Raw genomic sequence first — 72089 nt, 5'->3', positions numbered from 1 at the left:
CATAGCTGAAAACAGAAATGTTGCAAATACAAGGAGGACAACTGGCATGCTTCACATTCTTCAGTGTTGAAAACAATCAGAGGTGGGGGAATGGGAGAAAAATCAAATTTCTACGAAGAGATGTCAGCAGTAAATTTAATGCAGGTGCAATATTCTCCAGACAAAGAACATTTTGTTTCTACCTTCTGAGGCTTCATGAAAACCGGCCCCTGCTGCCTCCCTGCTGTGTGTTTTTCTTTTTATCAGTGTAAGGTAGATTAAAGTGTTGATACCCTTCCTGGGCAAAAGTATTTTTAATGTTCTTAGTACAACTGTTGAAGAAGTATTAACTTCCTTCAAAGCTAAGCTTCTGGGTGTAACAGAGCTTTCTCTACCCTAAGGTTCAATTAGTTTGTTAAGCTTTGTACTTTCCTGATTGCTTCCGTGTATTACTGTGACATGGTTTTTACCATTTGTTTGCCTTTGAATCTGTAATAAAGAAAATAAAATTTTTAGAAAGAAAAAGAAAAGAAGAAATTAAAAAAAATTAAAAGCCAAACATTTACTTAGCTAAGGTAGCAAATTTATAACTTAAAAAATAACAAAAATCCCTATCAAATAAAGGATATTTTATGAGACATACACAAAATTGCAAGTTATTCATCCTCCCTTATTTAAAGGCTGTCATAAGCAGAGTGATTGCAGAGCAATCAGGAGGTGTGACTTTCTGATTAGTTTTACTTGGTGATTGCCTAGTGATTTGTTAGACTCTACTCTGATAATAGTTTACCAGAGAAGGATTTCCTGTGCCACTAATGGAGCTTAACTTCAGGCCTTACCCAACTGTGTGAGAGGCCTTAGCAAGCCATTAGAACGCATTTCAGGTTTTTTTGTGTAGAGACATTTAATTGGGGTTACATAAGAGATATATCATGAATGTCATAATGTTATTCCTCTAAGTGAACCAGCGCAGAAGGCTATAGGAGTGTTCCTTTACCAGGACAGCTAGCAATAACTGAACTATACTGGACGTGATTGCAAATGATGTGCTATATTCGTAAGGTTTCTAAAATTTGCAAAATTAAGACATTTCAACCCCAGTTGGCTGCCATTTCTTATTCCAACATCTCCCGTCAAGTTCACAACACTTGCCCTTCCCCGCTTTCCCTCCCAAGTGGGAGTTAACATTTTGGGGGTTGGGCAAGTTGGGGGATATGGCATTATGGCTTACAGTCACTTCTGTGTACAGTTAAGTCATTGCTAGCTGTCCTGGTGTAAGCACTCCCACTGCCTACTGTGCCACTGCACCCAGAGTAATAACGTGATCACATCCATAGCCTGTCACCTAATGAGTGTCTCCGGCTAAATGAATCACTACACAAGAATACTTGAAATGCCCTCTAAGTCTACAGTTCATATGTGACAGAAATTTGATAGTTTCCAAACTTGATACAAACCTAAATGTTTAAGCAGTATTATCAATACCATGTTGTGCAACTGAAAAAAACTTATCTAAAGTGTAAATAATAATAAATTAAAAAAAAAATCAACACTGCAGGAGAAAAAGACTGAATTATCTTCTTGGTGTCTCTATAGAAAATATTACAAAATGATCATAACAAAACATTTTGTTCAACTGTTACCATGTGGGGTATTGGCCATGTATAAACCAAGGCTGTTGTGTTAGGGAAAGTGGTGGGAACAATTAAGAATGGTGGGATCTACTCTTTCTTTTTTCCTCTTTGAGCCAAGTCCTACAAGAGCTAAATGAGCTCAGACTATGATTAGACCATCTGCAAGCAGAGACGGATTAACTAACTTGGCTGAGAGACGCACTTCCTGCAAATGACCTGGAAACGAAGTTGAGTGAAACTCTTATGGTTTGAACCTTCAAAGATAGAACAAGCCAAGTTCTTCTCCATCTTAAACAGAGGACGGCTTAGAAGAGGCAGCTTTAAATTGGTACCTTGGGCCTTGCCCACAACCCTTCTACAAAAATTCTCTGCCAAATACAGGGAGAAAGTATTAGAAAAATAAATTGTTACTCTAAATGTTTGTATCCCCATCCAAGGTTGTTTCTAATTACCTCAAGGCACTGACCAGGAGGACTTTAGGAAAATGGTCAGGTCACAGAAACCCGTAGATAAAAGACTTAATGCATAAAGCTACGCCCACCTAAGATCCTTGGCTATTGTTAGTCAGAGAATTGGCTGGAGCAAATAGCCTGAAAGCCTACTAAATTTTGAGACTATCTCATCTAAACAAACATCCTGGGACAGGACAATATCTGCCTGTGACTTTTCTACCCCCAAAGCAATCCTTGGACTCTGAACTGCACTAAAAGCACATGTACCTGAAGGTACACTCCTACCTACCCCAGGGCTCAATATTGCAGTGAAGGATGACAGACCAGAGAGATCTCCCAAAGTACCCAAACTGGGGCGACCAGCTGAGTCAAACAAGAGCTGCAGTTCTTATCGGCAGGATCTGATATATGTCCTGAGTCATGGACTTCATTTTTTTTCCACATGTAAATTTTTGTTGCAGCTAATGCTGTTCCTACTCCACCATTGTATACTGGAGGTTTTGCAAGTGGAAAACTAGATTACTGGTTAATGAGACGTTACATTTAGTAAAAGTTAAACAATCCCAGAATGTCTTTTATTTGACCTAGAAGAACAACAATTATAAATTCAGGATAAAATCCCCTTTCAGGAGAGTAGCATTCCTGCATTTGAAAGTGTTTCCCAATGGGAGTCAATACTGGGATTCTGGGTGAGATAATTCTCTGTTATTCAGGATATGCCACAGGTTACAGGACAATTAACAACACTCCTAGATGGCAAATACTACTTGAACATACTGCCCTTCCCCAGTCATCTTGACAAGTAGAAATGTCGTCACACATTTTACAATGTTCCCTAAGGGGCAGGTTACTACAATAAATGTATATATGGATTTGGGGTAGCCATAGGGGTAGACTTTGGCAGATATAACTAGTTGTCCACCAAATGTATATACTTTCATCTTCTTTTTTACTGTAAGAATCACCGTGTCAAGATAAGATGCTTATCCTTCCAGATTCCTCTGTACTTACCTGAAGTCCAAAAGAAGTATGAAGAAATCACTAAAAGGGGCTTCCAGGAAAAAGTAAGACAGACTTTGCTGGCATAAGGCTTTTGTCTGTTTCCTTTCCCTTGTTCCTTCTTGGAACGTAGATGGGGTGAGTGAATTGTTAGAATTGTTCTATATTCATAAGGTTGAAGGCTATCCATTAGGTTTGGCGGATAAGAAAAAAGGAAAGCCTGGGTCCCATGTGGTGGTCTTGGCTACTGTATCAGCTTAGTCTACTCCTCCCCAGACTTCCATGAGCAATATAAGCCCCTTAAACCTCTGGTGGAGTTTCTGTTACTTGCAATCAAACTCAGTTCTAACTGATACAAAGTAAAAGCAACTGTTTCTGCCCTAGCCTCAATGAAGATTTCATGGTCTAAGGAGGCATAAAAAGGAGTGGAAGAGAAGAGCAATAAAGTAAGTTACAACTGTGTACTTTTGAGAAGGGAATTGAACTCTGTCCCCAGAGTTCAGGCTGAACCCCAGGACGGACCTCTAGAAACCCAAGGTAAATGTGGGGATCCAAGGGAAGAGGGAAGCTCTTGCTGGATTTCTCTTACATCCCAATGAATCAGACTGTTTTATCAATATCATACATATAACTTGTAGGAATGCTCGAGGTAAATATTACAGGGGGAAAGTGGGAACTATTACTGTTACAAACTTTCACTCCATTCAAGGTAAAAATACATCCAGGTGGGGGGATAAATTAGGAGTTTGGGATTAACATATATACACTCCTATATATGAAATAGATAACCAACAAGGACCTACTGTATAGCACAGGAAACTATACCCAATATTTTGTAATAACCTATAAGGGAAAAGAATATGAAAAAGAGAGAGTGTGTGTGTGTGTGTGTGCACGCACGAGCATATAACTGAATCGCTGTGCTATACACCTGAAACTAACACAACACTGTAAATCAACTATACTTCAATAAAAAAAATACATCCTGTGTTGTGATAGAGGACTTTTCTCATTGTTGCAGGTGTCTTTTACATTTGTTCAAATGAATTGGTTGAGACCTGCCAACTATGAGTAGCTCACTGTAGGCACAAGTACTACTAAAGCATTCAATCCCAAGGGGGAAAAAAGTAGGAATGAAATAAATTTTCCCCTTTTTGATGAAGAACATATATATATAGTTTGAAGAGGTATTACACGGGAAATTTAAAGTGAAATCAATTAGTAGTGTCATATGCCTGTAACGTCTCACTCGGAAAATGTCCCTTAAGAGTTAAATGAAGCTGGAACCACATTCTGAAAACCCAGTTGCAACAGCTGCTCTCTGAGCCCCTTCTGCAGAGAGGAAAGAAAATAAGTTTTAATTAAATTGTATTAATTGGTTTAGCTGATCTGGAAATAGAGTAAGGGCTCTGCTCTAATTTTGTTTGTTGGCTCAAGTCCACTTATCCTTGACATGAGAATAAAGGAATGAAGCAATAAAATGCCTAGAAATGCCCTGGTAGAGACTTTTAAACTGTCCAAGGTTAAAGAGTGATGCTATCTCGGAGATGAACTTAAAATTCTCTTGCCAACTCAGAGAAGTCAGAAGTGCAAGCAAGAAAAGAGTGTGATTAAAAACCCTGCTTCCTTAAAGCTCTGCAAAGCTGCAAAGAAAAGGCAGGCATTCTTCCCATAATAGTGAGCACTTGTTATAAAGAAAAGGAGAAGGTTGTGAAAGCATCAGGGTATAATGACCTTATTTCAGGCCACTCAGCGTAAATGTTCGTATAGAAGGTAACTGGGATTTTTAAGAGAGTGTAGCTTTACAGTTTGATGTTGCTCTGTGCCAAATACATTTTATTAACCCTTAAAACTATATTTGAATACATGATCCCTGCCTGCATTGCAGCATTTTTTATCAGTATTATTTTTTAAAGATATTATTTTAAAGGTTTAATGCTACACAATCTACTTTTTTTTTTTTTTGCTTCTGCGTTCCTACAAACTAAAAGTTTGAATGCAATCACAACTACCAGAAATCATTCTTTAAATGTCAAAATTCTGTGACACATAGGAGATACTCTACAAAGAACAGCTTGAACTTTACTGTCTAGAAAACAGGTACTTAAAAGTTGGTATGGAAAAAATACAGAGGGGACGATAAATCTGCTATGGACTGAATGTTTTTGTGCTCCCAAAATTCATGTGATGAAGCCTTAACCCCCAGCGATGGTATTTGGCGATGGAGCCTTTTGGGTGGTAATTAGAGTTGGATGAGGTCATGAGGGTGGGGCCCTCATAATGGGATTAGTGCCTTTATCAGAAGAGACAACAGAAAGCTTGCCCCCTCCCACAAGCCCCCCAACCTTCCTCCCCCCCAACTCTCTCTCTCTCTCTCTCTCTCTCTCTCTCTCCCCCTCCCTCCCTCCCTCCCTCCCTCCCTCCCTCTCCACCATGTGAGGACACAGTGAGAAGGTAGCCAGAAAGAGAGTTCTCAAACTCTCAACAGAAACCAACCATACTGGTACTCTGATCTAAAACTTCCAGCCTCCAAAAATGTAAGAAAATAAATATCTATTATTTAAACAACCCAGTCTATAGTATTCTGTTATGGTAGCCTAAGCTGACTACTACAAAGTCAACCAGAGGAAGGGGGAAAAAAAATTAACACATCATTTATAAGCAATGTTTGTAGAAATGAGATTATATCTCTGATTTTTGGTTTTAATCCGTTGTGGGGCTCTGAGAGTGTCTGATTATTAATCCTCAACTGTTCCTCACACACTCCTGCAACGTGACGCATTTTTGCTATAGTGTGACAACTGCTGAGAGCAAACATCTAAATGTCGGTGACTCAGGCAGGCACTAAGTATGTATTTCCCATCTGCCTTGTATGTTAGAACAAACTGTGTCTCCAGAACGCAAATCATGTCTCTAGAAAGGGGTATATTTGCTGTTTCCCTTCTACTGGAAGGTCCACATGTTTGTGCTTCAAGAGTTGTAGCCAAATGATGGTATGATTGAGAATGAGTTCTCCACTAGGAAGCGGAGTGGTGATGGACATTGGAGTGGATACAGCTCCAGTGAGGGGTCAATGCTCTGCTGGAAGGAGAAACTTACTCAGGGTAGGGTAGGGCCAGGAATGGGAGGAAGAAGGAGGAGAATTAATACACAGAAGGACCAGAGCCCCATCCCCCTTTCTGTGTTTAGGTCCACTCAGCCACTTATGAGTTTTCTCCCTCCTCTTTGAATGCCTGCTCAACCTTAACACATACATAATTACACATATAGTTTCAAAAGCTGAGAATGCCTGGCTCTGGAAAATTCTGACATACAAAGCCATACAGAATGCTCACCTGGATGCAATTTCTTACTCCTTCCCCCACTATAATATCTTCTCTCCTGGCTAAAGTAGTCAGTGGTCAAGGATGAACATTCCTTGCCCGTTCTACCACTATTACTTTCAGGGAGTAGTTCCTGAAGGTAGTTCTCAGGTGGTCCTCCAGGGGTGAGGCCCCAGAGGTAGAGAGTAGAAGGTCACCATTCTTGACAGGCTGCTCTGTACAGCCTGTTATCATCTGTACAGATAATATCACATGGTCAGCTTTAAAGCCTTTTAATTCCATTACGTCTTATGAGGTGGAGAAAAGAAACCTTCAGTGTCACAGTACCTCCTTTTTCTTCTTTCCTGGGGGGTAAACCATTACAGAAAATTGAAGATTTCTCCCAAATATATTCAAAGTAACTACTTTTATAAGCAGGTTTCTAATTCCAGGATGAATGCTCTTTTTTCCAGATCACTCAGTCTTCTAGGAGTGCAGAAGGATAAAAACCCAAATGCTGAAGTTTTCACAGTGACCCTTCCCCCTGTGAGCTTGTGCAAATATTCTGTGCTATGCAGTGATGACACCTGCACCCTTTCCATTTCCCTCTTGCCTAGGGCAAACGGTCAGCTTCTAAGGGTAATTGTACAGGAAACATTCACAAAGTCCTTTAGCATCTCAAATTCATTTTTTATTTGAATGTCCTTTTTAAAAAGACATTTACTGCTATGTTTATTAAAATAATACTTTCATGTGCTAGTCATTTATTACTATGTAGCAAATTACTCCAAAACTTAGCAGCTTAAAATAACACACATTTATTATCTCAGTTTTTCAGGGGTGGGGTGGGAATCTGGAAACAGCCTAGCTGGGTCCCCTGTTTCATGTCCTCTAACAAGGCTCCAATCAAAGCCTCAGCCCAGGATCTCATCTGAAGGCTCGATTGAGGGAGGATCCACTGTGAACCTCAGTCAGTGGTGTGGTAGCCTTTGTTTCCTTACAATATTTGGCCTGAGGCCCCTGTCCCTCACGGGCTGCTGACTGGAAGCTGTTCTCAGTTCCTGGCACAATGGGCTTCTCCCACATAGTAGCTTGCTCATCAAAGTATGAAAGTCAACAAGGCGACAGAGAAAGTCTGCTAGCAAGACAGAAGTCAAAATCTTTTGTGATCTTATGAAAGTGACAACCCATCATCTTGGCTATATTCTATTGCTTAGAGACAAGTCCTGCCCACATTCAGGAAGAGGGGATTATAGAAAGCTGTACATTCCAGAGGTAGGAAGGATCGAGGTCATCTTAGAAGCTGCTTTTCACACCAATCATTAGAGAAAATTTAGAAGATGCAGAAAAATTAAAAGAAGATTATTAGTGTGACAGAAAGTCAAGCAGCCATGTTTATATTATTGCTTCTTTTTGTTCTAGTCTTGGCTTCCATGCATAAGTTAAAAAAAAATTAAAAACTTAATGATCATCACATTCTACACAATAAATTCTGCTTTTTTTTAAAAGTTACCACTAAGTTATAGTAAATTAACTTTATTTAAATTAGATAATTTAATTTAGTGTAAAGATGTTTCCATATTATTACAGCACTCTCTCTTTTGCATTAATGTCCATCAGACAATTTATTATTCTTTATTTAAACATTCCTTTGTTGCTGGAATTGTCTAATTATTTTCCTATGATAAATAAGGACACTGAGAATCTTTATGAACTTACTTATTCCTCTGTGGTTTGGCTTTCCCTTCTAACGGACCTTTAGAAGTAGTCCATCAAATTTAGGGTTATGTTAAAAACATCTGATAAATATTCAGAGTAGTTTCCAATATTCCTACTAGTAAAATAGTATGGTGGCAGGTAATAGATGACATTTCAGACAGATCCTTGATGTAAGGGAAGCTCTAAAGGGGGTAAACAAGTGATATCTCAGGAGAAAGTCAGTGACAACATGATAATGGAGAAAATGGAGGCAGGTGAGGGGCAGAGAGTTGGGCAGGATGACAGTTTGCCTTAGGAAGACTGAGTAGACAGGGAGAAACCACCATCGAACTAATGAAGAGATAGTAGATAGGATGCCAACAAAGTTATCCTTTGGTACTGGGTCCAGGACCCCCGTCGATACCATCTGCAGATGCTCCAGTCCCTTACATAAAATGGCATAGTACAGTCAGCCCTCTGTATCTGTGAGTTCTGCATCGGATTCAACCAACCACCGATATGGAGGGCTGACAGTACATAAGAGAATGGACAAGTGAAACGATGATAACTGGAAAGGATGAGTAGGTTATCCAGGTAAATACTCAGCGATGGGTCAATATGTCTGATATTCAGCTATTGGTGACAAAGGGGGGCCACTTTGTCACTGGAACAGGTCAGAAGCCAAGTCAAGACAAGGGTAAACGAGGTTCATTTAATGTTGATTAATCAGAGCTACTAAAATACTGCTCCTTCAATTTCCCTCAGTAACAAAAGGATTGTTCCAACATTTATAATTCAGCTGAATATATTGATGGATTTAATTGGGGGGGTAGAGGAATGGGGGTTAGGAAGCAATCTGAGACTTTTAGCATCATTTAGGATCATTTTGTATGATGGGAACGAAGAAGCTGTGAAGTGGGAAAAAAAGAGTGCTCCAAGGAGTGTGCAAAATTTTATGAAATAGAAAATTATCTAATTTTTTTTTTTTTTTTTTGCAGTACGCGGGCGTCTCTGTTGTGGCCTCTCTCGTTGCGGAGCACAGGCTCCAGACGCACAGGCCCAGCGGCCATGGCTCACGGGCCCAGCCACTCCGCGGCATGTGGGATCCTCCCGGACCGGGGCACGAACCCGCGTCCCCTGCATCGGCAGGTGGACTCTCAACCACTGTGCCACCAGGGAAGCCCCAGTTATGTAATTTTTAAGAAATTTAATTTCAATCATGTTCTTGTGCAGATTAAAAGAAAAATCCTTCATCTTACTTTGAGGAATGAAAAAAGAAAAGAAAATGTCCACCTGTATATGTGGATTTTTGCACAAAATATTATTATGAAGTCTGTCCCAGGGCCAAAGAAAGAGAAACATCCTACTTAGTGTGTTTAGAGTTCATACGGCAAGGATGTTTTGACCTAAAATATAGCAAGAATCAAAAATAACTTCATATATTGGTCAGTAAGATCTAGTTAGAAGAATAATTCCATTTATTAAATTTTCTTCTCCTAAATGAGATAAAACAGTTGTGGCAATAATAATTAGAATTTCACTTCTCTACAACTAGATCTTTGGTAGAGAAAAAAAAGCTCTAAGAGAAAAGCCCCCATACCTCATAGGACAAGGTTAAGAGAGAGGGATCAGTGATGAGCCCACTTTGCTGGGAGGAGCGGGGCAGTGTGATAAAAGGACTGAGGCTAAGAGTTTGGGATTCCAGCCACAGCGTTTGGATGTGCTGCACGGAGACTCAATGCTACTCTTTCATCTCTCCCGGGGACAGGAAATGGGGGGAACTGCAAAACTGAGCTCTGGGCCAAGAAAGGCCAATAATATCACATTCAGAATTCTCCCATCCATCCCATGGAGGAGAATGCCAATACATGGGGGTATCCTCCTTTGGACTCTGGAAGGGAGAATAAAGGGTAGGTATTTGGTTCTATTTCTTTTCTCTTCCCCAAACCCAAATAAATAAACCTGTTATTATTGTTTGGAGGGACCTGTCCTAAGGACTGTTCAGTCTGGCAGAAATCTGTTTGTAGAAGCCTGTTGTAAAGATTGTTTAAATGGTAGAAGCCTGTGTGTGGGTGGACTGGGAAGAACTCAATAGAGCATCTATAAAATACTATTCTTAGTTCAGAGGTCAAATATACAGCAGTCCATATGAGGAACTTGGACTTTATGACAAAGGCAAAAGAAACGGCTACACAAACAAATCTGCTTATGTAAGCTCGCTGAATACTGAGAGCAAAACTTGAAGCGTAGGCTGATTATTATTTTGGAATTTTAATAGGATCACCTAATAAAAATTATTATTATAGAGCATTTATTACATAATACTGACAGCACTAAATAGTAAAAACATTATATGGAATGTGGACAAAATGCTGTCCAGAGACAAATTCATGTTCTTTAATATTTTTATTTCTACGTATGAATGAATAAAAAAGAAATTAAACATTCAACTCACAAGTGTAGAAAAAGAATAACTAAGGTAAGTTATACTGTAGAAAAACATATTTAAGATAAATGTAAACTCTTTAGATAAATGTCAACTATTAAGGTGAATGCTCTCTGAAGCTCCTAACCAGTGCTTTAAGAATCACTAGTTTTGATGACATTAATGTGAAAAATATCCCAAATACCACCACATTTACATGTGCCATTACCCAGAGTCATTTACTGTCTTATTTCCGGTATGTGGTCTTTTTAGGAGAGGTTCTGTGTCATAAGGTATCCCTAATGTCTAATTTAGTGCCAGGATGCTTGATAAAATTTTATTAAATGAACATTTTAATAAGTAAGTTATAATGCCATATGTTATTCAAATCACATATATTCTTGATCCAGTTTGTCACATAAATATTTCGTCAAATTTAATCCATATTAGGATCTTTTTTCTTTCTTCATTTTTCAGCACAGAGAATTCTCAAAGTCTAAGCGAATAAAGCATCTTCATTGTGGCTTGAGAACACCCCCATTGTACTTTTCCTAATATCTAACCTTGACTAATTCTCACATGTATTTCAGAAATATGAATAACATCTTCATGCAATTCATATAAGGCACAGAAAATAGGTATCATTATTTCTGTTTTAATGACAGATTTTGAGGTTAGGGTGACTCATGAACAGCTGAGCAGTCAGTCAGTAGGAGAAACCAAAATAGAAGGGAAACGCCTCCCCTGCCACCCCCGCGCTCAAACCTCCAGCACACCCTCCTCGGGGACTGGAGCGTGATGCGCCTGGGAGGGAAGCGTGCAGCCTTCCTGCAGGTTCGTGTGCTGCAGAAGGAAGGGTCGGCTAGCCCCCATCAGTGAGCACAACTCACTCTCCTTCTAGCGGATAAAAATGGAAGACAAAGGGAACTCTGAGAAGCAAGCCCGTAAAACACGGAGCTTGATTTATTTGGAGGACGATGACTCATTTACCTGTAACTGAGTAATTTTCAAAAATCACCATCTAAGTCACCTAAACAATAATTTTTACATCCCAGAGAATGTAGCCTTAAAAGGCAAACTACCTTGTGTGTTAGATGGACGCTGCCCAGCCTTTTACTCTCTGTGAGGGGAAACAATATTTTATCAAATGGGTTTCTCTGATTATTATTATTATTATTATTTTTTGGCGGTACGCGGGCCTCTCACTGTTGCGGCCTCTCCCGTCGCGGAGCACAGGCTCCGGACACGCAGGCTCAGCGACCATGGCTCATGGGCCCAGCCTCTCCGCGGCATGTGGGATCTTCCCGGACCGGGGCACAAACCCGTGTCCCCTGCATCGGCAGGCGGACTCTCAACCACTGCGCCACCAGGGAAGCCCCTCTGATTCTTTTTATGTACCCAAGAAAAGAGTAGCAGGGCATGCTTCCATCGCAGGCTATGTATACTTAATTTATTAAAAAAAAAAAATCAATGATGGAATTAGCAGGTGTCAGTCTTTGACTTGCAAACAAATTATTCTTGGAATTCTTAAGGAGCTTAAGAATGTTCTTAGAATACTTAAGGAGCTTAAAGGTAATTTTAAAAACGTGTTTAAAAGATATTACCAGTCATCCTGTATATACAAACAAAATGGCCCTGAGCAGACGAATTAAAAATTACATCTGTAATGTGTTTGATAAAGTTAAGATGCACCTCTCCCTGCACCATCCAATTCAAATAATCGTGTTGTCCAATGCAAATACGATTTTCCAGTAACTGAAGTCACTCCTTTCCCTACACCTCTGTAACTGGAGGCATGCACGTCTATCTTACTTACTGAGGCTGCTTTCATAATTCCAGTGGGTTGGGTTCTAAGAAAAATTTTAAAACTGTTTTGCTCTCCACCAAGTTTTTTTTGCCACAGTACTATAGCTTACAGCAACCTACATCTCACAAAGAGGAGAAAAAGATAGTTACCAAAACCTTTGCTTAATTCACCAGGAAATTTCAAATACTATTACTGCCCATCCCATACCCACATTATTGTTGAATCATCTCCCACAGCCTTACATTATTGATCCTACTTGTTTGATTTGCTCTGCTGAACACTAGTGCCTGTGGTTCTCTTTATTATCATTAATTTCTACTCTGAAGTTAAACTTCTAGAATTTATGTCCTCCAGTGTCCAACTATCCCACCTCCTCTGAAAACCAAGCATGAATACAAAGCATTCAAGCCATTGGATATGAGGAGAGGAGCCTGTGAATGAGACAAGCACTTATAGAAAGTAAATCAGACACGTTAAACTCACACTTGGCTGTAAAGAACAGCCTGAGTCTGATAGAAGGACTCCAGCCAAAACAGAAGGTTCTTGTAGTGAGATGGCTGATACGGTCAGGTTGGAAAAACCTCTCCACTCCTTCCTGTGGGCACCTGAATTCCACAGGCTTGCAAATGGCAAGAGTCACTGAGTAACGATTCCTTAGAGTTTTCTGTGTGCCAGTCGGAGGCCTTGCACATGGCATGTGGCTCAGGACATGATGATTTCAGTTCCTTGAGCAAACTCAGATAAAATAGGGGAGAAAATATTTCCCTGCTTATCCTGGACACTGTCCCATGAAAGCGAGGCAGTACAGTCAAGTAAAGTTTTCTAGGGAGTCTTAGTAAAATGTGACACTATTCCAGTGTAACCTGGCTGGTAGGAGGTTCGACGCCGCCAATGGCTTCACACACTACATATTTGCTGTGTACAAGCTAAGTGGCTATGAAGACACGCTTTTCCTTATTCTTTGGATGAATACAATGGAAAAATTGCATTTGGCCAATGGATCCCTTTTAAAGACCCTGTATCCCCACAGACTTTGATAGTAATTTACTTCTCCCTGGAAGCTATGAACACAGTGTGGATCCTGAGAAATTTCAGTAACTTTAGTTAAGATTAAGGCTAGATCTTAGAGGAGTTGGCTATATCTGGAGTAACTCCGCTGCAGAAAAAGGATTCTTGGGGCAATTCTTTGGCTTTGTATTTTGCCCTGCGTGGCTTTGCCTAACCTAAAATCTCGCACAACTAACACAGTACCGACTGTGTACTCTCACTTCTGCCCATTGTAATGGGGAGTTTGATACGATGGTTGCAGTGTCAAAAAAGTGGCAATATTAGATGGAAGCTGACCTTCAGAATGAAATGTTCTCTGGGAGGATAAGCCTATCACTGATCAATCTCTAGAGATTTTTACTCAGGTCTTCATGACCCCTTCTAATAGCAACTTGGATGAGATTCAGAGTATCTAGAGAATACCTTGAAATTATATGCCAAGTGATACCATAATATTCACAAAGGGGTGCATAACCCAAACCTGTTAACATTTAGCATCTAGAATGGATCTTCTTATTTCATTTTTACCTTTTTTCATTTGGTTTTTCCCCTCACCAATTCTTTTCCAAGGATATGCTATTACTTCCCCCACTGCCATTGCTTCTCTCATTCGGTTCAGCCGACTCCCCAAAATGTTCATTTTCCATCCATTCATTCACTCAACCATTCAACAAGTATTCGCTAGGGTGCAGGGCCTGTTCTGAGTGCTAGGGTAAGAACAGTGAAAAGAAAACAAGATCCATTGCCTCAAGAAGCTGTTGGTCTAGTGACGGGAGATGGTCAAAAACTAGAAAACAAGTAAATAAATAATTTCAGATAGTGATCATAACTAAAATAAATACTCTAATGGATCTCAGGTACGTCTTTTAAGTACACAGAATGATAAATGGATTCTAGGTATGTCTTTTAAGAGCTGACTTACAGTTTAGACATGGGGCATGGTGGAAAGACAGGTATCAAGGATTTTATCTTGAGCACTTAGAAGGATGGTAATACCATTTTCTGAAATGGAGCAAACGGCTTTGGAGGGCTAGAGGAAAGAGAGAACCAACGATTCTCTTACCTTTGAGATGTTACCACAGGTGCTTAGGAGTGAAATGAGGGATAGAGTTCCAGTCTGGTGAGTCATCAGACTACAGGCTGGTGAGTCATCTGCCTACAGGTAGTCTTCAAGTCAGTGGGCCTGGGAACTACCAGCTGTGGAGAAGACCAAAGACAGAGAGTTTAGAGGGCAAACAGATTAAGACAAAGGGCCAACATACTTTCTTAAGACGTAAACTGCTATGCAGATTGCAAAAATAAGTGATTAATATGTGTCAGACATTTAAATACATACATTGCTGGCCTTGAGAAACTTGTTATTCAATAGTGGAAATAGAAATAAATGGATAATTTCTGTATAGCATGTTAAGTCTCTTTTTGTTGTTTGTTTTAGGGCATTGGTTGTCTCTCGTCCTCATATATTAATCTAATACATATGTATATATAACTGCCTTAGATATAGGTATAGATACAGATAGATATAGCAGTTCTGATCATATCCTGCCCTCCATTTAGTCACAAATATATATTAGAGTATAATCTATTCCAGGCACTGTTCTAGGTTCTAGAAATACGATTGTGAAATTATGTGATTACCAGCATTATGTTTTAGTGGGAGAAATCGATATTTAACAAATAATCATAGAAATAATTGAAATGATAACTGTGCTAAGAGAGATGAAGGGTGAGCACAAGGCTTTCCTAAAGGCTGAAGCTGACCTAGTCAGACTAAGAAGTACCATTTTAAGCCTAGGCTTGCAGGATGGCTGGTGGGAAGTCAGGAAGTCAGAGGCGAGAAGAGTAAGGAAGGGGAACAGCATATGCAAAGGCACGTAGCTGAGAAGGAACTTAAGAAACAGCATGACCAGAAAGCCACGAAGGAAGCAGGAAGACACTCCCCATCTCCATCACAAGACCCAAGAGAATATTGTGAGACTGCAAACAAAAAAGAATTCTGGGGATCAGTATCTGAGGAAATCAGAAACTGCTTGGAATTCCAGTGAATGGTTCCGGAAGTAGACCGTAAATAGGAACCCATGTCTGGGGTAGTTCCTGGTGAACACTGGCTTTTAGAGGTGAGGATGAGGCCTGCCAGCTTTGGAGAGCAACACATTCAGTATCCCTTGTGTACTGCTCTCGTAACATCGATCACTTCTTTTTAGAATAATTCCCATAACTAGGTTGAAAACTCACCTTTGAAACTTGTGCATACCTAAAATAATGCTCTGCTCCCATTAGACAATCAAATGATGAACTGTTTAATTCAAGTGAGCAGTTTTATGGTCACCTGGGGCAACAGTCCTGACTAAGGGTAACACAGTGGGCAATTCGTATTTGACGTCTCATTTGGAGCAGACAAGTCCATAGAGACAAAAAGTAGATTGGTCTACTCCCTCGGGCTTTGGGAGGGGTGGGGGGAAATGGGGAGTGACCGCCAGTGGGTACCGGGTTTCATTTTGGGCTGATGAAAAATTTAGAAAATTGATTGTGGTGATGGTTGTAGCTCTGAATAGCACTTTATATGGATAAATGGTGTGGTATGTGAATTATATCTCAATAAAGCTGCTTTAAAAAGGAATGGGAAAGGCCGGAGGATTTGCCAGGGGAATTTCTATGATGTATTTTTATTTTATATCTGAAGCTCTTAAAAAGCTTTGAGAGTCACTTAAGAATCACGGAGGGCCCAGAATCCTGAACCCTACCAGGTTCTCCTTTGAGCTGTTCTCCTTGAACCTTGTTACTTGCCCAGACAGGATATGTTACCAAAAAATTGAGAAGAATAAATGGTCTCAGCTCCCATTGCCTGAAAATCTTGGTTGGATACGTTACTGGGACGGTTAGAGCAGTGGTGTAACTTGACATCGTTGGCGTGGGAAGGAGGGAAGGGGCATGATGGAAGGCTCCATAGATGACCTCAGACTGCAGCCCTCCAAAAGGTGTATGTCAGTTGTGAATATGTGGTTATGAATTATTCTGGAAGGAGGTTCTTTTATCACAGTCTCAGAGAAATCTATTGCACCCCTCCCCAAAGAAAAAAGAGGTAAGCTTTAAAATTTTGAAATAGAAAATGCAGACTTTAAAAAAAATACCACTTCCTAACTTAAAACAATTTTGTTTCACTGGTTGGGAAAGGAGGAGTGGAGAGAGGACAGGAAGAGGAAAGAGAGAGAGAGAGAACACTAATTCCTGATTTCTGAAAGTAGGAAGCAGCATTTCCTAAGGTGTAATCTAAATTAGACTCAGTAGAGCAGGAAGGACTGATTGAATCTGCTTGTTCTCTCTTCCTGTAATCATTTTAGGAAAGGGTATGGTTTATAAGAATAAGCGTCAACTCTGATGAAACAAATGAGATGAATGAGAAAGCCATACTTCATCTAAACACTGCAAATCAATGTTATCCCTCCTTACCCTCTCACTGAAGATGCCTGCCACATGAATGATTCATGGTGAGCCATCAACTCAGCACAGTCACTCTGCTAGAACACCAAGGGTTTGCTTACACATAATTACTCAGAACTGAGTAGGAGGAAATCCCTGTCTTGGATCATGGAAGATAATGGAATTCCAACTAAGGGTGCCCTTGGCAAAGTAGAAGGACTTTCCCTTGGACCTTTGAAATCCTTAATGAGTTGAATCATGTCAAGTAACAAAATAAACAAGGATGGGAAACATCAGTTGGGTTTGGTCCAAAGTCTAGCCTGCTTAAGGCTGGGCTTCCCCCATCACTGCTTAAACATAATACAGTTTTCTATCAGCCAAGCCTGTGGTTTCATTTCATTTTTTTTTTTCTTAAATCAGATTTCAAAAGCCAGACACTAGCTGATGGTAATTAGTAGGCTGAATTAGTAGGTTGAAGTTTATTCTTACCATTCTTTCTTTCCAGGCATGCATAATTTTTGTGAAGAGAAAAGAAAATCCAATTATCCCCAAATCCAGCCAGTGTGGCTCATCTGCTCTTGTGTTAGATCTTTAGAAATGGTTCTTAACAATTGAAAGGAAGACATATGATATTTAAGAACAGTGTCTTGTAACCTCATTTATAATATTAAGGAAAAAAAGCTCAGTCTTGCGATCATTTCCATCCCTCTTCACAAAAATCTGACACAAGAAATATCGATTCTATAAAACGTGTGACATAGAGGCTTGTTCATATCGTAAGGAATTTACTGGTGATTTTGTTTCTAAGTTCCCTATTACATTTTAAACGATTCCCTTAAAAATGCTTGACTTGAAATTTTCCAGGACCACTTACACAATGCAAACTAGAAACATCTGATATAATGTTGAAGGACTCAGATTTTTCACATCAGGGAAGGTAGGAATTTATACTCAACTTTGCAAAGGTTGGGTCTATGACAAAAGATTCACTAAATCAAATAATCTCACTAATGAAATTCCTTCTTGAAATGTTGGTTAATTTTGGAAACTTCACTGATCTTTGAGTTCCTGCAAAGAGTTTAGTACTACAAAAGTAAATATGAAATAAAATTTTGGTAATAAAATATACCCTTTATCATTTGGATTAATATTGTTTAGGTCATATTTTTCTTCTACCCATATTTATATCTAAGGAATAAATATGGCATGGAAGGCAAACCGTATCCAAGATGCTTTTTTTTTTCTTTTACCATTTTTTGCTCAAGAAAATTTTCTTATTCCAAACAGTGAAAATTAAGAAAACTAATTGAAAAAAATTCAAGTTTACATTTTTAAATGAGCCTGTACCGAACCCTTGTGACAAAACCATTAGTTCAAGGACAATCTGTGTATATAATTGATCTTCATCACCCACCTTGTTTCTCAGTAGATACCTTGTTGGGTTCAAATAACTTCATGTCACAGACAAGCAGAAGGACAGTCCCAAGATGGCAAGACCCTCTTTAGCTTCAGGGAATTTTTTTTTTTTTTTTTACTAAATTTGTGGCAAGACATTGATTATGGACAGAATTTTACAGTCATAAAAGCTTTTTTCTTGTCTGGATAATAGTTTGATCATACTATGTTTCTACTCAAGGACTTCTAAAAGGCTCTGTGGGAGCAGAAATGGGATATTTCTGGCACAACCTCTGCTTTTAGGAAATCACAGTTTAGGGTAGAATGTGGACATGTTAACATACGTGTGAAATAACACATTGTAGTAAGGGCATTCGAGATTTACTTAAGGAAGAGATTTATTTAAGGGAAAAACATAACCAGAAGAGATAATAGTTGATTGGAACCTTGAAGGATAGGTAGGAGTCTACCATAAGAATTTGAATTTTGTCTGGTAGGTTTATTAATGTATATTACAGGCCTTCAAACATAATTATTAAATGAAGAGCTAAGAAGATGTGTGCTACTTTTCTCCCCCCCGACTAATTTGTCTTCCCTAGTTTTTTTTTACAACAGCCTTATGAAGTTCCTAAGGCTACTAGTGCTTCACAAATAAAATACAGACCCGAACGAAGCTGATCCACTAAGCAGAAGATATGAAACTATATTCATTCTTCTGATTCTAAGGTCTTTGTTCTTTTACTCTGCCTTTCTACTCCCTCACCCTTCTTTTGAACTTCCTGACCGTTCCTATCACAAGGTGAACTCAGAACAGATATCCAGCAACAATTACTTATTGATAAACAGAGGCATATAGTTTTGATGCTAAAAAACTTCTTTTTATTGGAGTATAGTTGCTTTACACTGCTGTGTCAGTTTCTGCTGTACAGCAAAGTGAATCATCCATACATAAATATATATCCCCTCTTTTTTGGATTTCCTTCGCATTAAGGTCACCACAGAGCACCGAGTTCCCTGTGCTATACAGTAGGTTCTCATTAGTTATCTATTTTATACATATGATGCCAAATTTAAAAAAAATTAGTTAATTAATTTATTTATGGCTGCGTTGGGTCTTTGTTGCTGCATGCAGGCTTTCTCTAGTTGCGGCGAGCGGGGGCTACTCTTTGTTGCGGTGCGCAGGCTTCTCATTGTGGTGGCTTCTCTTGCTGCGGAGCACAGGCTCTAAGCACTCGGGCTTCAGTAGTTGTGGTTCGCGGGCTCTAGAGCTCAGGCTCAGTAGTTGTGGCGCACGGGCTTAGTTGCTCTGCGGATGTGGGATCTTCCTGGACCAAGGCTCAAACCCATGTCCCCTGCATTGACAGGCTGATTCTTAACCACTGTGCCATCAGGGAAGCCCTGATGCCAAAATTTTAATACAGATTTTCCGAACACTCCAACAGCCTCTAAACTGGGCCTTTATCCCTCTTAAATACTTCCTCAATCAGGGCTAAATGGCTTGCTTGTATGAAAACAGAAGCATGTAAACTTTAAGCAGCCAACAGTGCCCTTTGTTGAAGAATCTCGCCCTGAGCTCTTGTCAGAGGAACGTTAGAAGCTGGAAGGAGAGGAGAGTCCACAGCCCTGTAGGAACTTCTCAGATGTCACTTATCTCAATGACAAATACTCTCAATGACTCTGTAAGTTTTCTCTGCAGCCCTAGCTCAGGGTGTGGGAACTTTTGGTTGCCCATGTGCTTACTTTCCAAGGTTCCAGGGTCAGAGCAGGGATTCTAATTTCCATGACTGCATTCATGCGTCTGTTGAATTACTCCTTTCCAGAAGGAACTGAAAATTTTTGATTCATTGTCAGGGTTTCCCAGGTCTTTGTATTCCAGCACACACCTACGGGTAGTCGACTGGCAAGGAGTGGGGTGGTGACTGGGGAGAAATTCTCTGCTTTGAATTCTTGTTTCCCTTTCAAAGGTATTCCTAGAACACTCCATTGACCCTTTGTGCTTGGGACGATGAAAGACATTCCTGGGTGGGCTGGTGTACTTTACACGATGTTCTCAGATGCTTTCCATGAATGACTCAGGCAAGTGTAAGCTGCATAGAATTCTGGTGCAGAGGAAGGGAGAGAGCGGTACTCTGTTCAACCACGAGTGTTCTCCTTCTGAGCAAGCTGAGTAACGCTGTGCTGAAGGTGAGCCGTCCAAGAAGAAGCCAGGGAGTAGGAGTCAGGCTCTCTGACTTTAAACGCCAACATAAATGGAACAAATATGGGCAGGTGACTTAACTGCTGGGGCTCATTTTCTAATCTGTGAAGCAAGAAAATGAATACCTATTTGCCCATTTGAAGTGATGGGAAAGGTTAGGTGCAAAACCAGGTTGACCGGTATTTATTGACTGTTTGATGAAAGGAGAGTGGCTGAAAATACTTGCAGTCATTAGAAAAGATGCCTGAAGGAAAAAGAGATTGTTCAACCCATGTTTAGTGTCTGGTACTAGGGATATGGTAGTACCATACTACACTATGGTAGTACCAGACACACAAAAATATGGCAAGATGGGCTCTTGCCCTCAAGGGCTCACATGGTAATTTAAGAGACAGACATTGAATAATTAGCTGTGCATTTAATTATACAATTAATATTGTGATAAGTACCACAAAGAGGATTATGGTATTAATATATGAGAATAGAAGAAGACTTAGTCTAGTCTCAAGAAGGTGTTCTATATGGGAGCGACATTTAAGTTGAGTTATGAAAGATGAAAGGTAAAGAGGGAAGTGGCAAAGATGTGGGAGATGCTTTTAGGAAGAAGAGGCACTGCATATGCAAAGGTTTGTGAGGCAGGAAGGCACATGGCAGGAATGTGGAATTGAAAGCAGGCCTTTGGGGCAAGAATGAAAAGAACGAGGGATGGGAGAGTGGTACCAGATAAGGCTGAGAGCTAGGTGGGAACCAGTCCAAACAGGGCCTTGTGGGACAAGGTAAGGATTTGGAATGTTTATCTTTAGAAAAATGGGAAGCCTTTACCACCTACAGATCAGAGAAAACAATCGCAAACCATGTATTTGATAAAGGGTTCATTTCCAAATATATAAGGAACTCCTACAACTCAGGAGTAAAAAAATGAATAACCTAATTAAAAAATAGACTTGAACAGATCTTTCCCCAACGAAGACAAACACACAGCCAACAGGTATATGAAAAGCCGCTCAATGTCACTGACCATCAGGGAAATGAAAATCAATACCACAGTGAGATATTATTTCACACGTGTTAGGGTGACTATTATGAAAAAAAGAAAAAGACAAGTGCTGGTGAGGATGTGAAGAAACTGGAACACCTGTACTCTGCTGGTGGGACTGCAAAACAGAGCAGCCACTATGCAAAACAGAATTGAGGTTCCTCAAAAAATTAAAAATAGAATTACCATATGATCCAGCAATCCCACTTCTGGACATTAATCCAAAAGAAATGAAATTAAGATCTCCAGGAGATATCAGCACTCTCACATTCATCGCAGCACTGTTCACGGTAGTCAAGATGTAGAAACAACCTAAATGTCCAACTACAGATGAATGGACAAAGAAAATGTGGTATGTACACACAGTGGAATACTATTCAGCCTTACAAAAGAAGGAAGTCTTGTAATATGTGGTAACTTGGACAAATCTTGATGACATTATGCTAAGTGATATAAGCCGGTCACAGGACAAACACTGTATGATTCCACTTATATGAGGAATCTAAGACAGTCAAACATACAGGAGTAGAGAGCAGAATGGTGGCTGCCAAGGGGTAGGGAGAGGAGAAAATGGGAAGTGGTCGTTCAATAGGTATAAAAGCTCAGTTATGCAAGATGAGTAAAGCTTAGAGATCTACTGTACAGCATTGTGCTTGTAACTAACAATACCGTGTTGTACACTTAAAAAGCTGGTAAGAGAGTAACTCTCGTGTTAAATGTTCTTACCACAGTAAAATTTAGAAGAAAGAAAAAAAATAAAGAAAAATGGGAAGTCTTTAAAGGGTTTTAGTGAGAATGACATAATCAGATTTTTTTTTTTATCACACTGAATTCATGCTGGAGAATGAATTACTGAGGTGTGAGCACATGAAGGGAAGCCAGAAAGGATATTTTGAAAAAGAGACTTTCAGTTCCTTCCTGCTATGGAACAGGAATCCAGTGTCCCCATTCTGGTAACTTTTTTCAGGCTTGACCTCCTGAGTAGATTCTGAAATTTTTGTTCTCCTCTTTCACACCCATAAGACTTAATTTTCTTCTATTCTTTCCAAACCTCTGTATGGTAAAGAAAATATGATTACTTCTTGATATGATCTTGGGGGAGATACACTAACCTTCCCAAGTAATGTAGCTGAATTCTAACAGTGCTGTTACTATCTTTCCTGCTCATGGCATATTTATTAAGCAAAGATAACCTATAAAGAAAAGTCAAGGATAGATAAATAGATGATAGATAGATTGATCATATCAATTAATATGCTTTTAGCTGCAAGAAACAGAAATCCCACATAATAGGAAGGCTTAGGGCAGGGTAGTTCTAGGTTGGTTCATTTGAAGACTCATCATTATTTTAGGGATCTAATTGTTTTTCTTTTTTTATTCTACTGTTCTCAAGCTCTCTTGATGGTGCAGAGCTAGATGTAGCACTATTACTAGCATACCCTATCATTCCAGATCCAGAAAAAGGGTTCATCTTTTCCAGATGTATCTTATTTATTTATTTATTTTTTTGCTGTACGCGGGCCTCTCACTGTTGTGGCCTCTCCCGTTGCGAAGCACAGGCTCCGGACACGCAGGCTCAGCGGCCATGGCTCACGGGCCCAGCCACTCCGCAGCATGTGGGATCTTCCCGGACCGGGGCATGAACCCGCGTCCCCTGCATCGGCAGGCGGACTCTCAACCACTGCGCCACCAGGGAAGCCCTAGGTGTATCTTTTTGAGAGAAAAGAAATCTTCTTCAGAAGCCTCCTAGCTGACTTTATTCATGTCTTATACTAAGTCATTCACAGGGGAATGGGATTATTATGAATTTCAATTATTAACTAAATTATCTTAAACTTATTAAAATTCTCATCCTAGGACTGGAATTGAAGGCAGGTTTTCCTGAAGCAAGAGGCTTTCGTGGTCCCTTGATACAATTAGAATCTCTTATTAAGGGAAAAGGGAAAATGGTTGTTGGTGTCTAGAACATCAATAGTGACAGCCTCACACATAAAAATTAAAGGTAAATCACAGAACAATTGAGCAAATGAAGGATCTCAAAGTGTTGTCTTCAGAACTGCAGCATTAGTAACACCCATGAACTTGTTAGAAAAGCAACTTCTCCAACCTATTCAGGGCCTGCTGAAGCAGAATGGATGGCCATGGGTCCAGCAGTCTGTGTTTTAAAAGGCTTACAAGGATGGGCTTTCCTGGTGGCGCAGTGGTTAAGAATCTGCCTGCCAACGCAGGGGACGTGGGTTCGAGCCCTGGTCCAGGAAGATCCCACATGCCGTGGAGCAACTAAGCCCGTGTACTACAACTACTGAGCCTGTGCTCTAGAACCTGTGAGGCACAACTACTGAGCCTGCATGCCACAACTACTGAAGCCCGTGTGCCTAGACCCCATGCTCTGCAGCAAGAGAAGCCACCGCAATGAGAAGCCTGCACACCACAATGAAGAGCAGCCCCCTCTTGCTGCAACTAGAGAAAGCCCATGCACAGCATGGAAGACTCAACACAGCCAAAAATAAATTAATTAAATAAATAAATTTTTAAAAAACTATTAAAAAAAAAGCTTACAAGGGATGCACAGAAAAGTTTGAGAAGCACTGCTATAGAATTAGAGAACATGTTAGAAGGTTGTGTCACCCACAAATTGGCACTTGCCATCTACCTCTACAAGGTTTAAATTATGAGCCACTGCAGCTGCTGACCTTCAACACCACCTGAAAGGAGCTCAAGGGTGGAGATCAGACATGGGGCACTCTGTGTTCTGGAAAAAACTGGCAGAACAGGTCTTCAGATAGCTATTTTCAGGAGCCGATTTTATGAGCCCAATTCTTGCATCTCCTCACATCTAGAAAAGCACTAAAATCTTTCATGGTGATGACTGCTCCTTGTCACTAGCAGAAACCTTCTGCAAAAAATGTGTGTTTGATTGCATGTACTCCCCCTTCAGCATTACATATATACTAACCTTCCCCCCTACTTCTTTGGAGCAGTTTCTCAGAGCTATCTGAAATGCCGTCTCTCAGGCTATAGTCCTCATTTTGTCCCAAATAAAACTTAACTCACAACCCTCATATTGTGCATTTTTTTCAGTCGACAGTTGAATGACACCAAGCAAGGAGTTGAAAATATCAGGCAGGGGTGTGGGAGAGAGATCAGGCCTGGCAAGTGTGACAGGCCAATGAAAACACAGGCCTTACTTCATACCTAGTAAAGGAGACATTTTGCAGGAAAGCCATTTACCATCCTCTAAATCATATTACCTTTCTTATCTACCGGTTGAACCCATCCTGACTGCTGGAATAAGACAAATGGGTAAAGCTAAGAAAATATCCTGCAAAAACTATACGAGGAAAGTATAATAAATAATTCATTGGGAACAGTGCCCAGGCATAAAAGAATTTGAGTAAGTTTAGAATTTGGGAAATTGATCGTGATTTCTGGAACATAAATATGGAAATGAAGACACAGAATGGTTGGAAGACATGCTATTTTACAGATCCAGAATAACAATGATAGGTTCTTCTTCTGGACATTTCCAGAATGATGATCAACGGAGAACATTTGATATGGCTGCAAACAGCCAGCAAAAAAATCTATATAGAGATTTGTATTCTAAATGGGAAATACTTTTGTGAAACTGAAATGTGGGGAAGGGATAAAAGTTTTCTTGTACATTCTTTACTTCTAGGAGTACATGTGGAAGCTACACATCTGCTCCGGACGTTGCTCAAAGGAACGTGGAAGCCTGGTTTGTAGCAGGTTGAAGTGTTTTAAACATGAAGTGTGGGAAATAATAGCACAGTTACTGTCACGAAGGCCATCCTAGGCCAGTCACGTGGAAAAGAAATCCAAGGGCTTCAGCTGCCTGGGCACATCCCAGCACCGTGGCCCACTGAATCTAACCACAAAAGGCCAGCTTTGGAAGACATGAAAGGGGAAAAGCAGGGTTCACAAGGGGATTGTTAATACTTCCGAGGGAAAAGGGAAAAACTAGCTAGGCTTCACGTAACAACAACAATCATTTCCCAAAAGTGCCTGGGCTAACTTCAACTCTATGTGAAGTGTACTGTACAAAATTAGTTTGCATATTATTTGATGTTCTCTCTGGCCTTCTTTTTTTTGTTTTTTTTTTGGGGGGGGCGGGTTCAAGTAAAAGGCTTTCAATGAAGGTTTTAGAATTGAAGAGCTCCACGTTTAGGATGTATCATCTAACACCTCAGTGTTCAGAAAGCCTGACTAAAAGAAACCAAACCCAAAGCAACCCACTCAGCATTAACATACAACTCTTTTCTTTTAGCTGAATTTTACTTTAATATAGAATGAAAACAAAAACAAAAGCCCCAAACCCTAATAGGTTAACACAAGTCAAACAACCATTCTACACAAGTAAAACCTTCACAAAGGTCAACCGAAGGAATCTAGAGCTACAACTGAATTGTGCAGATTTCCAATGAAGTCACCAGTCACGTAACATAAATTACTTACACACTTGCAAGCCCTCTAAGAGATGTGCCTCAAGAAGCATTAACCTTCGTTTTTTTCATGAGCCATCCTGAAGACGTGCGCATTTTCTTTTTCAGATAATTTAACATTTTTAATACAGCGCGTCCTCTACCAAGTGCTAACGCTTTGGTACTGCTTATCCTAAAGACTTGCCATTTCCCTAAGAGGAACTTTGATTCTGCTTTAGAAGTGTCATAGAAATTAAAAACTTTATCAAATACCAGTGTCGAGGGAGGTGGCACAGGACGCAGCATGTGCAGCCAAGTTAGCTCTGTAGATTTAGAAACTACTCCTTCAAGATAGTCACACAGAGACCTTAGTCTGTCCTGAAACTACTCCTTCAAGATAGTCACACAGAGACCTTAGCCTGTCCTGCTTACTATTCAGTAGTACGCGTCTGAATCATCAGAACCTTGGCAACCCCTTAATATTTCACAGTTATTAACAACTAGGGGCAAGTCTGTGTTTACTGAGTTATGACAAATTTATTATAAAGAAGGAAAACAAGTGTAGCCAGCCATCTTAAAAAATGCCCCAACCACTGCTTCTCCATATAGAAAGATTAAAACTACATACATTTATCATACAACAAACCCCATCTCTGTCCCCTGAAATTCCCCTAATTTCATTCATTAGAAGGGGACTTTTAAAAAAGACTTAAAGAGCATCTTACAGCAGCATTCAGCTTTCCCATGAAATACTCAGCACCTTAAATATTAAGTACACTTCGTTTTTTCTTTTAGTAAGCTAGATACTGGCTTCAGAGTTTGTGGAACTGGAGGGAAAACAACACACTCAAAACGACTCTAGGAATCTTCCTTTGGCGGAATAGTAGGTATCCAAGTTAAAAATAGGAGGGTCCTTTTGTTGCTTTGTTTTCCAAAATTTAAATCGTTTTTTGTTCCCCTTCTACATCAGCCTCAGTCACCACTCCTGAGTGGAGATGGGCAGAGGCTCTGGCCCCTTTTCCAGCGGCTTCCCAGCAGCTGCATTCTTATTGCTGCAGCAAGGCTTGAATAGATGTATGTCAACAAGGACTTCCCCAAAACGGCCCTTATAGATAGTGCCACAGCGTATTTTCTGTCTTTCCTAGTACGTGAGATCTAAGAAGGAAAACACGGACGTTCTGTTAGAGCCAGAAGCCATCTCTGTATCTGACTGGTGACTGTAATGAGGAGACTGAGCTGGAGAGGCACCTAAGGTGGTACCGTGAGCACCAGAATTGTGACATTTAAATTCCTTCTGCAGTTGACTGATCTGGTTGCTTTTTATCTTGTTTCCAGATAGAGTTTTCACTTCCTTTGGTTTCAGTGTAGTCTTTAGACTGGGTCCTGCCCTTGCATCTACCACATGATTTCCGTTTTTTTGTTTTTTGTTTTGATCCTGCTGGCAATTTCTTCCATCTTTTCACAAGCAGGACACTGGCATTACAGATGTCTCCTGAATGAGTCTCATGTAACCCAAAACAGCTCTGTAAGTCCTTTTCATAGCGTTAACTGTCAGTGAATCGAGAACTGGAGGATTTAGCGAGGCAAATGTAGCAGCCCTCTATACTTCGGTACACCTTTGGCTTGCGAAAACCAAACATCTTTTCTTCTGGGCAATAGTCTTAGTATGCTTTGAAGGACACCAATAGTTCCTCCAATGTAATAACTTCCCCAATTCCACTTTCTAGATCCCTTCTGGGTAGTAAAGTGTTTCTTATATTCAAAAATACCTTTCAAAACTCAAAATGCCACTGGATGGACCCCTGGGCATGCGACGACCGAGACAGAGGCACCCAGGCAGCAAAGAGAACCGCTCCCCGGCGGCTCGGTGGGTAAACGCAGCATCTGGGGTCCGAGGGAAAGTTCCGGTGGAGAGCTGCCCGGCGGGGCGGGGCGGGGTGGACGGAGGGAAGCGCGTCCCTCGCCGCCGCCTCCCTCCCCTGCGCCCGGCCCTCTTCTTAGGCAGCGGTTCTCAGATTTGAGTGTGCATCACCGGGAGGGCCTAAACAAAAGCCCAGCTTCTGATTCAAGTAGGTCCACAGAGGTGCCTGAGAATTTCATTCTAAACAAGTTAGGCTATTGCTTCAGAACCACACATAGAAAACCACTGAAATACTATTTAAGATTCTTGAAGTTAAACTATTTTTTTGTTTTTTTTGTATTTTCCACTTCTCCTTTGATATCCCATCACACACACACACACACACACATACACACACACACACACACACACACACCATAAGACCTAGAAATTTTTCCATAGTATAGTCCAGGAATCTTGTGATAACTGATGGCTGAAGACAGCTAGTATAACACCAGCTCTGTTACCCTCATGCCGACCACCCAGTATACTTATAACATTAGAAGAGCAAAGAAGGAAGGCCTACAGGTGTGATGATTCTTTTTTGTTTACCAAACAAAGGAATGGGAGCGTCTTAAAATTCAAGCTAGAACATAGGTATTCTACTAGGAAGCAAATAAGGAAAGAAAGACAAGCCATAACCCAAAATTAGTTTTTTGGTAGTTTTAGAGAATAGCATGCAACTCTAACAGAGAAATTGGATACATGATGTCCTGGAAATAAAACTGACTAATAATACATAAGAATTGGAACAAGCTGTGAGACCTGACGTTTATCAATATTTAAAAAAGGATAATCAATTTTACCAAAGACAGCTGAAGCTGGACTAACTGAAAAAAGGGGGACTAGGATATGAGGTTATGGTCGTTTTCTAATGTTTTGATTCTATAGGTTTTCATTTGGAAGAAAAACATAGTTCATGAACTATGTGTGTGAAGATTAGTATTGCAGAGTAATTTTAAGTTTTAAAATGTATATACATTTTTTTAAATAAAATTTATTTTATGCCAAGTATAAAAGAATAAAAAGATGAATACAGCATTTTTGGAAATTTTTTGGAAAATTTAAAACTAAAATTTTAAAATGTTTACCCATATTCTCACCCTACAAATACAAGTTTTAATATCTGGCTGTATTTTAGTCTTTTTTCTAAGCATCACTTTTACATAATTTCGATACAAAACTGACACATAATTTTTACAGTGTTTCTTTTTCTAAATATTATAACGAGTGTTTACCATTATTCAAATATTTCATTAGCATATTTAATGTCAGTACACAGTCATAAAGTATTACAATTTATTTAAATTTCCTTTATTGTCAAACACTTTGTTTCCCCCCCCCCCTTTTTTTCCCTATTGTAAATAGTACTACAATGAGTACATTTGTACATAAAACTCTCTCTGTATTTAAGATGATTTTTTTGGATAGATTCCCAAGTTTAGAATTACTTGTCTCAGGCTTGGTCATTTAAAAGACCCTTTCTACATATTGTCAAACTATTTCCTAAAGAGGCTATAACACCTTTTTTCTCTTTCTCACTAGCAATACTCTATGTCCAGTATTGAGCACTCTGAAATTTTTTATCTCTGCCAATTTGATAAGAAAAAATTATGTCTTCTTTTGTTTTTATTTGCATTTCATTGTTTACTAATGAACTGAATCTTTTTCATGTTTGCTGATGAGAGACATTTTCTCTTGTATGCATTTCCGAACATTTAATTTAGTTAATTTTCAATTATATAAATATTTTCATATTTATTTATGAAAAAAATGAGTATGGATTTTAAGAATTTTTAAGAATATAGATTTTTAAGAATTTAATAAAATAAAACCTCAAGATACATAAAGCAATTTAGTTGGTGTTAAGAGAATCGAGTATTATACACAGAAGAGCTTGTGGTTCCAATTTTCATCTTTGGAGCTCAGATTTCAGTACTGTGTTTGAGGAAAATAATTTCAAAGTAAAACAATTGTCACATTAGGATAACTATATGCCAGTACACTTGAAATCTTCCCAGCCTAAGCACAACATCAAAGACGTGGCCGATTTAAAGACTGTCACCCTCAAATGGAAGAAGTTTGCTCCACATTAAATGGTTTATGTTCTTTCCTTATGATCAAACTATTAGGGGGAGAGGGTCTAAGTGTTCAGTGCAAACATCCTAAGTAACTGCCCCACCGTTTCCCAAACTCTTCACTGACCACAAGAATGAAAACATCTATCAATCCATTGCTTACTAAACACTGCCTGGAAGAAAGCAAGCTTGTTGATTTTGGTAGGTTTTCAAATTTCCTTTGCCTGCGGAAAGGTGACAGAAAGGGTGTCCAAAAGACCAATGCAATACCTGGATATGAACTGCATCTGGAAACCACTTTTTTCAAGATTCACCCTTTGGAAGAAATACTTGGCCTTGGTCAATGCGGCAATTGATCTCTGGGGCTATTGACAAAAGCCATAAATGTATGCTCATTATTCTTGTTCTGTCAACAGCCTTCGACATTTCTATTTGGCCCATCATAGATCAGTCATGGGGAAATACAAGGTAAGTGACTTGCTTTCCCTTAAGTTCAGAAATTTAAAGTATCTTAGAAATCGAATTCTTTACAATTTAGTACTTTTGCTTTAGGTCTTTCTCAAGAGGTGAAGCATAGTTAATGCTCTACATACATGTCAATATATAGTGGACATTTTTTTCTATTTAAGAAGGTGCTGTGATGATGTTCTATATAACATTCTGTTTATTAACCTTTATTAGAAGAAATTTATAAATTTTAGAAGAATAAAAATTTTGAACAACCAATCATGTACAACTTTAATGTCCATGCTTCTGAAATCTATTTTATTTGTATCAGTTTGCATCAATGATATTAAGTTTCCTTTAGAAAATGAGAGCAGTGCTGATAAGGAGAAAACAATTACTTCATAAAAAATACAAAGATGAAACTCTTCTAACATTTAAGTATCTATGTTCAGTATGGAAGTGTTTGTGTGTAGCTATCCTAACTTTCCTGTCTCCTTTTCCTGCATGTCAAGTAGAGCGTATACAAAAAATTTAAAATACGAATTCCCAATTTCCCACATCTCCTTTGGGTGCCCCTTCTGCCAGCACTCCTCTTCCATGTGGATCGTCTCCAGGGAATCTTAATGGCTTTTGTTTCCAAAAGTCTATGCCCCTAAGGCAGCAGTTCTCCGTAAAGGGCAAATGCACCAGGGCCATTTGGCAAGGTCTGGAGATAATTCTCAGTTTCCACAATTGCAGGTGCTACTGGCATCTCGTGAGTAGAGGCCAGGGATGCTGCTGAGCAACCTACAGTGAACAGAACAGCTCTCCACACCCCCCAACAAAATATCCAGCCCCCGAAGTCAACAGTGCACCAGTTGAGAAACCCAGTGCTGAGCAACAGTCAGGACTCTGTGCAAGGACAAAACAAATGTGAGGAATATTATAAGACAGTTGATCTCTCCCCTGCTACAGAAAATGATTCATTTGGATGAGAAAGGAGACAGGATGGATGGGAGGAAGCAGGTTGAACAGAGATAACCTTGGGGTCTCAGAGAGACATGTACTTCCTCCACCTCCATTCCCTGCCTCCGAGGTTGGGTCTCAAGAAGATAGGGGACAGCAGTGTGTTTGGTGTAGGCAGATGGGACCATAAGGAAAAGACAATTCCTATGCCTCAGCACAGAAGCAGCAGAAAGTGTGGTTCCCTTGGCCAGGCTTGGAAGAAGCATAGAGAATGCCACTTCTGAAGGAGACTTGAGCATGGGAACAAGAGACGCCTCAGAGACTACCACGTGGGCCAATGACTGAGGCCCAGATGCGATGATGGAAACTTAGCAGAGGCCAGTCTTGTACCCCTCTAAAGTCCCTGGAACACAGATGCGACCCTGGAAAAGTGGGGTAACCCAAACTGACTAGCCCCCCACCCTAATAAGAGAAGCTGAAAAATGAAACGGATTTAAATTTTTATGTTACGCGTACAAGTTGCACGTCAGACATTGTGGTTCATGATCAGTACATGCTGCGAGTAGAAGTTCCACTCCAAATTGCGCAGATAGATTGGAGATATATAAGTTTAACTCAACTAATTTAACTGAAAGCAATCCTCCTTTTCATTTTGTTGTATTGAGTCAGAATAGGTATTACTAACCTTTCAACGTGATATTGGTGTTTGACTCTGAGATCCCCACTTCTTCCATTACCAAAAGTGTTTTAGAATTTTACTCTGTGTTTGTGTATCAGGCCCAGTGACACAACTGAAGACAGTCTGGCAGGTTTAAAACCAGGGCGAGCTTAGTATAACTACCTGGTTCAAACCCATTTCACATATTGAATTGCTATAATTTTAAGGAGAGTTTAATTAAAAGAAAATCATTAGCTGGTATGTCAAATATAGTTTTGTGGTATTTGATCTGGCTCATTTTTTTTTAAATGTAAGGTTATGTAACAACCTGTCACTGACACCTCTGTTAAGTAAAGCCAGTATTATCTTTCAAGGGTGTCACAGTTCTATTGATATGAGTCTCTACCCAGAAACCTAGGAAATTTACCCAACTATTCATCAAGAATTCTGGACACCATTATCAAAGGAACAGGACACGTGTTGGCAGAGGACACAACACCCTCTGCTGCCAGTCCCAGCAACAATCCAATGTTTGTGCACCAACCCCCAGCCAGAGGAAGGCTTTGTTCCTATAGCACATCTACTACATTGTCCCCTTTGGATGCAAGCTGGTCTTCTCCCTCTGCTAGTAAGCAATCTGTTTATTTGCCTTCCCCAAATCATTTGGTGTCCTTACCTCTCATTGGAAACTAGATGTTAAGATGAGAACCTGGGAATTCGCCTTCCTCAGTGAAGACAATTATTTATTAGACAATCCTTGACAGCATATACTCCTCTGCCATAGCAACAAGTTGACTTGGGGATAACTGACACTGATACGCACCGTACTTTCCTTCCAGCAAATCTACATCTGCATTGGGTATCCTTTCCCAAAGCATCACTGCTTAAGGCTATCTATTTATTTACATTGGTAATGCCTCCATTTACTTCTTGGGGCTCTGGGACATATTATACAAATTCAATAATAAACACATTGCCCTGATATAAAGACATTTCTTGGAGTCCAGAAATAAGTTCAATCAGCGCTCAAAGCTCCATTAAAGCATTTCTAATCTAAAGTCAATCCCCTCTCCTCTACACAGTCTGGAACTACTGGAAATGTGCCACGGTTTCTTCTCCTCTTGGGTTATACAGAAGTTGCTTTACTGTTTATTCTGGAACTGTTTATGGGAACATCTTTGACATGTCAAAGTGAAAGAGATTACAGTGATTCCTGATCTGCATAGAACTTTAGCACTTTAGAACTTTAGCATAGAACTAGCATTACCCTTGGCACTTACTGAAATCTTATACCAGTTGGAGTCACCATAATTTTACAAAAGTGATATCACTGTAAAATGTCATTTGTAGAAGAAAAGAAAGTCAGAAGGGTCTTAAATAGATTCTCAGGAGAAATGTTATGGTATAGAGGAGGAGATGTATTGAGCAGAAGCTTCATAATTATCTTCATATTTATGGAAAGTTATCATAGTTAAAGTATTTATATTATCCTTCATCTATGAAGAAAACACCAGGTAGGGGAAAGCCAGAATTTATGAGTAAGGAAAAATGGTACCAGTAGTAAACTTGGTTGGCAGCATGACATCATGGAAAGACTGTGGATTTTAATGTTAACACACCAATAAATTAGAATCCCTAGTAGGTCAATATTATTAAGTATTAGATCTTGGGTGAGAAATTTACTTCACTTTTCTCATAAAATAGGAAGTAGTGATGCAGGAGTTTTGTATGGCTTAAATGAGACAAGCATATTCATGCACTGAGCACAATAACTGACAAGGAGTAAAAACTCAACTATGATGGTTTTCTATCTGACCTTTCTGGTCTTTAATTGATTTTAAGAGTTAATGACTTTCTGATTTTTTGACCCAGAGCTGTTGATAGTCACATGAATCTGACAATAGTCCCAGACCCACAGAATAATTTAGGTGGTTGAGATGAAAAAACCCCACAACTTTTCAGTAATCTGCAGCTCTCTGAGTAGACAGTTCTCAAAATTAACCCCAGCAGAAAGGGCTGGAGAGCTTAGTACTTCCTACAGTAATGTCACCCCACAAACTACTTTGCTTAGCTCTCTCCATCTGTGCTTCAACTCTTCTTGCCGAAGACCCAGCACTTGAATCCTTCTCTGCTGTACCCGAACCTGCATTGCTCACACCTCCCCTCCCTGCACCTTTCACTCCATTCTCTTGTCTTTCTTCAGCCCCCAATTACTCTTTTCCTAACGACTTTCAAAAGAACTGTCCCAGAGAAAGACAAATATCATATGATATCACTTATATGTGGAATCTAAAAAACAGTACAAATGAACTTATTTACAAAACAGAAACAGACTCACAGACATAGAAAACAAATTTATGGTTACCAAAGGGAAAGGGGGGATGGGATAAATTGGGAGTAGGGGATTACCAGAGGCATGCTGTTAACAGATGCTACGTATGATAGATAACCAACAAGGAATGGAAAAGAATCAGAAAGGAGTATAGTTATATACATATATATGTATAACCAAATCACTTGGCAGTACACCTGAGATTAACACAATATTGTAAACAACTATACTTCAGTTAAAAGAAAAGAACTGTCCCATGGTTCACATCATATGGAAATAAAATTCTCATGGTGACTGAAAAGTTATATGGGAAAAGCTTCACGTAAGCTAAAATTTTGTACGGAACAAACTTTTGGTAGGAATGGATCACTACACAACTTCAACTTGACCTTCCAAACTGCCTTCTATTAGTGGTCTCAAAACCTCTATTAGTTCTTTTCTTGGTTCCTTAACAGGCCTATCTCATCCTTAACAGCCTATGTTAGTTTCCCATTATGAGACTCTTACATTGTGGCAGGCACTCTACAACAGCCTAATCTCCTTGAATGGTTACTGCAATCCTGCAAAGTAGTCCCACTTTTACCTACAAGGAAATTGAGGCTTCTAGAGATCACAGGACTTGCTCCAGATGGTCAACCTTGGCTCTGAAATGGAAGCAAGGTTTATGGTAAAAAACAAACAGGATGGACAGTTGATGAGAACATCTCCAGCGAACAGAGGAAAATTCTGGTAAAGACTGATTTATTTTCCACCATGTTTCAATGTGTCCAAGAACCTCCAAGATTTCTGTTTTCCATGAAGCATGCAATTATGCTTATTCTAACACCACTGAAACCATTTCTCTGACTTATAAAGTCTTTGTACTAAAAATATCATTTCCACAAGTCTTGAGTCCAGTCATGGAGATAAGTGGTACCAAGCTCAGACGAAAAGGTTTTCCTTATCTATTTCCTATGACTATACGAAAAAAGTGATACTGAATTTTATTCTTAGGGTAGATAGACATCCATATATATATATATATATATATATATATATTTTTTTTTTTTTTTTTTTTTTTATTTATGGCTTAGTTATATTTTGGCTTGGAGGTAGAGAGTTAAATGACATAATTCCTGGTTGTTTTCAGGATTGGCTAGTTATAACAGAAACTCCAAATAATTGTGATTGAAAGAAGACAGATGTTTATTACTTTCTTTATTACTTTCTTTACCTTCAGTGTAAAAACTGAAGAAAGGAAGCTCAGGGCTGTTTTGGTGGCTCCATAGTTATTTGGGAACTTAGTGACTTCCAAATTTCCACTCCACGTTTCCCGTAGTGTAGTTCTCATTCTCCTGGTCTAAGGTGGATGGATTCATTTCCTGGGGATGCTGTAACAAGTAACCACCAACTTGGTGGCTTAAAGCAACAGAAATTTATTGTCTCACAGTTATAGAGGCTCGAAGCCTGGAATCTGGGATCAAACCAGGAAGGCTTTCTCTGGAGGCATCTTGGGGGACAATCCATTCCTTGCCTCTTCTGGTGGCCGTGGCATTTCTTAGCTTGTGGCCACACCACTCTAATCTCTGCCACTATAGTCACACGGTCTTCTCTTTTTTCTGTGGCAAATCTCCCTCAGTCTCTCTCATAAAGATGGGTGTATGACTGCATTTAGAGCCCACATGGATAATCCAATGTGATTGCCCTTTCTCGAGATCTTTAATTTAATCACAACCACAGAGTTCTTGTTTGTAATATTAGGTAACATTCACAGGTTCCAGGGACTAGGATGTGTATCTCTTTTGGGAACAGGAGGGGAGAGACAGCATCCAGACTACCACAATGGATCTCCAGCCGTTTTATCCCTGTTTCAAGAAAGAGGACTGATGAAGGGGAAGAGAAGGGACACACCCACTCCCCTGAAGAACATGTTTCAAAAATTGCAGGCATCATTCCTCTCACTTTCCACTAGCCACATCTCAGTTACATGGTCACAGTTAGCTTCAACTTACGCAGGGAATTAAAGTCTTTTATCCCAATTGATTATGATCTCAGTTTTATATAGGAGGGCAGAAGAGATATTACAGGACAAATAACATCGGTTATCACCTGCCACTTTGGCCACCCAGATATTCATATACACCTTTCTTTCCAGAAACCCCTCCTTCTCAGTCTGTCTCCAAGGGAGAGATTTCCAAAGTCCATCAGGTCTTGGATATCTGCATTGATGGGCAGTTATCTCATCTCTAACAGATATCTATATGGCTCCACATAGCCCAGTTATCTGCCCCCAACAGAAATATACCTCAGTGCTCCAAAAACGTGGCATCCACAATTAAAAACTCCCATTTAGAAATGGAGAATGGGAAACAGAACCATCTTGGAAGTGATCATATCTTGCTGGGCAGGAATAATGATGACTCCCTTCTTGTTAGTAGGGTAAGTTCCCAGTTTATTGCATCTGAAAGCGCCTTTGAGTGGACTTCCTTGATCACTGTTCTCCATGGCTCATCTGAGGTGGGCCTCGGAGAGGGTGTCCTTTTAAAATCTGTATGGCTTTTGTAGCCTGCTCCTCACTGGTACTGGTTCGGAGGTCAAATGGTTGGTTTCAGTCCCAAGCTTTTGGGATTGAACAGGATTTGGGTTTTTCTGGTAATATCATTTCCTCAAAAATCTAGTGGACTTCCAGTTTATTTGCTTCTGGTCAGTTCTATGTGCTAATAATGACAGATAAATATCTTGTAGAGTCAGAGTTTTTAAGAGTGAAGAGACACAGGTCTTTTACTTATTGCCTCTGGGCTCTCTGCCCATCCCCCTTTTTTCATGTTTCAGCCTGGTTTTCTTAAAGCCATTTGAAACAAAGAACCAGGGTGGGAGACAAGACTCTTCATCTGATCTTTGCCACTGAGCTGCCCATTGTCTGGCAGAGAAAGATTAACTACAGGTGCTTGGGAAAGCCTCAGAGGCACCATCTTATCTTTTGCGAAGTCTGCACCTTTGCAGCCTTTACTTAAAACTGCTCCAGTCTGAGGTACAAAAGCAGTTAGCTTTTTCAATCTTATAAGGTCCAAACTGCTGACTGTTAGGAACACGGACTTTGGACCCAAATTGCCTAGTTCCAACCAGGTTCCTCACTTATCAGATGTGCAACTGGCAAGTTACTTGACCTCTTTGGTTCTCATCTGCAAAATGGGGCTAAAAACAGCATCTATTTCATTGTGTTGCTTGAAGAGTAAGTCACTTGAGACATATAAAGCACTACAGTGGTGCCTGGCACAGAATCAGCAGCGCGTATCCGTAGTTAGTATTAACTTACTAATATAGTAGTACTGGGCTCTTGGTCAACTTGTATTGCAGGATGTAGTCTGTTACCAGACTGATTAGCTCCCAAATGAGTTCACCTCTTTTGTAGACTCTCCGAAAGCAGCAAGAAGTAACAAACATAAGACATCTTGAATGTTTCCTACGATTTCCCCTCATGCTAGAACCATAGCCTGTGGCCTGCTTTTTAAGATGCCACAGGCATCATTTCATCAAATATTCTGCTGTAACCTAACAAGAGAATTTAGCTTTTCACCTTCCATTATCTGAGGCATCAGCATCTACAATTTAGACTTTGTCACCACCGACTCTCTACTTTCAGGCATCCAATTCTGTATCCATTAGGGTTTATATTTGTCAGCTCCTAATAGAGATCTTAAATACAGGAAACATAAACAAGGTGAATCTTCATTTCCTTTTGCATAAAAGTCTGGATTGAGGTAGTTTAGATGATTCCACAGTGATTCAATAGTCAGGTCTGGGGCACATGATGCTTCCACTTTCCACATCACCACTGCGAGGATGCTTTCTTATCCTCACAGTTCAAGATGAATAGCCAGCCATCACACCCATGTCCAAGCAGCAGGAAGGAGGGAGGGGAGAAGGAGGAAATGTTTCAGAAGTTGAGCACAACATATGCAGGACTTGTTACAGGGTCACACCTAGTCAGGGAGATTGAAAAATGTGGTGTTGCCTCCAGTGTGCTTGCCAAACCCCAAATCAGACTTTCTGTTATCATAGGAGACAGTGAAAACAAGGCCCATGAGATGAACAGAAGCCTCTGCCACGTTCACTGAAAATGGTTAATTCTCTAGTTTAACATAATATCTTTAAAAAATGCCTGACCCATGACCTTTCATTCTATCTCTATTCCCTACTACACAATAATGTAAAACCAGTGGGTGCTATGCATTCAATAAAAAATAAAACGCAATATCTTATACCAAATGACAATTCTATCCTGAAATTGTTATGGTTTTTCCCTTAGGATATAACTGCATGTCCTAAAATTGAAATGAACTTGCATTTATATTTTAAAAATAAAGACCAAACTTTTTGCATGTTTGTGTAACATATGGTTGGTAGAGGTTTATTTTATTTACACTAAAAAAAAATACCTATTTTAACCCCTATGCTTCTTAAACTTGCATACAGCAAAATTATATTCTTAGAAGGTATAATGACCAAAATATCTGAGTTAAAATGAAAATCAGGATATTCCAGTATACTGACTATTTAGAGGAGATGTGAAAGACTGAACAGCTTCCATTAAAGTTTTTTCTTTTTCTTTTTCAGATTATCTTCATGAGAAAAACAAAATTGAATTGGCAAAAACTAATATTGGGGGTTTTTAGCTGCCATAAAACTTCAAATTAAAAAAAAATTACAATTAGCTAAAGAAGACTAAGCAATATATAAATGGTTTGTTTTGTTTCTTCATCAACCAACATTGCTGTATCTAAGTCTAAGCTTTTTTTTCTTTTCTTTTTTTGGTTGGTTGGTTTTGTTTGGTTTTGTTTTGGGTGATGTTCAGCATTTTGTGTCCTGATAGGAATTTTAATGAATGTAAAACAAAAGCACTGGTACCAAGCTGAGCCCAGTGGATGAATCAGGTATGCGTGTGTATTCACAGCACTCATTACTGACAATTTTCTTGTGCCCAAATGTCGGTCAATCAGACATGTCACCAGAGAGGCATATTTTTAAAAGATCTGGACACGTTTTAAAAAATAGGTAGACTTCAGAGATGGAATTAAAAGGAAACTTACAAGACCACTATGCAAGTCTGAAACATTCTGCACAGTTTCCCTGTTTCAGACACAATGGAAGTAGAAGCAGGACCCGGCCTGAGAAAGCGTCTGCTTTGGACAGTAACTCTTCAACATGTCACTGAGATAAAGTGCTTCCTTGGAGCCAGGAGGCATTAACCATTTCCTTTTGCAGTCAGTCCACTTCTTAAATAGAGTAACAGCTAATTTATTTTTTTCCTTCATCTTTAGAATACTAATGTGGGCCACAGGTGTTCAGAGTTTATTGGCGTAACACATTTTACAACAAAAAAAGGAATTTCTATAAGTTTCAACAGGGTACAAAAGAGATATGACCCATTTCCACCGGTTAATACTTAGTTATATTTTACTTAACCTGTCCAGAAAGGATTCAAAGCAACCTACTGGAATTTTCAGTTTAAGTCACTGCCCTTACCCTCATCTGAAGGTGACGTCAATACCTGAGCAACTCTTTCCAGGCCTCAGTTTTGCATGGTCTAAAGCGAGGATGGGCCCTCCTCAGCTTCTGCTTTAAAACTCTTCAAAGGTTCTTCATCCTCCATGGTCAAGTTCTTTAACATGGCGCACAAGCCCTTCATGCCCTCACCTCCTCCTGCCACCAAAGTTTCATGTTTTCCCTGATAGCATATGACTTAGCCAGAACGTTAAGCAAAATATTTTAAAGAACATTCTAATGGAAAGAAAGCAGATCCACGTGAAAATGAAGTTTAAATGACCAAATGGTTTGTTTAAGGTATTGGCCAATTGTGCATTATTTTGTTACTCTTTCTGTGTATTAAAGGATTTGTGCCAAACTTTAGAATGATTAGTGCTTTTTAAATTTATAATTCATTTTTTGGTTTTGCACTGCCATACAGCAAAAACTTTGAATAGCGTAAATGTCCATCAAATTGTGGTTTGCTTAAATTAACTATAGTAGGTTATAATGCAGTGCATACATGGTATGATTTCATTTTACAAAAAAAAATCAGTAATATAAAAGAATATATAGAAATCATATAAAAGGGATTGGAAAATATTTGGCAAGATAGTAATAGCAGTTATCTTTGAATGGGTGGGATTACTGTATTCTTTATATTTACACTATTTTTGTTTTCTTCCTGCAGTACTAATTCATTGCTTTATTTTAAGGAGGAAAAAGTAATAGAAGAAACTAATGATGAAAGAAGCTACCTTTTAATGAATGAGAGGTTACTGTGTGCTGGGCACTGTGGGAGCTTTTAGTTTTAATTGTCTGTTTTAATCCTCAATAATTCTGTGAAGTAGAGATGATGAATGTCAGTTTATCAGTGTGAAAATAGGATGCCAAGTTCAGGTTCAAGGCCATACTGTCGCTATGTCCAGACATGGGATTTGCACACACACCAACCATGCTTCTAAACAGTCATTATACTTCCTGCTACTGATGGATATTTAGGTTGCGCTTTCAACTATTACAAATAGCCCAAGGAAGAAATAAATCGCTAAGCAATTAGTTCAAAATTTTAAAAAGCAAAATTAAAATTAAAAAGCCATTTTACAAATCAATAATGCTTCAAGCCATATGGACGATTTATTTCATAGTGCACCAAAAAGAGCAAACTTTGAGGGGAAAAAAGTAACTAGTGACACTCATTTCAACAACAAAAAAATTTTTAAGGAAATTGTTATGTTGATCATCTGTTCAAAAATATTTAGAATCAAATTGCTTTAGAGACAAATTATCTAGAGTCCTCTGGCCCCCACAGGCACTTATTTGGCACCCCCTGTAGCCATTTTGGACTACTTCATACTTCCACATGTAGCGAAGAATGGTTGGAATCTTGACAGTCACGCATGCCCTGGAATTCTCTTTCTACTACTTAGTAGCTCCTTTATTTTTTTCTTAGTAGCTCTGATTAATTCTTCAGGTTTCTGACTCCACTCTCGCAACAGGCTTCCATTTCCAACTGAAGGTGAGTTAAGCTCAATTTCACTGTCCTCCCAACTCTGAAACACGTAACAGCTAACATGGCAGATCAAGTGGCCAAGCCAATATGGCCTTCGCTAACCAAAACAGATCCAGCCACGCACAAGTCCCCCTACAAACCTGCCAGAAAGATCACATGTGTTATCTCTCCAATAGGTATCTAAGCTCCTTGAGGACAGAGGGCACCTGATATTTAATTTTATGTCACAGGGCATATTAGCTATACTGGAGCTAAATTAGGATAGCAAATGGAGCAGTTCTCAAGCATATACACCTCTTTCTTTGGTCTAGAATGCTCAGGGAACTTCTTACCCATCACAGTATATGTGGTATACACAGAAACAGTGGTTTGGTTACCCGTCTGATTTCCCTGGAACTCCAAAATGTCATCGGAAAGTGCATGGAACCTGCCCACCATTGGTGTTCGACATATGCAGATATACCTAGTAAAGGGACGGAGGTGGGGAGAAGGAGCCAGACTTCATTAGAAGACTGTGGGGCCCTTAAAGGAAAAAGCCTCAAGTCAAATCTGGCAGGCAGGGCCTGACCCCTCAGTGGGCACTATGTGTGAAAGGGGAGCAGTAGTTCCACGTGCAAGTGAGATGGCTCGTGACCAATTCCCCACTCAGCACTCTCCAAACTAATCCAGAATATCTGTAACCCAGATGGAAGAAGGGTATTAAAAAAATAAAATTAGAATATCACCAGGGGCCCAAGCATTTCTCAGTTAGATCCACCACTCTGTACTAAAATGCACTGAGGTGAGAAAGGTAGACATGTCCTCTGGTCTCTGGAGAGAGTCATCAAAATTCAAAGTCAGAAATAAAAGGAATCCAAATCAGAAAAGAAGAAGTAAAGCTGTCACTGTTTGCAGATGACATGATGCTATACATAGAGAACCCTAAAGATGCTACCAGAAAACTACTACAGCTAATCAGTGAATTTGGTAAAGTAGCAGGATACAAAATTAATGCACAGAAATCTCTGGCATTCCTATACACTAATCATGAAATATCTGAAAGAGAATTTAAGGAAACACTCCCATTTACCACTGCAACAAAAAGAATAAAATACCTAGGAATAAACCTACCTAAGGAGACAAGAGACTTGTATGATGAAAACTATAAGACACTGATGAAAGAAATTAAAAATTATACAAACAGATGGAGAGAGATACCATGTTCTTGGATTGGAAGAATGAACACTGTGAAAATGACTCTACTACCCAAAGCAATCTACAGATTCAATGCAACCTCTGTCAAGCTACCAATGGTATTTTTCACAGAACTAGAACAAAAAATTTCACAATTTGTATGGAAACATAAAAGACCCCGAATAGCCAAAGCAATCTTGAGAAAGAAAAATGGAGCTGGAGGAATCAGGCTCCCTGACTTCAGACTATACTACAAAGCTACAGTAACCAAGACAGTATGGTACTGGCACAAAAACAGAAATATAGATCAATGGAACAAGATAGAAAGCCCAGAGATAAACCCACACACATACGGTCACCTTATTTATTTATTTTTTTTGCGGTAGGTGGGCCTCTCCCTGTTGTGGCCTCTCCCGTTGCGGAGCACAGGCTCCGGACGCGCAGGCTCAGCGGCCGTGGCTCACGGGCCCAGCCTCTCCGCAGCACGTGGGATCTTCCCGGACCGGGGCATGAACCCGTGTCCCCTGCAATGGCAGGTGGACTCTCAACCACTGCGCCACCAGGGAAGCCCTGGTCACCTTATTTTTGATAACAGAGGCAAGAATATACAATGGAGAAAAGAGAGCCTCTTCAATAAGTGGTGTTGAGAAAGCTGGACAGCTACATGTAAAAGAATAAAATTAGAACACTCCCTAACACCATACACAAAAATAAACTCAAAATGGATTCAAGACCTAAATGTAAAGCCAGACACTATAAAACTCTTAAAGGAAAACATAGGCAGAACCCTCTATGACATAAATCACAGCAAGATCCTTTTTGACCCACCTCCTAGAGAAATGGAAGTAAAAACAAAAATAAACAAATGGGACCTAATGAAACTTAAAAGCTTTTGCACAGCAAAGGAAACGATAAACAAGACAAAAAGACAACTCTCAGATGGGAGAAAATATTTGCAAATGAAGCAAATGACAAAAGATTAATCTCCAAAACTTACAAGCAGCTCATGCAGCTCAATATCAAAAAAACAAACAACCCAATCCAAAAATGGGCAGAAAACCTAAATAGACATTTCTCCAAAGAAGATATACAGATTGCCAACAAACACATGAAAGGATGCTCAACATCACTAATCATTTGAGAAATGCAAATCAAAACTATAGTGAGGTATCACCTCACACCAGTCAGAATGGCCATCGTCAAAAAAATCTACAGACAATAAATGCTGGAGAGGGTGTGGAGAAAAGAGAACCCTCTTGCACTGTTGGTGGGAATGTAAATTGATACAGCCACTGTGGAGAACAGAATGGAGGTTCCTTAAAAAACTAAAAATAGAACTACCATACGACCCAGCAATCCCACTACTGGACATATACATATACCCTGAGAAAACCATAATTCAAAAAGAGTCATGTACCACAATGTTCATTGCAGCTCTGTTTACAATAGCCAGGACATGGAAGCAACCTAAGTGTCCATCAACAGATAAATGGGTAAAGAAGGTGTGGCACATATATACAATGTAATATTACTCAGTCATAAAGAGAAACAAAATTGAGTTATTTGTTGTGAGGTAGATGGACATAGAGTCTGTCATACAGAGTGAAGTAAGTCAGAAAGAGAAAAACAAATACTGTATGCTAACACATATATATGGAATCTAAAAAAAAAAGTTCTGAAGAACCTAGGGGCAGGACAGGAATAAAGACGCAGATGTAGAGAATGGACTTGAGGACACAGGGAGGGGGAAGGGTAAGATGAGATGAAGTGAGAGAGTGGCATGGACATATATACACTACCAAATATAAAATAGATAGCTAGTGGGAAGCAGCCACATAGCACAGGGAGATCAGCTCAGTGCTCTGTGACCACCTAAAGGGGTGGGATAGGGAGGGTGGGAGGGAGATGCAAGAAGGAAGAGATATGCGGATATATGTATATGTATAGCTGATTCAGTTTGTTATACAGCAGAAACTAACACACCATTGTAAAGCAATTATACTCCAATAAAGATGTTAAAAAAAAAAAACAAAAAAAAAAACCTTAGGCAAGGGACTTCCCTGGTTGTCTAATTGGTAAGACTCCACGCTCCCAATGCAGGGGGCCTGGGTTTGATCCCTGCTCGGGGAGCTAGATTTCTCCATTGTAAGGTTGCCACTTTTTGTTTATTGTTAATAAGTGATATATGAGCTAATACTTTGAAACTATGTGAATAGCCTTTTCCCCAACCCAATAACTTTAGATCCATTGATGATCCTTGTTTGAATAAATTATTACACTGAAAAAAAAAAATCAAAGTCAGATACATGAGCGCTCTAGGAGAGTGTGGGAATCCTGTTTCCCAAGGGTGTGGACAGACAGGACGTCTCCATCATGAAGATGCTTCATTATATTACTACAGCTGCCATAACAAATTATCACAAACTTGGTGGCTTAAAACAACACAAATTTATGATTTTATAGTTCAGAAGTCTGAGATGAGTTTCACTGGCATAAAGTCAAGGTGTTAGTGGGTCTGGGCTCCTGTTGAAGGCTCTGGTGGAGCATCTGTTACCTTGCCTTTTCCAGCTTCTAAAGGCCGCTCACATTCCTCGGACAGTGACCCCTTCAAAAGCCAGCAATGGTGGGTCAAGTCCTTCTTATTCTGCATCAGCCTGACCTCCCCTTTGTCAACCTCTTGCATCTAAGGATCTTTGTGATTACATTAGGCCTACCTGGATAATCCAGAATAATCTCCTTATTTTAAGGTCAATTGATTAGTGACCTTAATGCAATCTGTAACCTAAATTCCTTTCTGCCATGCAACATAACATTTTCATACGTTCTGGGGAATTAGATCCTGGACATCTTTTGGGGGGGCCATTATTCTGCCTACCACACATGACTAAACAGATTATACCTAGAAAGACAAGAACAATAGCAGCATCGAGTGAAGGATGATGCCTGGATGGGCCTGGCTGTGACATAGGAACAAAGAAAGACCTCAGAGGAACATCAGACAAGGATGCAGAGGGAAAGCTACAATCAGGCAGTGAGAGCAGAAGCCCCTGGAGCAGTGGACAGATTATGTGGTTACATGTAAGCAGCTCTTCCATAGCTCCACCCCACAGGATTCCTAGAGAGTTAAGACAGGAGGGGCTGACACACTGTCTTTTAGTATTTAGGAACTAATCAGTGAACCTATAGACAAACTGGAAAATATTATTACCAAGAACATAAATATTAGTGGATTCTGGGCTCCACTTACAGAACCCTCGGGATTCTCTACTATTCAAGAAGGCACAGGCTTGGAGAATCAACATGTAGAATTGCTGAATGACATCAAATTTGTTCTCACTGACTGATCCATCATGGACATTACTCGGTACGCGGCCCTCTCACTGCTGTGGCCTCTCCCATTACGGAGCACAGGGTCCGACGCGCAGGCTCAGTGGCCATGGCTCACGGGCCCAGCCGCTCTGCGGCATGTGGTATCTTCCCGGACCGGGGCATGAACCCGTGTCCCCTGCATCAGCAGGCGGACTCTCAACCACTGCGCCACCAGGGAAGCCCATAGACATTACTCTTTAACATACATCTTCAAGGTAGAATAACATATGGTTTAAAGCAGTTATTCAGTAATTACGTGCTAAATGAACACACGAGTGAATGCTCTCATCTCAGGTAGCATTTGGCAGAGTGGACAGATGGCTTCTGAGTAGTTAAAAAAAATTCTTAAACTACATTTCTATAAAGACCAAAGTATATTTCTTCCTTTCATTAAGCTAATCTTCTCTGGCATACTCATCCCTTCAAAATTTGTTATTTATTTTATTTTTTAATGGGAAAACCAAACAAAGTTTAATAACATGTATACATGGGAGAGACCCAGGAAAACTGAGTAACTCCTGTTATTTATTTTAGAATTGGAATTCAAATACATTTACAATTACATACTGGTTGGCCAGAGGGTGGACATTTGGAAAAAAAAAAATCAGTGTTTGTAGCAGCTATGTGACCTATAAAACCAATTTGAAAAAAATTGGTAATTATACACACAGAAAAGTTGTAAAACAATGGCTGATTCTATGACTTCATATAGACATATAAATCCAATGTGATTGTGGCTCTTAAATAAAAGATAAACTGCCATAATTATTATAATACATCTGCCACATGATTTTCAACCTTAAAGTCATTTCTCCAAGAAAATTCTCTTAATTGAACATTAAAGGATGGGTTGTAGATCAGGGTGGAAGGTGTTTTCTATCCTTTACTTGAGGATGACAAGAGGAGACAATTTATTTCACTCCAGACACTGAAATGTCTAATACCCTTCAATGCTGTGTTTTGCCCTTACATCTCCCACTGCTAATCTTTGTCTAGGTGAATTGGTAGACAGAGCGCTTAGCAGCAGGACAGTGAGATGCATAGCTAAGTACAGCTACTGTATTTTCAGACAGATAAGTGATCACTTGTTCTGAGATATTCATTGCAAGATTTTGACCAAGCCGCCTTTCCACAAACAAGTTTATAATCGCTTGTTCTTTTTCTATCTCACAGGAATGTTGCAAAGAGAAATTGCAAACAATATGGTTGCTTCTAATTATAATAATATAATTGCTTCTAATTATAATAATATACTGAAGTTAATGTTAATTGAGATGAAGGCACAATTAAATGTTTTTATGGGGCTAAATTTCCCTTTTCAGTTTTAAAAGAACCCAGTCCTCTACATTTAGGTTTAAATATATTGCCTTAATTCAACCCAAACCAACAAGATTGCCTGGTAGTCAATTTTGGGGAATCTGCTTGAGAACATTCAAACTAACATGTCAATATCTAATATGGTACAGCAACTATACTTCAATAAAAAATAATAAAATAAAAATAAAATTTAAATAAACATATAACCCCGTACACATACCCATTACAAATAAGAATAAACAACTGAGTTAGATAAATACAAAAATAAATAAATAAAATAAAACAGATAAGTAACAAGGATATACTGTATAACACAGGGAATTATACACATTATCTTATAATAAGGTTTAATGGAGTATAATCTGTAAAAATACTGAATCACAATGCTGTACATCTGAAACTGATATATTGTAAATCAAATATTCTTCAATAAAAAAATAAATTGACATTCAAATATTTCTATATAAATGAGTGGTACTTAAATCTGTGATCAAAAGAATTCTGAATATTGCTTCTAGGGCTCAGAGAAAGGGGCGGGGTCAGACAGGAGCAAGAGTGGTGGGGTCAGTGATGCCTCAGAGGGAGAATATCATTGGGGTCTAGAGAATGAGCTTTAGGCTCAAGAAGACCAAGATAGTTTGAAATCCTGTCTGCCAAGTCATGATCTCTCTCCAAGCCTCCGTGTCCTTCTCTTTTAAAATAGGGGCAGCGGCAGTAACTCCTCATGGATTTATTGTAAGGAGCAATGATCTAATGCATGGACAGGGCTTAGCACAATGCCGGACACTAGCAACTCTTCTGTGACAACTGGCTGCCTTTTAAAAACACTGTTAATATAGGGGAAGGAGAGAGAAGAGGGAGAGGAAGGAGAAGGAAGGAAAGCAGAGGACAGGGCAGGAGGAAGGAGACGGGGAGGAGGTTCAAGGGCATATCTCCTGGGTAAGGTAGCTCAGGGTATGCTGCAGGGATGTGGCTCCCGAGCAAAGCTTCAGACGTTAGAAGAAAGTGAACCAGGGAGGAAAGAAAGTGCCAGCCTCATGTGGAGACTTGAGTTGATACTGAGAGGAAAACCAAGGACACTGCATCCATTTAAAGCTCCAAAATGAATCAAGCCACAAAATGCCAGGGAGACCAGTGACCGGAGGAACCTCCAACATGCCTGGGAGACCCAGGCAAATGTCAGGCAGTCGTCAAGGGGAATTCAGGGAGTAACTCAAGAACCCAGATGAGTCCCCCAGAGCACATACCCTTCATCCGGAAGAGGGACAACCTGGGGGACTGTGGATGCTTAAATATTTTGTTTGTATTGTGCACGGTTTGGTTTGGGAATCTGAGTGAGATCTACTTTGTAGAAGGCAATCACAGGGAAATGGTAATAACGGTCCTAGGAAAATGAGATAGTACCTCAAGGAGCTCACAGTAGAATGTGGAAAAGATGAATACATGAAAGCTATACACAATGGTGCCAGCCATTAGATGAACACACAAACAGAAGCTGCATACAGTGGTGCAAGCCTATACCAAGTGTTTGGGGAGCTGAGGGAAGAGTGCAGTCAGTCATCCTGGATGGAGACAGGAAAGGCCTGGAAGAGTATGGAACTCTGGAGTCAGAGGACACATTCACCAGGAGAGCAGAAGAAAGGGACATTCTGAGTGAGGGAACAGCAAAAGCAGTCATGCAGGTGTGAAAGGGGATGGCAAATTTGGAACACCGGGTATGGTGGTTATAACATCAAGGGTATGTGTACCAGTGACTCAGTGATGGGAGGAAGGAAAGCAGAGGAGATGGGAGTGAAAGGAAAGCCTTGGCTGTTTGGGGAAGTGTCCCCATGTGTCATGTGTATTGATAAATCCGTTCTTAGAAGTACATTGTTCAGTGTGTAATGGGTCACAATAATTACATGACCCTATGTATAATATATTTATGTGAGAATATTGATTTATTGTTTACAGAATATGTCTGCATCTTATTTAATTTTTATAGCAGCACAGGAGGATAGGTCGTGCCGTCCCTGGATTTGCAAATGAGGACAAAGTCTGAAAAAACATTAGTAGGTTGCATGCCTGGGGTTGCTGCGCGTTGACCGAGGCTGGCTGCCTCGGTATTCATTCATATTCAGCAAACATGTACTGAGTTCCTACTCTACTGCCAAGCGCTCTGATAGATGCTGGGAATACAAAGAATGCTCAAGTGAATACACAGAAAGGAGGGGAAACTATTATATAAACGATGAATTAAAATATAACGAAGTAAAAACTACTATAAGGATGTGCATGAGATTGCAACTCAGAATATGCACAGAGAAGCATAGGAAGAGCTGCCCAGAACCGGTGCCACCCGAACTATGAGTGGGTGTTTAGGGGTGGAAGAGAGAGAGGTTGGTCCAGGCCTGGGACCTGCATGTGTAAAGCCATGGAAACATGAGAGAGTATCACACGAGGCCAGACCGTGTGAGCAGTTCAGGGAGGATAGTCTTGGGTTGCAGATGAAAGACATAGGAGCTAGATCAAAAAAAGCCTTTGCAGGCTACACTCGAAGGTTTGAATTTTCATGCTGTAAGTGGCTAGGATCTACTGGAGTATTTTAATGGTGTGTGTCGAGATCAGATTTGTTATTCAGAAAGCACACTCTGACAGCAGTTCAGTGGGTGGAAAGGAAAGTGGTTACCCTGGAGACGGGCAGACCCAGTAGAAAGCTATGACAATAATCCAGGAGAGAGAAAATGAGGATAGTGGTTGGAGGAATGAGCAGATTCAAAGACATTTTGGAAAACTCACTGGATATAAATGCTGAATGAAAGGAAGACTCGAGAATGATGGTCAGGTTTCTGGCTTGGACATCTAGGAAAATCATTAATCAAGATGTAGAGTTCCAAAGGAACAGAAGATTTGGAGGAAAATATTATGAGTATATATGGGATGAGTTGATTTTGAGGTGTCTCTGGGACTTCTGGAGGACATGGTTAATATAATATATTTAAAATTCAGAAGAAGATTATGACTAAAGATATAGATTTAAGAGTAATCATCAAATAGTTTGTTGTTGAAATTTTGACAGTCTCCCAAACTACAAGATCTGGGTACCATTGCTTCTACCCAATTCATTTGCACCATCTCTGAAGTAAGTACTAGATCAAGCTTTGTTCCAAAGTACAAATTAGCATAGCAGCTCAGTAAACAATGTCTCTGAGTTTCTGGAAAGAAAGATGTTCAGTCACCATAAGGCCCAGAATTAATGAAAATCATGGAAATAATAGCTCTATTCTCCAGTTGCTTTTGAACCTCAAATCACTCTTTGGCAAGAAGGTAAGAATTTATAGAAACTGCTGAAAAGACCTTCTGGTAAATAGGGCAGCAAAAAGAGTTTGTTTTTAATATTCATTCTAAACCATATATGTGGTTGTATTTTGAAACTGCTAGTTCACATACTTGACCTGAATTCCTTTTCTAATTGGAAAGTCAATTTTGATTTTGATTATAGGATAAAATTTCTTTAGAAAAAAATCTCCCATGAAACTTAGTTCCTTCTCATTATATTTTTTACTAGATAAAATTACAAGAACTGAATGATATGTGCATATGTAATGGATGTAGTTTGCCTATATTTTATTAGAAGGCAATTCTTAGAGGAAAAATATTTTTGCTCAGCTGTGGATAAACATCAACAACATAACTTCAAAATCAAATGAAAGTTGTTATTTCTTTCAGGTTGGGTAGAGATGACCATTATGTTAGACCAGAGTGTTATAATCATTAATGCTTGGGAAAAACACTAAAAATCAATATTTTGTCTCCGAATTGTCACAGATATGAAACAATCAATCCCACTACTTTTCCGTTCCTATCCCCACACTTCCGAATTTGGATCACAGTGGAAAGAGGAGAAGATTCATTTGTCACTGCATATATTTTGTCACCAGAATGAATATCAAGAAGGAAGGAAGGAAATTACAACAGATGCTTTTACACATTTAATCTCCTCACGAAAGTTTTCACAATAGTCACAGAGATATACATTTAAAACCATTAAAACAATAATAGTAAAATGATTAAAGCAGTAACTATTACATGATAAATGCTCCATAAGTATTCAATAGTCTTATTACTAATTAGATATATCTCCACTCTTTACCTGAGGAATCCCATACTCAGGAGGTTAAATGTCTCTCCAAAGTGACATAGATAGTAAGGGATGGGTCCAGGATGGGAACCCAGGTTTGCTTGCCTCCAGAGCTTACACTTTTTCTATTATTCTATACTGCCACTTAGTGACAAGTAAATTTAGTCCCTAGTGAAAACAATATTCCCTTACAGAATATTCTCATGGAGAGACTACTAAAATAGGTGTATAAAAAATAGTCCAACTTCTATCCTTTGATAGCTGATTGCAAGTAATCTTTCGATTTACCTGTCTTAGTTTTCTCATTTGGAAAATAGAGATGTCATTACTTTCCTTCTTTGCCAAAATACTATTCAAATATTCAATACACTGTAATTCTAATTCGACTCAACAGATGATTGCTTTTGCCTTTAGGTAGATTGATAAACTTCAAAGTAATTAGCATCTACAATTGCTAAAGTGAGATCTGAGTGACTTGGTGACCTGCCAAAAGAAAACAGTTGGCACTAGGCTTTGTGAGTTGCCCTTCATCAGCAAGCTTCATTTTAACACAGCAAAGTTCACCCTGCCTCTACCTGAATTGCCCTCTTGAAACAAGTAACCAGTGTCATCTTTCTCTTGAATTGGCTGGCACTGCTGTGATATCAGTTATCACATGATATTCCAAAAGGCAATTGTGATCTTTAGCTTCAAGGTGTTGGCAATCCACTTGGAGAAAATGAAGTTTGATGTTAAGCACCTGGCAGTTTCTATCACAGCTGGATTGAACAAAAGGGTCCTTACATCACCTGGAATATCACTGAGTACTGTATAAATGTGACTCAATATTTAAACTGGGTGAGAAGTCATAAAACCTCAGGTTTCACAAAAGTAGAGCTTCAACTATCAAAGCTATCAGGATCTTGGGAATTATTTAGTTTAGTCACCTTATTTTGTAAGTGAAGAATTTACCACATTTATATAGGCAGGGGAAGAAGGAATTGGAGCTGGAGTTTCATTAGCTAACTTGTTTTAGGGAACTGCAGAAGTAAATGGGTGCTTGGCAAACACCAACTACACTAGAGGCACCAGGCATTTTCTAGATGCGTGTTGACGTTCCTCTGTATAAACCCAAATTATTCCAGCATTGCTTCAGAAGCAAGCATCGCAACCCTTAGAAATGCTGGAACCCAAGAGAGGTAATAAAACGCAGCAGCCCTTCCTCCTTTTTTGCTCTAACCATTATCCACCAGCTTCTCTGGTCCATTTTTCACATGGTCATTACTGACTATGACCTTCCTAAGTCACTGTTTCCCCTCCAAAAATAGTCCAACAAGGCAACTCATACCCTACCTGCTATAGACTGAATGGTTGTGTCTCCCCAAAATTCATATGTTGAAATTTGAACCCCCATTGTGATGGTATTAGGAAATGGGGCTTCTGGGATGTGAGAATAGCTTCCTCATGCGTGGGATTAATGCCCTTATAAAACAGATCCCAAAGAGCTCTCTCACCCCTTCCACCAGGTGAGAACACAATGAGAAGACAGTTATCTATGAAACAGGAAGTGGGGCTCTCACCAGACACTGAGCATGCTAGCACCTTGATCTTGGACTTTACAGCCTCCAGAACTGTGAGAAATAAATTTCTGTTTTAGCCCCCCAGTCTATGGGATTCTGTTATAGGAGCCCAAACAGACTAAGACACTGCCCGTGTTTTTCTAACAATGTGTTCTCCCCTCTCTCCATCTCTCTCAGTTGCCCTGTATCACTATCACCAGTTCTGTTTCTGGCTTGGAGAGTGGCAAGAATGCAAGGGCTCGCTACTGGATCTGTTTCAAATAAAGACTAACAATTATTCTGGAGAACAAAATGGTATACTCATCCAAGTAATGCAGTGGAGGCTTTTCTCTAGGTCATGACTATCTTCAGTTCCCAAGCCTTCTCCATCCAGCTGTGCTTAATAAGCCCAGGGTGCACACAATGATCTTCCACTTACATCTTCAACTGGATGAAAGATGATGGGGAGGCACATAGCTGGTCCAAGGGGTCAGTCCTCCAGAATGAAGAAAAAGAAAGTGGCTCTGATATCGCTACCTAAGAAAGACCTAAAGCTGTTTGGTGTGGCCGGAAGAATATGACTTTCCTGAGTGACCTGCCAAAGAAGCCTCATTACTCCATAGCACCTCCCTCTCTCTCTCTGTGTGTGCGTGTGTGTGCGTGTGTGTGCGTGCGTGTGTGTGTGTGTGTGTGTGTGTGTGTGTGTTATATTCAGAGCATAGTTTCTTTCCCAGCCCTGGACAAGATGGCGGAGCAGCCTGACTTTCTCTCCCTCCTTCTACCTTCAAACTGCAAGATATTAATTTTGTGTGTCTTTTCTTTTTCAAGGCTGTCTTGATGTTCATCATAGCCTGAGCTCATCTGAATAAAAGCATGACTTAGGACAAGGTACTCAGAGAATCACAATCCTGAGTCCAGAGCCTCCAGGGAGGAGCCAGGCTGCAACACTTACCGAGGAAAGAGCCGTCTGATATAATTTAAGAGACAGAATTCTCAGCAGCCTGGATGGAAAGTGAAAACGTGTTCTCACTGAGAACATAAAACATTGGCACCAAAAGTCTTCTTTTCTGTTTAATAAATTAAAGAAATCATCACAAATGGAACCTGGAGCTGAATGGCCACATCATAATACATTCATTGCATGTGATGAATGAATCACCTGTTTTTGATGGAGACATTCCCCAGAGTAACACTAAAGTAATGAAAATCATTAGGGATTGTTCTTTCTAGAGAAAGATGATGCCACTGACCCACTGACAGAGTCAGAATTGTTTTCAGCAGTGAGAAAGGATTTGCAACATAACAAATGAGAACTAATTGAAAGTGCTGACCCATAGCTGTGAAGCAGAGAACATCCCACAGAAGTTTTAGCCACACTGGTAGGCGACCCCGCATCATCGCTGCCACAGCAATTCTAATTCTGATACACTGAAAAAGGACACAGGTTTGATGAAACCCCAGAATGATTAGTGCTTGATGCCTGTCCCCCATACACACAAAAACACTTTTGGCCATGGCAGTCTTTCCCCCCAAATTACAATTGTGTAAGTGATAAAATCTGATATTGAAATAATATATACACACACACAATTGTATTAAAACACGCAAAGAAAAGGGAAATAGGGAAATGACTAATTGTGAAACTAAACATTTTCAAAAATAACATCCATATTCCTAGATTGCCATTCTCTAGATAGTAAGTTGAACAAATATGTATTGTAACATAAGCAGAGGTGAAAGGTATTTTACTGGTAGCGTTTTAATATGGCGGGGGGACTTCCGTTTTTGGCTACGAGGAAGTCATTTGTATCAGACTCATTCTCTGACAGAACAACTATAAGATCTGTGTGTGTTTTATTTTAAAGAAAATACTATTTGAATATTATAGAAAGAAACCAATGCAGCCAAGAGTTGAGGACTCTAGATCCTGAATCCTTGAAAATTTTGCCAGGATTCCAGAGAAAAAGAAGATACTTCGATGTGAGCCTCACAAGCCCTTGGGGGATAGTCTGATTTGGGGCACAGAGCATGGAAGCAAAACAGAGAACAGTGGTGTAGGGTTTGTAGCATTCTCACTACACTGCAGAGATAAAAACCAAAGTTTGAACTGAGGAAACAAGAAAATATTTGGAAATGAGTGACATGTGCAACGTAGAAAGAGTAGTGCTTAGGGTGAAAAATTTTAAGCCTTAAGTAAATTTACTAGAAGAGGGAGAAAAAAAGCTAAAAAACAGTGATCTAAGTATCCAACTCAAAAATCTAGAAGAAAGAACAATTAAACGTATTAAATAAAAAGGATGGGAAGGAAATAACAATTTTTAAAAAAGAGATCGGTACTCAATGTAATATAAACAAATATTCAACTGGAAAAATTAAAGAGGTAAGAGTTGGTTATTTGAAAATATTAATGTAATTTATAAATCTCCAGAAATACAGATCAAAAAATGGACAGAAGGGAAATATTAGAAACAAATGATTAATATCAGGAATAAAAAGGGAACATCACTATACATATTAAAATATAGTAAGAGGAGGTCATAAATTTATATCAATTAATTTCATAAATTAGATAAATACATTTCTTGAAAAGAACACAACTTATCAAAACTGATTTAAATAAAGAAACAGAAAGTCCAAATAATGTTATTATCTCTCAAAAAGATTGATTTTAAACCTTTCTAGAGAGAAAACTCTGGGCCCAGATGCTTCAAAAGAGAAACATTCTAAATACTTTATGAAGAAATAATCTCAATCTTTCACAAACTTTTTAAAGTCTAGATACAGGGGGAATATTTCCCAACTCATGTTATAAGGCTATCACAATCTTGACAGCAACACCAGACAAAGACATAAAAAAAGAAAAATTACAGATTTTTTGTTAACAGAGGCACAAAGCATAATATATACCCAGAAAATTGGGTTTAAATCAGGAATGCAAGGTTGATTTGTTGCTCAAAAATCAATTACTGTAATTCATTACACCAGTTCATTACAGTTAAGGAAAAAAGCATGTAACCATTTCAATAAATGCAAAAAAACACAAGTAAATAAAAACGTTACAAACATTCATGATTGAAACAAAACAAAGTAACAACAAATTCCTTTTAGAAAAATAGATATAGGAGGAAATTTCTTTATATGATAAAGACTTTCTTCAAAGAAAATCTATAGCAAACATCATACTTGATGAAATATTGGAAAATTTCTTCCTGAGATAAGGATATCTCAGGAGATAATACAGCCCCATTGCCATTTCCATTTAACAGTGTCCTGGAAGTCTTTCTAATGCAACAAAGCAAGAAAAAGAATAAAATATATATGGATTGAAGAGGAGATATGAGAATGTATATAGAAACTCCAAAAGCTAAACGATTAGAATCAATAAGAGAATTTATCAGTCAGTAGATATAAAGTGAATATACAAAATAAACTGTATGCACAAAATACCAGCGAATAACTAGAAAATAAAATTAACATCAAAAAATTAAGTATCTAGTATTATATTTAACAGTAGTGTATAAAAAGGAAAACTATAAAATATTATGGAAAGAAATTAAAGAAGAACTAAATCAATATAGCATACACTGTGCCCATGAGTTAGAATACTTTTATACATATATTTTCCTACAATAGTGTAGGAAAGCCATTTCTCTCCAGATTGATTTATAAATTGTATGCACTCCTAATCAAAATCTCAACAGGTATTTTTGTGAAGTTTAAAAAGCTGATTTAAAACAATGTGGAAATGTTAAAGACCAAGAATAGCCATGATGGCCTTGAAAGAAATCAAAGTTGAAGACCTATAATACCAGATATTGAAACTTATAGATATTGTAAGTTTACTGTTGGTTAAAGTATAGACAATAGATACATTGAACAAAATATTCCAGAAACACACCAACATATCTACAAATTCTTCACTGATGGTGAAAGTGTCATCACAAGCAGTGAAAATGATAGTTTCTTTTGCATTCCGCTCCCAATAAATTGTGCTGTATGAATTGGATGTCCACAAACAGAAACAAAAATGAGCCTTTAATTCCACCTCACTATCTAATATCATATACAAAATTTAACTCCAGATGGAACTTATTTCAATATAAAAAGTAAAATAATACATTTTCTGTAAAATAATACAAGAGAATATATTCATGAGCTTAGGAAAGGCAAAGATCTTTAAAACAGGACACAAAAACACTATTTATAGGAAAACGATAGATAGATTGGACTTCATTAATTTAAGAACAAATGGATCATCGATGCTAGACCCTTCCATGTTTTAAAAGAAGGTAGAATATCCAACTTTAAAAATTTATAACTATTTAAACTTTTCAAAAACTAACATATGGGTGAATTAACTATATCTAATTAGCAGAAATTTTGTGGTCTAAAAAAAAATTAAAACATTTATTGAGGGACATGGAGTTTCTCAATAGAGATGCAAGAAACAATTACTTGATTGTAATTTAGTTAATCCTATTTCGAGTGATGTAGTAGGGAGCTAAGTCTGTTCTTCAGAAAGCATTTCAAAATTCAAAAGTGGTTTAAAAGGGAAAAATTAATCAAAATGTTTGTGAACATCTGGCTTCACTCTTCTTTAGTTAGGCTTTTCTGAAGCACAGTTTTGACAGAACTAACCCATTGAGTTGCAGCTTAAAAGTGGAAGCAAGTAAACATTGAAAGACTATCAGGGAAAAAGCAAGTGAGTGTATGAAACATGCACAGAGATTCTTATCTCAGAGAACTAAGGCCAGAGGAATGTATTCAATATTTGTCATGGAAGTTAGACTTTAGAGTTCTATCTTATATCATTACCTATAATTAAGAGATCATGTTATTAAACTGTGTGTGTGTATTGGTTGAAGGGAGACCTAATTCCAAGAATAGAAATAGAATACGAACAATACCCTGTCATCCGGAATCCATGAGTGTAAATAAATCAGCCCCCAAAATGAGGCTATGCAATTTTTACAAAGAAAAAAAAAAAAGCCTTCGTGCATTATAAAGCAAAAAGATAGATCTGCAAGATAACAGATCCAGCAGGCAGGACTGGCTACATAATTTCCAGGGCCCAGTTTAAAGTGAAAATGCAGGGCTCCTTGTTCAAAAATGAGATAGAGGGCTTCCCTGGTGGCGTAGCGGTTGAGAGTCCGCCTGCCAATGCAGGGGACGCGGGTTCGTGCCCCGGTCCGGGAGGATCCCACATGCCGCGGAGCGGCTGGGCCCGTGAGCCATGGCCGCTGAGCCTGCGCGTCCGGAGCCTGTGCTCCGCAACGGGAGAGGCCACAACAGGGAGAGGCCCGCGTACCGCAAAAAAAAAAAAAAAAAAAAAAAAAAAAAAGAGAAATAGTTTCAATGGTTGGTGATAGCAGAGCATTAAACCAAGTGCAGGGCCCTTCTGGGCACTGGGCCCTGAGTGAGTGCCCCATGAGGCTGACCCTGTTTGCAGGCAAAGATTACACACAAAAATCAAGCTTTTCTTCCACACTTGCCTACAGGGAGAATCACACCATCAGCAGTGTTGTCTCTAAGTATAGAAAACTACACAGTGAAGGTCTGGATTTGATAAGTTTTTCATATGAGGCTAAACAGGGAATAGGATCCTCACGGTGAGACTTACTGTGCTTTTACTTCTGAAAATCATAGCTTGCTGATTCAAGACTGTGATTTTCAGAATGCATTACCATTTCTGTTTCCAGTCTTGTGTTACTTAGACTGCACTGGGCCAATCAGAAATGACACACGTGCAGGGCTTCCCTGGTGGCGCAGTGGTTAAGAATCCGCCTGCCAATGCAGGGGACGTGAGTTCGAGCCCTGGTCCGGGAAGATCCCACATGCGGCAGACCAACTAAACCCGTGTGCCACATACTACTGAGCCTACGCTCAAGACCCCGCGAGCCACAGCTACTGAGCCCGCGCACCTAGAGCCTGTGCTCCGCAACGAGAGGCCACTGCAATGAGAAGCCCGCGCAACGCAATGAAGAGTAGCCCCGACTCACTGCAGCTAGAGGAAGCCCGCGCACAACAACGAAGACCCAACGCAGCCAAAAATAAATTTTTTAAAAAAGAAGAAATGACACACGTGCACATAATACCTAGCTTGCTTTAATTCCATCAATTAATATAGAGAGTGAGACTATTTAGAATATTTAATACAAAGAACAAACCATTTTCATTACATGAAAAATGTAAGCAACTGTGTGCTATTCCATCCTGCTCTATCTAGCCACTTTATCTGCATGGATTTATTCCAGGAGATAAATCTTTCAATCAGAAGTTTTTTGTGACTGTAGTCCATGTCCTGTCAGGTTGTCTATCAACATTGCAGGTGAATTTTCCCCTCTTGATTCTGCTAAACTGGAAAAGGGCTTACAAAGCAAGACATCTTAGACGCTTCATTCATTCTAGGCACTGAAAAAATGGTAAACATATTTTCCTCCTGCTAAACACAAAATACCCATCTCCTGATATGTTCCCCTAGAGATACGACAAAGCACAGATTTTTGCTTTATCTGAAGGACATAAAATGCACATTTAAAGTTACATTTCAGGGTTTAATTTGCTATTTCTTACCATTAAGAAACACATTTCCAAAATCAATATCTACTTCTATTTAGATTCCTTGGAAGGGAAGAATGAAATTGAATATGAGAAAATGTGACTGGTAATGAACAGTAAGAAAGGGGTATTTATACTTTATCTTCTGCAGTCCATCCTGTGAAATAATAATGAAGCCAGGGGATTGATGATAATCATCACTTGCTTTTATGTGCTAGGGAAGCACCATCTCTGATGGTAGAAACCACTACGGCAGAGTGACTGCTGCGGGCGGAAGCAGAGTCCTCATGCATTATTTAGGGATCGTGTGTTACAGGAGAGACTTCATCAAGATGTGTACGAAGTGAAGAGCTAGTGCTCTGTGATGTCAAATTAATACTTGTCTTAGTTGAGGTTTTAAGGAGAGCAGGAAGAGGCATCAGCAAACTCCTTACACTTTGGATTATTCTACTTCTTACCACCATCTTTCACTCACTTTAAAATCTTTTCAACATTGGGTATTAGGTTTGCTGCATTCCTATCCTACACAATTTTCTTCCATGCCATTTGATAAGCTCAGAAAATAAAAGTCCCTGTTTACCTGCTTGGGAAACCTTCCCACTGCATCTTGAGAGTCATTTTCCATTATTATTCCTTTAACCAGCTCTCTCCCCTTGTGCCGATCTTCTTGGTCTCTCAACTGGAATATTTAATGACCTTGATTGCCCTGGCTCCAGCCTTCTCCCCTTCTGATCTGTCACTCAGATGACTTCTAGGTTCTCTTTTGAAAATGCATAGATCATCATGTCACTCTTCTGGCTCACAGGATGAAATCTTGGCTCCCATGTAGATTCAAAGGAAGCTGGCAGAGTCCAGGTAAGCAAGGCAGGGGAGAGAAGCCTTGGCCAAATCCACGTACATCTAGCTTCCCACCCCACCCTGGAGCACCAAAGGCTATAGCCCCAGTGCTCATTGACACTTAAATTGGATTTCAAGGTTCTTAGCTAACTCTAAGTAATCAAACTCTAATCTGGAGATTGCTCAGTGTTTTGGGGTCATGCCTGGCTTACCACTATCACTTTTCTATTCCAGGGAAACACACTTTTCAGGAAAAATATTCTGAGCTGAGCCAGAGACCCAGATGGAGTTTTTACTGATGAATACCAAGAGGTCCTCAGGGGAAGGAGATAAAGCAGTCTGCTTGGACTAGCTCACGTTCTAGGTGTAAACTAAGGCACAGTAGAAGTTCAAAGGTTCACATGTGGTCCAGGCCATATCAACAGATTCAGGATTTCACAGGGATTTGGAATCAAAGCCCATAGTCATCAATTCTGTGTTTGAAATGCCCCCCTTCTGCGTATACCACTGGAGACTCCTCTAGATGAATTTGCAAATTCAGAATCCTGACACATCTCTTTCCATCAAGGTTCACTAACAAAGACCATCTACATCACATCAGCCTACGGTAGGAATTTGAATGGTTTTCCCAATGACATTAAATGAATTCAGTAAACAACAAAAGGGTACAACCCCAAAATGGAAATCACGTTACCTACAACTGAATTTTATAAGTTTTTTTTTAAGATCATATATTTATACAGTACTTACCTTAAGACTGAGGAGAAGGATACTGAATCTCTGAAAGATCTTAACAAATTATGTAAAGCTCACTTTCTTTGCAGTGTAGAGCCAAATGTTTCCTATTAATGAAAGATTTCTTTACCAAATTCCCATAATAAAGCCGTTTATGGTATTTTCTAAATGAACAGAGCCACGTCCGTCCTCAGTGCCACACTGTCGCCTTGCAGCCTTAGAAGATTTTTCATATTCCACAAGGGATTTCGTTTAAGAACTAGGCTTTAAACAATTATGTCTTTCTTAATACTTTAACAACTTTAGAGACTTCTTGGGGTGTGGTGTTACACTGAAGTCTCTTCAAGCTTCACAAAAATGGACATAAAAACTCTCAGAACTATGTCCAGAACCAGATGAATCCTTCATGGGACAAACTTCGATCATGGGATCACAGAAAACATCACCTTCTTGGTGGCACGTTAGGATTTCTGTATAAACCAATGTCTTCTGTTATTATCTTTACTTGCTTTCAATAGAAGAAATTTAAAAATGAAAAAAAAAAAAACAAAAAAACCCTCAACCAGTAGTCCCTGGTAGTGAGTGAACAGCTGACAGGAAGAGGACTTCGTAACCACAGAGCTACTGATTTTGACATGAAAATACTCCATGAGAACGTGCACTCTGATTCAATGCATGGACAGATACTGTTTTCCTGATGCTTTTTGGTGAGACTTCACAAGGAACTTGTCTTCATCATTTCAGTCACTTAAAACTCAACAAAAAGCTAAAGCTGTTGAGGCAGCAGGGCTCAGTTTTGACAAATGGATAAAATGTTCCTCTGCTAGATTTGTAAAAACCTGGAAAAATGTTTCTGACATCCTTCTGTGTCAGTGCGCACGCACTCCCACCAGGAAATCCATCTCCAACTTGTTGCTTCAAGAGCTCCTCTAATCTCTCCTCCCTCTTTCTGGCATCAGCATGTTTTCCATGACGGCAGTGTGAGTTCTTATAAATGAAGGTGCTGACATCTGCATTCGCTTCAGGGCCTTCTTCCTGATGTCTCAATATTTCTGGAGAGCATGACTGCCAACACCCCTGACCACAGAATTCACAAGATGGACTCGGACTTTAAAAGTCTGACCAAAAATAATTTTAGGCCATGATTAAAGGACTCAGTCCAATCACAGCTCCCTTTCAGTGTGTTTGCTAAGATCCTATGTAGGCAGCATTTGGTATCGTAAAGGTGTATAAAAAAGGCAACAGAGAACAAAATGCACAATGTCAATGGCTATGTTTTGAAGCACTAATTCTGTTGGGTTTAAAAGTCAGTCAATGCAGATGGTCCAAGAATAAAATTCCAGCCAGCGCCAATATGAAAATAAAAGTAATTAACTTAAAAATTAGATAAGAAAGGACAGGTGTGAGATATATTCTGGGGGTCCACCTTGACCAGACTGAGATGTCAGGTCAAGTCCTCACGTGTCTTGTTTGCAGTCCGGCTCCAGAAGTTTCTGGACAATATGATGAGGAAAATTTACGGAAATGATAATTACTGTCATCTCCAAGAACATAAATGTCACTGAGATGAACGCCCTTGAACAGAAAGGTGAGGTGAGGTCCATCCACCAACAGGTGCCATGGCCTGCAAGGAACTTGCCCTGAGATGAGAAGAATCAAGTTTCCTGAGCTCTCTCCTGGGCATGGTGGTGTAGCACTTTGCAAATACACTCTGCCCCAGGCCCTAGGGAATCTTCCCTAAATGGTTTTAGGTAATGTTTTAAAAATTGAAAGAACAGGGTGGCTTTGAGGATAAGAAGAGACTCAAGAAAGAGCCATATTCTCTTCATGGCAAAGACATGTATGAAGAGAAGTGTTATGTCCAGAGTGAAGTGACAGGGGTACAAACAACAGGGGTAATGACCTCAATGTCCCTGGTATCTCCAGCACTCCTGTGCCTCATCAGTGGCATAGAAACCACTCAGCAAGGCCATTGAGTGGCACTCTCTGAATATAGGCAAAGGGAATCCTGGGGACAAATGTCTGCATTTGGTTCTAGGGGCCATTGGAGAATAGGTCAATGGCAGATGGACCCCGGGGACAGAATGGTTTTGGAGAAGAGATGAGTGTGGAGAAGAACAATTAACCACATCTGAGTGTGAAAGTAATCTCCCTGCCTCTGGTGCTTACATGGTATGAGTAAATTTGTTTTACTTCACTTCAGAGCCAAAATAGTGAAGTTAGGCAAGAAGCATTATGATGGGAGAAAATATTTAGCATTCTAAGATCACATAATTGGAATTTTAAATTTTCTTTCCCTAGAAAATAATAATAAAATGAAAATTTTAGATTTCTCTAGCTATCATAATGACTTGAAATTATTCTTGGTTTTAATTTATAAATATCCAATATTATTTTAAAAGATTCTTTTCAAGGAGGATTTCCATTTATAAACATTTTTATCCCACTTAGCAGAATTAACAATTGAAGCATCGACCAGCTGAACTATTGAGTCTATATGTATTGTAAATAGCTGTCTCAGGCATCTCAAGACCATTCCTGAACTCTCCACCTTTTTCCTAAGACCATCTTTTCTTCGTATGTCCACATCCCAGAGGCTGTCACCACTATTAACTGAATGGCCCAAGCCAACAACTGGAGGTCATTCTCAATTCCTGTTTCTCTTTTCATTCACTTATTCAATCATTCATGTATTCAATTACTTTTTTCACTCAACAAATATTTTGGAATACCACATATGTGCAGGGCACTTTAATAGGTGTTAAGATAAATGACTCAGACCACGTTCCTGTAAGTACGGCACCTTCTACATCAAGTCGGTTACCAGCCCCTTTGATTTAGCTTTATAAGCATTGCTTCAATCTGTCCACTTCATCCCATCTTCACTGTCACACCTTAGCTTAGGACAGAGTTTATCAGCTTTGGCACTCCTGATGTATTGGAATGGATACTTCTTTTTGTTGGGGGCTGTTCTGTGTATTGTACTGTATGTATAATGCACATACAATTCTGTGTATCGTAGCATGTTTAGCAGTGTCCCTGGACTCTACTCACTGGATGCCAATAACACCCCACCCGAGTCGTGACAACCAAAAGTGCCCCTAAACATTGCCAAAAGTCCCCTCACTCCTGCCGACTGAGAATCACCCTCATCTCACTGCTGAGGTATTGAAATAAATGCTTAACTAGTATCCTTTCTTTCTGTCTCCTCCAATTTGTCATACACATTATGGGCACCTCCATTTGCTGAGCCATTTCTAAACTTGAACCAACCTCATCCCTTTTTACAAACAGGGCAGTGAAGGTCCAGTGGAGTGATTTTCCCACAGTCACAGAATAAGTAGGAGCCAGTATTCAAAACCAAGATCTGATTGAATTTTAAAAACCCCACAAAACAAAGAAAAAAATTTTTAAACGGTGCTTTTAACCAACAAGTAATAGTTTCCAGATTGTCTGTTCTAATATTAAGAACCAAATACGTTTTTCTCAGATTAAACTCGTTTCCCGGCTCCCCATGGACATTTTTCCCTCTTCTTAAGTTTTATGTCTTTGCTCCCTCTTCTCTATGAGTAGTTTTTCCATGGCTCCCCGAACAGTTCAGAGTCATTAAGAATCAGTCAGAACAATTTTATCTTTAAGCCTGATTATTACTATCAAACAATTTGCTTCCCCAAACTCAAAGAAAATTATGAGAAAGTTACTACAGACAAAAACATCAAACTACTCATCAAATTACTTGGAGCAGAAATTGGCTTGGGGTTACAAATTCACTCAGCAGAAAAAAATAAATGTTTTCCTATTTATCGTCTAGTAAAAAATTTCTACATTTATCATTAAAGACCAATTGTATGCATACTTTTACAGTTAGTGTTATTTTCCATCCTTTATTAAATTCTCCACTGGTAAAGGTATAGATAAGATTTAAGAAATGATGCCATTTGAATGCAAATCAAAGCCCCTAAATCTTACCTAGATCCATTCCTTCCCATAATAATTTATTGAGCTGCTTGATGTTCCAAATAAAAGGTCACATTGTGCTCTGTTAAAAGAGCTTCTTTTGAAAACAGAATTGTACACTAGGGAGATGGATTATGATTTCCTTGGGAATGGTGATTCTGAATTTTCAGACTTTGAAGTAATTGAAGTCTTATTCCTAACCTCATATTAACATAGTTTAGGGCATTAAAAGTATATTTTATTATTGGGAGATTTGGATTGACATATATACACTAATATGTATAGAATGGATAACTAATAAGTTATCCTGTATAAAAAAATAAAGTAAAAGTCAAAAAAAGGTATATTTTATTATTTATTAAGCATTCGGCCAAAACTTTTCATACCAAAATGATTTATTTATTTATTTTTTAAGCAAATGCTTTCAAGCTTGAAGTTAAACAAATGCACTTCATTGCTCATAATTAGAGATAGTCTTGGTTTGACTTAGAAAAATGTAGAACATATTGACCACAATGATTTCACAAGTAATTCTCCTTCTTTTGTCATATGAGAAAGTGTAGGACCAACATGAGAACTATGTTAGGCTCTTTCTAGCTAGTGTTTAATAACCATAAAATTATGTATTTTTTCTGCTGCTGTAAGCTTATGAAGTTGGGTTAAAAGGAAATTATGTATAAAATGTATGTATACACATGAATATGTATGTAGATATAGGCACACATTTTATATATAATTTATACACATTTTCTTGAATTAGAAACAACTTTTGTTTTGTTTTTGTGTTTACTTGTAAAGCATTCTTGACCTATACTAAGTAGTGACTGTTATTATTGTGTCCCTTTGAAGCACTACAAATGAGTTAATTTGATAACAAACAATAACTGAATACATAAAACATAGCTGCTTTTTGTGATTGAGGATCATGCTGTGACAGCAGCTACTATTGTTATTAACGTTAATTTTAACCAGTTAGGAAATTATAAGTAAAACTGGGAACGGGACCTAAGTGATGAGAAGAATATAAATGCCTTAGTCTTTACCTAGCTTCATATACCTTAGACATACATAAATGAGGATCTGTTCCTTCTTTAAACAAATATTTATAGGCACTAGACTAAGCATTGAGGACAAAAAAAATAAGACAGACTCTTCTCCTGCCCTCACATAACTTGCAATTTCTCAGGAAAGAAAGGTGATTACACAAATAGAGTGTGGTGTGGGCTTTAAGATTTTTTTTTCTTTTTTTAAAAAATATCTTTATTGGAGTATAATTGCTTTACATTGTTGTGTGAGTTTCTGCTATAGAACAAAGTGAATCAGCTATATGTATACATATATTCCCATATCCCCTCCCTCTCGCATCTCCCTCCCACCCTCCCTATCCCACCCCTCTAGATGGTCAAAAAGCACCAAGCTGATCTCCCTGTGCTATGCAGCTGCTTCCCACTAGCTATCTATTTCACATTTGGTAGTGTATGTATGTCCATTCCACTCTCTAACTTTGTCCCAGCTTACCCTTCCCCCTCCTTGTGTCTTCAAGTCCATTCTCTACATCTACATCTTTATTCCTGTCCTGCCCCTAGGTTCTTCAGAACCTTTTTTTTTTTTTTTGATTCCATATATATGTATTAGCATACAGTATTTGTTTTTCTCTTTCTGACTTACTTCACTCTGTATGAAAGACTCTAGGTCCATCCACCTCACTACAAATAACTCAATTTTGTTTCTTTGTATGGCTGAGTAATATTCCATTGTATATATGTGCCACATCTTCTTTATCCATTCATCTGTTGATGGACACTTAGGTTGCTTCCATGTCCTGGCTATTGTAAATAGTGCTGCAATGAGCTACATGTAAAAGAATGAAATTAGAACACTCCCTAACACCATACACAAAATAAACTCAAAATGGATTAAAGACCTAAATGTAAAGTCAGACACTATCAAACTCTTAGAGGAAAACACAGGCAGAACACTATGACATAAATCACAGCAAGATCCTTTTTGACCCACGTCCTAGAGAAATGGAAATAAAAACAAAAATAAACAAATGAGACCTAATGAAACTTAAAAGCTTTTGCACAACAAAGGTAATCATAAACAAGATGAAAAGATAACCCTCAGAATGGGAGAAGATATTTGCCAACGAAGCTACTAACAAAGGATTAATCTCCAAAATATACAAGCAGCTCATGCAGCTCAATACCAAAAAAACAAACAACTCAGTCCAAAAATGGACAGAGGATCTAAATAGACATTTCTCCAAAGAAGATATACAGATTGCTATCAAAAACATGAAAGGATGCTCGATATCACTAATCATTAGAGAAATGCAAATCAAAACTACAATGAGGTATCACTTCACACCTGTCAGAATGGCCATCATCAAACAATCTACAAACAATAAATGCTGGAGAGGGTGTGGAGAAAAGGGAACCCTCTTAAACTGTTGGTGGGAATGTAAATTGACACAGCCACTATGGAGAACAGTATGGAGGTTCCTTAAAAACCTAAAAATAGAACTACCATATGACCCAGCAATCCTACTACTGGGCATATACTCTGGGCTTTAAGTTTTTATGGGCTACCAGGGAATGTTTCTCAGAGAAAATGCCTTTGAGCTGATGTCTGAAAGATAAATTAAGACTTGACTGGTAAAGTTTGAGGGGAGAGGGAGAAGGAACCAGGGCAGGGGAATAGGATTTATCAAGATCCAAGAGCAAGAGACACCACGGAGACTTAAAGACCCTGGAAAGAGTTTGGTGTGAGAGTAGGACAGAGTTGTGTGGGGAGGGGTTGGAGGTGAAGAGTCGTGGAAGCCGTGGTAAGTTTTAACTTTGTCTTAAGAATACTGGGAAAACTTACAGCTGGTTGAACTAGAGAATGGCACAAATTGGGGAATTGGCATTTACAGAAGACTGTGGGGATTAAGAATGGATCCAAATTGAGGCGTTTTCAGTGCTCTAGGTGAATGATGGTGATGGCATGGATTAAGGATGGTGGCAGTCATGCTGGAGAGTTGAACAAAATTGAAACATAATTCTTCTATTCACTATTGACCTTGTGCTTGATTAAGGAGTGAGAGAGGAGTCACAGATGGCCCCCATGTTTCTGACTTGGGTAACAGTGCTACCATTCAGCGACATAAAAACGCTGGAAATACAGCATTGAGAAGATGATGGATTTAATTTCTGAAATGTTGAGTTCAAGGTTCTTAGATGCCTCTAACCAGGGCTATCCAGTCCGAAGCTGCCTATGTGGCTCCAGTTGTCTGCAAATAGGTCTGACTTAGAAATAAGATTTGGGAGACATTTCACAAAGCTGCTGAACAAAATCCCCATTTCCTCTTTCATCATGGGGACATAAGTGGACCATATTTCCTTGTATCCTTTGCAGTCGGATGCTGCTGTGTGACTAAATCTGGCCAGTGGAATATGAGAAGAAAAATACTTCACCTATGAACTAGACCTATAAAAACTTCTCACATGCTCTGGTCCATGGTCTTTTTCCCATGCTCGTTTTCTTTTTAGCAGATGCTGGAGATGGCAGGACCTCTGTCAGCCTGCGTTACTAAACAACTGAGGAGGGGTCCTTCTGCTAACCTTTTCACTGACCCATTCCTGCTACAGGAGAAACATCTAACCTGTATTATGACTGAGGAATCATATATTTAGGGGGTGAGTTTGTTACAGCAACAAAGTTGCCATAACTAATTCAGGAACCTTCTGACGCGTAAAGAAAAAATGACCTGAAGTCTCAGATGAGATTGTACAGGGAGAGGGTTGTCTTAGTTTCTGATTGCTGCTGTAACAAATTATCACAAACTCAGCAGCTTGAAACAACACAAATGTATTCTAGTTCTGGAAGTCAGAAGTTTGTAGTAGGTCTTAGAGTGTCAAGGTATCTGCAAAGCTGCATCCCTTCTGGAGGCTCTGGAAGAGAATATATGTCCTTACCTTTTCCAGCTTCTAGAGGTACAACCTGTGCGTCCATCACCACATCTCCTTCACTGACTCTCCAGCCTTCCTGTTTTCCTCATAAGGACTCTTGTGATTACAGTGGCTCACTTTCCATCTCAAAGTCCTTATGTTAATCATATCTGCACAGTCCCTTTTGCCATGTAAGGTAACATAGTCACAGGTTCTGGCAGTTAGGATGTGGACATCTCTGGGGAGAGGGCTATTATTCTGCCTACTGCAAGGTATGGAATGGCAGAGGAAAAGCATCAAGACTACACTTTGAGTAGCATCAAGTTAAAAGGTATGGGCTGAGGAAGAGGAGACAGCAAGGTAACCATGAATGAACATATACAGACACGGGGGGGGAACTAGGCAGTGCTGTGACATGGAAAATATGAAAGGAAGTACTTTAAGAAGGAGGGAGGTTGGGATTGACATATATACACTACTATGTATGAAATAGATAACTAATGAGAACCTGCTGTATAGCTCAGGCAACTCTACTCAGTGCTCTGTGGTGACCTAAATGGGAAGGAAATCTAAAAAAGAGGGGATATATGTATTCTTATAACTAATTCACTTTGCTGCACAGCAGAAACTAACACAACATTGGAAAGCAACTATACTCCAATAAAAATTAATAAAAAAAAAAAGAAGGAGGGAGCAATCAGTTATGTTTTTATCAGTGAGAGATCCAGGAAGATAAAGACTTACAAAAGTTCTTTGAAGTTAGCTACAAGGAAATCGTTAGTGGCCTTTTAAAAATCTGCTCTGTGGGGCTTCCCTCGTGGCAAAGTGGTTAACAATCCACCTGCCAATGCAGGGGACACAGGTTTGAGCCCTGGTCCAGGAAGATCCCACATGCCGCGGAGCAACTAAACCCGTGAGCCACAACTACTGAGCCTGTGCTCTAGAGCCCGTGTGCCACAGCTACTGACGCCCACGCACCTAGAGCTTGTGCTCTGCGATAATAGAAGCCACCGCAATGAGAAGCCCGCGCACCGCAACGAAGGGTAGCCCCCGCTCGCCGCAACTAGAGAAAGCCCGTGCACAGCAACAAAGACCCAACACAGCCAAAATAAATAATAATAATAATAATTAATTAATTAATTTTAAAAACTGCTCTGAGTAGAGCAGTAAGAATGGAGCACCAAGTTGAGTCATCGTTGGGCAGGGGTGCTGTGGATATATCAGTAGACAGTTCTTTCAAAAAGATGGACTCTAAGTAGGGAAAAAAAAAAACAACTAAGGAGAGAGCAGTGAGCAGAAATTAGAAACAAGGGAGTGTTCCCCCCACCACTGGGAATATATATGTACATTTAAATTGCCTGTGAAGAGGGAATTATTAAATATACAGAGTGAGATGGAATAATCAGAGTTAAGCCCCTAAGAAAAAGGAAGAGAATCTCTTTCATTTTAACAGGGGAAAGAAGAAAAAGAAAGGGTTATATATAAGTAAATTGAAGGAATTACTGTTTAATTACGTACTTGTTTTCTCTGTGAAACAGAAGACAAGATTAGAGGTTGATGGGGAAGAGGGGAGCTGGGGAGGGAGGGGTCATACCTTTGAGAGATGTAGGTATTGTCTGAAATGCCGCATAGAATAGGAGCATGTTGACCAGGAAAAATATAATATAATATAATAATAAGAATATAATAATATAATATAATAATAATATAATATAATATATATAAATATAATACATATTTTTTTATCAGGGAGCTATAGGTGTCCGTCAAGATTGGAGACACAAAGCTGTGGTGGGCCAGTCCTGACTATTGTGTGACTTTTCCCTTGAAATGTCAATGAGTTGAATGCAAAGTAGAGAGGGTAGCAATTACCTTTAGTAAGGTTTAAGGAGTTTTCTTCCATCTGGTGTGATGGGGAAACAACAGAACAAGAGGTTTCAGAATAATGGTAAACCAAGGGATGAAGAGATGGCATGGGTAAGGAGCTAAGTGAAGAGAAGAGGGACCTAATGGGAAAAAGGGACAAGGGACTCCAAATAAAGATACAGAAAAGTCAAAGAACTGGTGTGTTGGGATCAATAATGTGAAAGACAGAGAGAGAGTGAGGGGGCGGTGCCTGGAACACATGGTTAAGAATGAATGTGATGCTTTATTTGAGTGGCAGTGCGATCTGGCTGTGACGAGGTCTAGGGTGTGGCCATGGAGTGGGGCCTGAGAGGGGGAATGATGTCCTTGAAGGTGAGGCAGGCAAGGGAGCACCAGGCGAGGTTGTCATACTGAGCCACCTAAAATGACGTCAGGCTGAGGGTGGAGAAAATGACTGTTGGCGAGGTGTCGAGGTCTTCCAAGGATTTACTGACCATATCATCAACAAACAGGCAAGGAGAAAAAACTCCAAAGTTGCCCACAGAGGCAAAACACATTTAAGCAATTATCTGAATAAGTCAATTAAAAATCCTTCTTATGGCTTTTTAGGAAGAGGAGACTGCCTGTATTAGCCTAAATGAATTCACCTGACAATTTACAATACCCCCCCCCCCCCATCATTTTTCCTGTCTGAATAGTCAGGAACTCACTCTGGTCCCATCTGGCCCTCAGGCCTGAGAATGGATTAACACTGGACCTACTGCCAATGAAAGTACACAACAGCATGCTGGCAACTCTCTCCTTCTGTTAGATTAGTCAAGTCACAAAGAGAGGGTGTGGTGGAGAGTTTGGATTGCAGAAGGTGCAACGACACTGAGAGTATCCCTGCCCTAATCTGTGTTTTTCCCTCTGAGCTGCAAAGGAATTGCTTGCTCACACCGGTTCCCCAGGCCCATGATTCAGCCTTGTCATAAAAGAGTATTTTTAAAAAGAGCTATAAGACTTTGCACTGTTAAATGTACTCTGTAATGCAGGACCAACTGTCACCTTCCTTACCCTCCAGGAGTGAACAATTGTGTGCCTATTTTTAGTTGCCTAAAATCATAGATTAAACCATTTACACTTCTACTTGATATGAGTGATGTGCAAGCAAATTAGTGCCTTTCAGTGATGATAAACAGGGATTCTTAAGAAAAGGCCCATCAAGAATATCACCATCTGTCTTCTTCCAATTCAGGAAACTATAGCATACACTTACTGACCGCTTGCCATGTACCCAGAACTGAAGCAAACACAAAAAGAAGGTACACACACATGCTTGCTGAGCACTCTTATAGGCTTGTTTGGAACATACATAACATTCATAAAACATAAGACTTTAATCAACTACCCAAATCATCTGAAATAAATAAATGGCATTTATTATAGGATGGATGAGCTCTGTTCACTTGAAGATGAGTGAAGTATGGTTCCTGT

The 72089-nt window shown here is 39.3% G+C and overlaps 1 pseudogene; it reads right to left on the bottom strand.

Moving 5' to 3' along the window:
* Positions 1-26809: 26809 nt before the first annotated feature.
* Positions 26810-27473, bottom strand: LOC132413870 (SIN3-HDAC complex-associated factor pseudogene; annotated as a pseudogene).
* Between the last annotated feature and the right edge of the window lie 44616 nt (positions 27474-72089).

The sequence above is a fragment of the Delphinus delphis genome, chromosome 18, assembly GCF_949987515.2.
Source record: "Delphinus delphis chromosome 18, mDelDel1.2, whole genome shotgun sequence".
NCBI lineage: Eukaryota > Metazoa > Chordata > Mammalia > Artiodactyla > Delphinidae > Delphinus > Delphinus delphis.
The sequence above is the reverse complement of the archived record's forward strand: the minus strand, read 5'-3'. Positions and strand labels throughout refer to the sequence as shown.